Raw genomic sequence first — 69,793 nt, forward strand, 5'->3', positions numbered from 1 at the left:
ATAAAAGAAAATGACTATGGAAACCTACCTAAAGGAAGGATGGTGTAATGGTAACAGAGGGGGCGGGACGTCTGTTTGACTTACGGGTCATTGGATGGATAATGTGGATGTTGTTGGGGTCCACCTACGATTACATGATCAGGATTTCTAGATGTACCCTGAGTGGATTGGCGTAATAAGTCAACTCTTGGTGTGGGGAAGAAGAAACCGCCCGTAGGGCGTCACCCCTGGCGAGAACACCACATACCTTCCCAACATTCCTCACCTCGTCTAATTGCAGACCCGTTTCTTTGACCAAAAAATGACACTCATTGAACCACTTATGAAGGGAGGGTTGAGCCACTTGAGGGCTGAGCCACTGGAATAGAAGGTTGAGCCATGGCACGACTCTTCCTCGACACGTTGGCACAACTCTTCCCACAGTCGCCATTTACACTAAACCTCAAAACCTACGAAAGTGACCGCATCAAACATGTTGACATTTGCTGAAAGAAACAAGTGATATACAGACTATCTGCTACTCCAACTGATTTGCACTTACCCTTTACCGTAGGTTTGAGAGAAAACCACATATTTGACAAGTGGACATTCACTTTTGGTGACCGAAAATGGTTTTTCTTTGACTATTTTGTCATGCTTCGTCCAACGTCGCTGCCTCATACACTGGTATAAAGTTAGTCACCTGCATGAACAACAAATGGCAGCAGCTGACTACTGTCAGTCACTATGAAGTTGTGAGGTGGCCTGGATCAACTCTCCCAGTGGCTCAACTCTCTCATACTTCCCCTACTGCCTTGTATATGACTTATATTTAACCGTTAATGATTATGCTATAGCATTACTTTAGATTATACTGCCTTGACCCCTTATAATCTAGTTATGTTTTGTTCTATTCTTCACAACAGTGCAATTCTTTTTTTTTTATTGAGAATAAGAATGAATTATGCGAACGAACAACCATACGGTAAAGAACTTTTTCATTTCTCACAAAGCCATTGCACAAGGTCAGGGTTCATTACCACGCTCAGCTAGCTTTCAGGGGCATGAATAGACATAATGTGCTGTGCATAACATCTATGTAGTGAGACGGAGTCCTAATAAAGGAGACTTGAGAATGACTTTTAAACGTGTATAGGCATTTGAGCATATTGTTCATACAGGGTTGACCTATACACTTTCAGAATTTATCGTGATTTGGAAGAGGAACAAGAATGCTTTCAAAAGACAGTAAATACAAATCACGACGAACGAGAATGGTGTGATGTATTGGTGCTCAAGGAAGCAGAACAAAAGACGAAAGCATGCATAAATAATCAGCTCCGGGACCGCAATATTAAAAGTCCATGCACAAATACACACATGGCACTATTGATTGATGCACTACGCACTGTACTTAGATGGTTTGAAATCAGATAAAAACCTCTGGAATATATTTTAAGGGCATAAATATGCCCAAATCGTCAAATCGGCCCCATCGCAGTACGCGTGCACCCATGCATTAGCAAGGAAGTTAAGTTTGGTAATAGGGCATGGAGCTACACTTGTACGTAACTCCATGGTTAGGGTTAGGGTTCAGTTTAGGTTAGGGTTGTATTTGAATTATTCGAGGGACATTAGGAAGTCCTTCCGAGAATAAAATGTTGAAGAACAAAGGAAAAAAGGGAGAAAGAGAGGAGGAAATATGTTATGACGTGGAAATCAGCATCGCTGCATTCATTCATTTATTCATGCATTTCATTTCTTTTTTCCATTCTCATTTTCTCTTTCAAAAAACCATTACGCAAAGTAAATCAAAATTTCAATTCTCAGCATATATACCTCACTAAGTATAACAATCAATGGTAATCAACAAACTAATAAAGATATGCACACATACTTGGTTTACAAAGTTATGTTTGAAGGGAAAAATAAGAATTGAGAGGTCCAATAAAAAGCATTGCTTGTAGATTGTGGATCACTCTAAAATATCTTCAAAATACTTATTATAATTACAAGTACATAATACATAATACAGAAAATAAGACAAAATGAAACAGTAACAACAGAGACACAGCAACATGACATGACTAAACTGACGGGGATACGATTGAAAGGAATAGAGCAAAAAAACAAAATTAAAGGAAGAAAGGAAAGAAAGGAAGAGAGAGAGAGGGAGAGTTCACGTTCACCAGTATTACATGTATACCGGATGTCCGACAAAAAATTTACAACGGAACCCTCCACAATTTTTATATCTTTAAAAGTTGTGAATCTAAATACAAATTCAGGGTATGAAACTATAACTCATTGCTCCAGTGGTCAAAGAGAAATGAAGAATTTTGTGGAGGATGTTAAGAATCTCTTCCCTTTAAGTTTTTCAGGATTTCTTCAATCCAGATCAATTCGGTTGCCGAACCAATCATTCTACTGATCACGTGCTAATGCAGTTATTTGATTGAGTATCGAGTGCCTTGGCAGATCGCAAACATGTAATTGGTATATTTTTGGATCTGAGCAAGGCATTCGATACTCTTGACCACAAAATATTATTATATAAGCTACGACATTGCTGGGTTCGGGGTACTGCACTTACATGGTTTGAAAACTATTTGTTATGTAGAAAACAATTTGTTTCCTTTGATTCAGTATTCTCCAATACATTACCTGTAACATGTGGAGTTCCCCAGGGTTCAATCTTAGGGCCGTTATTGTTTTTAATCTACATCAATGATATTTCAAACGCATCATCTATGTTACAGTATATATTATTTGCCGATGATACAAATGTGTTTTACTCGCATACTGACCTAAACCACCTAGTTGCTACTTTGGACAATGAATTACCGAAATTATATACATGGTTTAAAAGTAATATACTGGCACTTAATTTTAGCAAAACTAATTTCATTCATTTTAAATGTAAAAAGGCTGATCTACCAGAATATGAATTGTATATTGATGGTATATCTCTTGAAAGGAAAATATTTAATAAATTTCTCGGTGTGTATAAATGAAAACCTAAAATGGGATGATCATGTAAAACACATTTTTTTTTTTGCCTGTATACCGAAAAGTTGGCCTGTTAACTAAGCTTCAGTATTTTTTACCAACTCGTGTATTGTTTACCCAGTATAATGCATTAATCTTACCATATATATCGTATTGCAACAGTATTTGGGCAACCCACAAATGTAACACTGACCGTACTTCTCCTACAGAAAAAAAGCAATTCGAGTGTGCAGTCGAGCACGCTCTCGAGATCACACCGACCCATTGTTTTTCCAGCTTAAATTCCTTATTAAAGATAAGTGACATAAATTTTCTCCAAAAAGCTGTATTTATGTTTTGTCTCAAGTCAAACCTCTTGCCTCCAATATTTAACAGAATATTTCGGTCAAATTCAGAGATTCACTCTCATCCAACCAGACAGTCCACAAATTTACATTTATTTGACCCCTAAACCGCACTCGCGCATCATTCTATCAGACACTCCGGCCCTGACACTTGGAATTCCCTTCCCACCGAAATTAAAAACATGACCACTGTGTATTCATTTTAGAAGGCTATAAAACTTCACCTCCTTAAGCAGTATTCCCCAGGATAACATTCTGATTTCTTTAGTGTATTATAATGAAATGTATATGAATATGTTCGTGATACATGATGCATGTATGTGTGCATACATATCGATTTATTTATCTGTCCATATTATGAATATGAGTATGTAAATGTATGTATAGGATAGGTACATCATGTATATTATATGAACATGTATATGTACGTATACGATGTGCCTTTCCATTCCTGCGTACATGAAATAAGCCCGATATATTTTATTCCATGTCAGATAACAATATGTATAGGATACTTTGTATTCACACATTATTATTTTCATAGTGCATATTCGGTCATTACTCCGGCAAAGGCAACTGAACGTGTTAACTTTAATATCATTATCATATTGTATTTATTACCATTACTATAGGTTTTCCCGGTCAATTTCATAGTTTTGTCATTCAAGTTCCTATTCCGAGCATTCGATTTCACGCATTCCATGCTCGCAGCACTGAATCAGCAATCAAATTCAAAATCCGGTCATTCGAATTCACTATCCGAGCATTCAAATTCACTCTCGGAGCATTCAAATTCACTATCGGAGCATTCAAATTCACTATCGGAACATTCAAATTCGCTATCGGAGCATTCAAATTTAAGAGAGGAGCGCGCATTTCATCAAAGAGCATTCAAATTCATGTCAAGCTGGCGACGGAATCTCGTCAGTCATTCAAATTCGTGAATACGCAACCATGTTCCAAATAACTGCATTTAATTTAAAAGAAGTCCTGAATTTAGTTAGTTTGGGGCCGTGTATGCATGTGTTTCTCACTTGGCTTTGAATATATTGGGATTTATGATGATTTATTTTGCAGTAGAGGTCCACCTGTTAATTGACAATTTTGAACTCGCGCTTAGCAAATAGGAATATACAGGCACATTTCCCTGGGATTGGACATAAAATGGAGGTCCCACGTGTAAAAGAGTTACAACTCATGCACGTAAAAGATCCCACTTCATTTATCCATCGCAAAGAGGAAAACAATGTCATCTAACTGGACCCCATATGGAAGACCAGCTTTTGCAGCTGAATATGGGTTATCCAACCATCTTCTTTGATAGAAAATTAAACAAACAAACAAAAATTAGGCACTGTATAGGCCTAAAGACGAGCATAATACGGAGGGTTGGTTGACACTTTCGAGGAAAATAAAAATTTCGACTATATTGAAACTCATATACATGAGCATTTTATACGTGTTGTCTGTTGTGTATTGCTGTCTTGTTGATTTAATTTTGCGGGACTATGTTAGATCATTGTGTGTCAGTTTGTCTTAAATTGATGAATTGTCATTATATGGTTGGTGTTGGGGCGTTGTCAGCATGCAGTATCATCAAGAAATATGATTACTAGTCGTTGTGTTGTTTGGATGCACTGCTGATTGGACATTGCAATTTGAAATTCACTGAGATGAAAGACAAAGAATACATGAACAGAAAACAATGTAGAACATGTAAAAAATCCTAATTACACTATATGCAAGCATTTATTGGTTGTGTTGGCCCTTTTTCCTTTCTTAAAAGTCTCCTCCATTTTCCTCGTTAAATTGATAGCACTAGGAACTTGATTGCCTAAAAATGAATTTGAACGCTCCAAACAAGGTCATTGGAACTATCACGTGACTATCGTATGAATTTGAATGCACGAGTAGGAAAGTCGGTGCTCGCATTTTGAAATTGAATGCCCAATCGTGAATTTGATTTCACGAAAATGAAATAGAACGCTCATAAATGAAATTGATCGCTCGGATTCTGAATTTGAATGCCCCAATATTTTCGCGTGCGTGCGCTGCGTGAATTTGAATGCACATTAATGAATTTGAGTGACAAAAGTATGACATTGACCGGGAAAACCTATTATTATTGTAAAGTAGTTGGAATAGTATACATATACAATCTGTAACTTTCCCTTTCCCCCCTACCCTTCCCTATTTCTCTCTTTCTCTATTCCCTATTCTATCCAGAGTAGGTAAGCATAATATAGTCTCCATACCGTCAAGCCTCGGCTTATTTTGGAGACCCTTCTGTTTAAGTTCCATAAGCTGTTTGTATTTGTCTTGTATAATTGTACTAAAAACTATGTGTCGATATACTGTTTTTGTACCCGTGAACGCCACACGGTGGGGCTGAATTCACGAGTATAAAAAGGCAAGTCACCGTAGTATCAGTATGGACACGCAGTGATGGGGCCTATTTCACGAGTATGACCCTAATAGTATGGAAGGACAAAAATCAGTACAGATACCTGTTCAGGCCCGCCTCTAGCTGGGACCGGGGACAGATGTAGCCGAGCTCGTATTGGAGTGATGTGAACTCGACGCAGGCTATCAGAGCTGAGTTGTTCTCTCATCACCAAAATGAACACGACTCCAATAACAGAGGAGGCGATGCAAAATAGCTTCATTTTATTGCCCATGTTTGCGAGACGGATAAGAAAAGAACGCACTCTGATAGTTTGGCTGTTGTCAACGTCATCGAATATATGCCATATGCTGCCAAAACCTTAGTATCCCTAGTAATAGCTCAACCAGCGTGATCAGTAAAATACCCAAGATACGAAAACGCTAAGATGTCGAGAGATCGACAGTATTCATATTCGACGTGTTTGGTTGATTGCCCACTTCCGGGTGTCAGAGTTTTGCAATGTCGTAGGCGCGTCGCAAGCCGTTGAAATATTATTGTTCATAGTAAGATGATATCGTGATGGGAACAATATTACATTTTAGGTTACTTGAAATCGAGAATACAGTAGGCCTACCTTGCATACATAATTTCACTAAACAAAAAAGTCCGCATATTTTGCTATATGTTAAGCATTTCTTTTTTTTAATAAATCTAGAGTTGTTTTCCAATATCAAGAGTAAATTTCAGATACCAAGATGTTCAGTGAATGTTGAGTGTAGAAGTCGCACAAGAATTAATTCGTTTATTGCTATGTTTGAATTAAGCCGACCTGTTTCGGGATACTTCTTGAAGACACTATTATTTGATTATCATAACACTCTCATTATAAGTACTGTATACACACGCCTTTTCAAAATAGTCATGACTGTTGACATACAGATGGCTAAGACGTTTTCGTTGTTTTTTTTCGAACTCAAAGTCTTGCAAATACATACACAAACATAAAGCTTTGAAAACGTTACTCTAGACGTTAGAAGGAAAGATAGCCTTAAAACATTTATACTGGTAATAATCTGTCTTGGAAGGTTCATGTTGATTATTTATGTAAGTTGTTGTGTAAAAACGTTGGAGTTATTCACAAATTGAAGTCCCTCTTACCCAAGCCAATATCGCATTCCCTCTATTCAACTCTATTATTACCTTACTTTAAATTGCGGGATATTGGCCTGGGGGAATTGCTCTAAGACTAAAAATGATTCGTTAATTTTGATTCAGAAAAAGGCCTTGCGGATTATAAATCGTGCAAATTTTTGGATTATACAAATGAATTGTTTGTTTCTAGTAAATTGATAAAAGTTTCTGATTTGTATTTGTATCACGTTGGAATTTTTGTGTAAAAGTTGGGCATCGGCGATCTTCCTAGTTTATTTTCCTCAATGTTTGTTAAAAACAGTGAAATCCATAATTACCCTACAAGACACATTGGATCATATCACACTCCCCGTTCGTACAGTGTTAGCCTTTAAGACAATTACTTCTACCGGCCCTTCTTTCTGTCCTGAGATAGATTCTGATCGGCTGCAATCAAGTTCTCTAAGTTCCTTTAAGCAAAATCTAAAAGCCAATTTTCTAAAATCCTATGTTTAGTTACTTACCGTGATCATTTGATATATCCGTCTGTTGCGACAAGGATTGTCGCCCCGTCAACGATTGTCGTCTGGCGACAATCTTTGATGAGGGCTGGCGGCAAAGATTGTCGCCCGTCCTCGAAGCACATTTTGCTGGGTAAACTCCTATCGTTTGTTTTACGGAGCCCGCCAGGTGACATGAGGAAAAAACCTCAATGGATTATTGCGTTCCCTCGCAATATTATTGCGTTCCCACGCAATATCATTGCATTCCCTCGCATTAATATTGCGTTCCCTCGCAATATTATTGCGTTCCCTCACAATATTATTGCGTTCCCCGCGATAATATTGCGTTCCCTCGCAAAAATTATTGCGTGCCCTCGCGATACTAATTGCGTTCCGTCGCAATAATTATTGCGTTCCCTCGCAATAATTATTGCGTTACCTCGCAATAATTATTGCGTTCCCTTGCAATATAGATCATTGTGTTCCCTCGAATTATTATTTTTTATATTATAATATAATATTGCGAGAGAACGTAATATTATTGTGAAGGAACGCAATAATATTGCGAGGGAACGCAATAATCCATAAAGGTTTTTTTTTTTTTTTTTTCCTCATGTCACCTGGCGGGCGTACGGAGCCCGCCAGGTGACATGAGGGAAAAAAAATAATATGCGAGGGAACGCAATATTATTTGCGAGGGAATGCAATGATATTGCGAGGGAACACAATAATATAATATTGCGAGGGAACACACTATTATTGCGAGGGAACGCAATAATATTGCGAGGGAACGCAATAATATCATGTGGGAACGCAATAATATTGCGAGGGAACGCAATAATTATTGCGAGGGAACGCAATATTATTGTGTGGGAACGCAATATTATTGCGAGGGAACGCAATAATATTGTCTGGAAACGCAATAATATTGCGAGGGAACGCAATAAGTATTGCGAGGGAACGCAAAAATATTGCGAGGGAATGCCATAATCCATTGAGTGTTTTTGGCGGGCTCCGTAGCTGCGGATAATTTTGGATTATCCCATATTCGTAATGAAATGAGATGCTGACATAAATGGCTTACCTTCTCAGACGTCTGCGATAGTTTTGACATGTTTGTGTAGACCTATTTACACACCTCGAGAACACGTTTCAACATGTCTCATTCACAAAAGGCATTGAAAGGAGAGGTTTGCTGTGACGTCACGCCCGCGCTGTCCTTCTATTTCGGACACTTTGACTGCCCATCAAATAATGGAAGAATAGAGGGTGAACAGGTACTGCCGATCGATTTCATCTGTAGAGCACTTTCTATAGATAACTGCGATGGAACTGTTTTATTGTCACCTTTACAAGAATGTCAAACCTGAAAGACACTCATTTCCCCTGTTGGTTCTCTTAGCCGCTTTGGTTGGAAACTCTTGGAAGGGCCAATACGTCGAATACGAACACGTTTTCATGATATCTGATTCAACACCTGCTGAACAGCCACATTGTAGTGATAAAATGAAATAGTAGGCCTGTATACTGAGATGAGTTCGTTCTATCGTTCCTCAAGAAGAGTAATGCGAACCAATCAACAAATATCTTAACAACAACGGCAACAAGCCGGTTTATCAGTCACTACTGCACTTTTAACGTATAACCTGTAGCTATCATATAGCAATATCAGCAACCTTGTGACGACAAATTCGGAACATGAAGGGGGAAAACAGAGCCTCAGAAAGTTCCAAACCCTTTCACTAACAGAATGTAATGTATATATATATGTATATATTTATATATATAGATATATACAGCTGTATAATCATATATTATGTATGTATATAAGTATGTAAGTATATAAGTATATAAGTATATAAGTATATAAGTATGTATGTAAGTGGTAGATAACTGCGAGTAATAGATGGTGGGTGTGTAGACGTACACCCCAACAGACTGGAATTACAATTCTAGTATTGTGACAAAACGACGATTAAAAATAGGAATAACTTTTCAGTGAGAAACACTACAACCATCATCTATGGTCTTTCATGGATGACACTGTCGCAGCTTAAGAAGACAATGATTTAGGTGTTATAGGAGACACACGTCTGACGTCATCAAGAACCTCATCGTGATTTCTTTCTCAACTACATCGATGTCGTTAGCCCGCGATGAATGACCGATGCTGTCACTGAATATTATTCACCGTTGTGTACATGTGCGGGAGTGTTTGCTAACAATGTCAATGCCATCTAGCTGTTCCGGAGTACATATCATGCCAAATAGTAATCGCTATAGAGCTGCTATACAAACAAAAGAAAAAAAAATCATAATTTACCGTGCATGAGATGCAACTTTTTTTAACCCTTACGTCCAAAATGCAATATCCCTTGCTACGAAAGATGAATAAAAAACGACAACATAACATATTGGAAATGACTATTTCACGACGCAGCACGACATTAATTTATAATAGTCAACAAACCTAACCAGAAGCATATTGCAGAACCATCATTCATTATTCATACAGTATAGATTCACTCATCAATCCTGGTCAACGTGACTGTGGAACAACATCGCAGCACTGTACAAGTGTACATGATGATGTAACCACACTGTTCCTGTTTCTGATGACAATAACAACCCATGCCCTCAAATAAAAAGAGAGAGAGAGGGAGAGAGAGAGAGAGAACTGTCTCACGTCCATCAATATACAGACACCGAACGTCTCAGTTCAGCGCACTCTCAGTCTGCGACTTATCCTCAGAGTATCCTCACTCCTATTGTTCTTTTTGAGGATAGCTTTTGCTCTCTAGGGGATTATCTAATGTTTTCTGCGACCTATCCTCAAAAATTTCCCTCCAAATGGTATTAAAATGACCCTCAAACACTACTCATGACCTCCAAAATTCATCACAGATTCTTTCTTTTATATGCTTTGCAGATGACACAAAATTTATTTCTTTCACATCGTAATTCTAATACGCTTATTCATATGTTAAACGAACTGAAACTTGCTCAGTCCTAGATTCATGCCAACATCACTAAACATTGATAAAACATATTATACGCTGTTCAGAAACTCTTTGCAATTTATTCCTGGTCATGTCCAAATTAATAGCATTAATTTAATGAAGGTTGATAGTATCAAGTTTTTAGGACTGTATAACTTATATTGATAACGATTTATCTTCGAAATCTCACATCAACTTTTCAACCAACATTTTATCTAGGAATGCAGGAATTCTAAACAAACTGAAAGATTATTTCCCCACAAATATATTGATTTGATTTGATTTGATGTATTCATTCTCCGTATGGCATCATTTACATTTTTTTTTTCAACATAATCAAACATGATGATATACAAATATGAAACTTATTATAGCTAGTTTCAACAATTTTTATTACAAATACATTTAAGACAAAATCATAATACATGTGTTATGAATTACCATACAGGACGGTCGCCAATAATAAGCTATGAGCTTGACCCTTTGGCAGCCGATGATACAATACGTTAATGCAATAAAAGAAGGGGGTCCAACATGGTGCTCGTGGGTTAGGGGGATAATAGGAGAGACAGAAAGAGCAGGAAAAAGAGGATGATAAAGACCTTCCGATACCAGGCTTGCTAGATCAAACTGACAGTAAATACATACAGGTGTACATGATTACAGATTACAGTGATGTACTCACATTCCACGCACAAATGAACATGATAGAGTGTTGCTATTGTCGAATAAAGGTTACATTGAATTAAGAATAGAAGAGAAGTAAAAACAACTGCAAAGTATACACAGTTCAGCGCCCTGTGACCAGGGCATATAGAAGAGGGTAACTTGCCCGACATAACAAGAATAATAGATATCAGACACAAAGACGTATATATGGGAGGAGTGCGGAATGGACACAGGCAGGTGCGTCCCGTATGTGCAGAAACTAAAGGCCGTGTCACACCAGCCTTGCGTGCGACTTGCAAAGAACAATTTTGACTACCCGGAGGTCCCCGCAGATGATCCGCACATGACAGTACCTAGCATGTATCTCAAAAGTAGTCGCCCGGAGGTGCGCACGCATATTTTTTTTTACCCGCAACCGTGTTTAGGCCCTGTCACACCTTTCCGGGCAAGCTACTCGGGCTTGTTACGTGTAGGGATTTTCTAGCATACCGGACATTCCTGAGGGCGGAAAAGGATTTGTGCGAGTCGGCGCATGTGTCTTACTTGCTGGACGCGTTATACTTGCGAGTATACTGTGTGACCTTTGTACCAGCCGCGTGGGGGCTGACAACTCAGTGAAGGAATTCCTTTAATGGAATGGCTGAAATCTCACAGAATTTCATTATCTTGGCTGCATACGGGACTGCGAAGTGGTACGTGCGTGGGAATCGCCTGGGAAGTACTGCCGCTAAGGGTCTCCTACTGGCGTTCTACGTGGACCTCTACGGGCATTCCCGCGACTCACCCGGAAAAAATTTTGGTCATGCTCAAAACTTGGCTGCGGTTAAATCGGACTTGCGTGAGCACCTCCTGGCGCTAGATACTGTCAGGTGCGGACCAACTGCGGAGAGCTCCGGGGAGTAAATTTGTTTCCCCGCAAGTCAAGCCGCAGAAGTTCCCCCGTACGGTATGACAAGGCATGAATGAAAATTGCAAACATTCTTGTTCGCCCGCTGAAAATCTTCCACGTGCTGGAAACTACCTCCTTGCCACAAGCCCGCGTAGCTTGCCCGGACTGGTGTGACACCGCCTTCAGGAACAAGCCATGAAAGCCAGGGATAAAGAAAGAATAGGGTAGAGTTTCTGTAAAGAACATCACTGATCGTGCTGCTGTGTGATCAACATGTTCTTAACTGCTTTCTTGAATGAATATATGGACTTGATGTTACGTAATTCAGGGGATAATTATTCCAAATATATGGGCCAGTGTGTCTTACGGATTTATGGGCTAAGAGTGTTTTGGGGTTACATAAGTGCACGTCTGTTGCTTGTCTTGTTGGATACGAATGAACTTCTGCATATAAATGGAACATACATTATTTTCAAATGAACACGGTAATGAATTAGTATTAAAACGGAACATGAAAAGTGCGTTTTGCAAAATATGAATATCTTTTACCTTTAAAGTCTTAACAGAGAAAAAAGAGGATCTGTGTGATCATAATAACCAGCATTATCACATATACGAATAACTTTCTTCTGCAATTTTAATATGGTATCATTGCCATACATCGGATTTGCTCGTATGATGTTACAATAAGATATATACGGTAAAACCAGTGTGTTATAAAGCATGATTAAGATATCCAGAGGCAAATGATGTTTCAGTTTGCATGATATTCCAACATTTCGAGCAATGGGAGATTTAATATATTTCACATGGTCTTTCCCACTCAGATTTTCATTAATTATAATTCCAAGGAACTTGGTAGATGATTTCTTCTCAAAAGAAATACCATCTATTTTCAAATGACATTCAAAATCACTATCAATATTTTTCCTCTGATGTTTGAAATGAATGTAATTCGTTTTTTGTAGATTCAAAGATAAAGCATTACTTTTAAACCACTGAGACAATTTGTGACCCTGCACCTCAAAACAAACAAAAAGTCGCCAGACATGAATTTTTAGTTAAGACCATATTCTGAAAGAGCAGACTTTAAGCTTTGAAATGATGTATAACTCAAGTCAAATGGACTCTCCTAACCTATCTAAATATTGGAAAGAAAGCACAAACCCAGGAAAAGTGTGAACTGAGAAAAGAGGCTCTGAAGTACAGTGTCTATTCAAGCGCTTAATCTTTACCAAACCGTGCTGGCTGTGCGATGAATGGGACAAAAAAAAAAAACAGGAAGTAAACCACCAGAGTAACAACAATGAAGCGATTATTAGATTAAACTGAAATTAAGCATGCCTCATTAACACATTCTCTCCATAATCAAAGCCAACTTTCAAAGCAGTAGCACTATTCTTTCAAAAGTTATTAGAGTTGAAAGTGAAGAGTGTAGACAAGGTCTTTCAGAAATGAAAAAGGGATTCTAAAGACACACCTAATCACACTATTCTACCAAAAATGTTCGAGATAAACTGCTAAAAAAAAAGACACTTTCCTGCCCGTTTTATGATACCACATTTTAGCATAATGTAAAAGAAGACCCGCTCTTTCAGAAAATATGAAAAAGTCAAGTTCGGCTAGGTCGACCCATTTCACTTATTTTCAGTCCTCACGCAAAATCAGTGTGTGCGACTTTATGTTCGTTTTGAGGTGCACGGTCACATTTGGATAATTCAACATTTAATGATCTGATAAGACACCGAAAATCTGAGTTAGAGAAAAATACATTTGTATCATCAGCAAAAATTATATATTGTAATTTATTCGAAGAACTGGGTAAATCATTAATATACAATAAAAATAACAATGGCCCTAATATTGACCCCTGCGGTACGCCACGTTCAATCAACACTGTTTCAGAATTACAGGAATCAAAATATGTATATTGCTTTCTATCGCATAGATAACTTACGAACAGCTTGAGAGCAGTTCCTCTTATGACGTAGTAATGCAGCTTTGACAATAAAATGGAACGGCCAAGAGTATCAAATGCTTTGTCAAGTCCATGAAAATACCTACAACATGCTTTTGGTCAGCTAAAGCATTAAAATTGATACTCTATCATATAATTGAGCTGGTGCCAAGTCAGTTGAATGTGATTTCCTGAATCCATATTGATCAGGATGCAGAATATTGTGTTTGGTCAGGAAATTTTCTAATTTATTGTATATGATTCTTTCCAATATTTTAGAAATACTAGGTAACAAAGAAATGGGTTGGTAATTACTAATAGATGAAGAATCATCTTTTTTGTACACAGGAATAACTTTTGCGAACTTGAGCAGGGTGGGGAATATTCCGGATGATAAGCAGAGATTGAAGATATGAGAGAGGGGCGTAATAATCGAATCAATGACGTGTTTCAACAAAACAGTGCTAATTCCGTCATGACCAGCAGAATGTAATGATTTCAAAGACAATGGTATATCTATGATTTCTTTTTTATCAGTAGATTTAAAAAATATTGAATTATTACACGGATTATAAAGGTAAGTATTTAAGTTTGTTCCGTGGCTATCAATATTTTTGGCCTGGTTAGAACCGACTTCAGCAAAAAAAAAAAAAAAAAAAAAAAAAAAAAGTATTGAAGGCATCAGCCGCACTTTGTGAAGAATTTACTCGGTCATCATTGATATGAAATATTTGTGAATTGTCTGATTACTCTTCCCAAATATTTGCTTCACAATTTTCCAAGTGGAAGACAGTTTCCATTGTGCATTCTTAAATTGATTCATATAGAATAATTTACGTGACGTCCTATATCATCATGGCCATATACTGTTTATAATTATGTATATTTTCATCAGAGTGTTCATATAATTGTTACTTATACAATTCATTTCTCTTTGTTATTGATTGTAAGATTCCTCGTGCAATCCATGGGTGTCTCGATTTTTTACCTGTATTCGTTTTATTTTGCAATGGGATATTTTCATCAAAATGAAATAAGATTTATTCCAAAACAGATTATATGCCACATCCACGTCATCACAGGCAAGGATGTTATCCCAGTTTTCAGATAATAAAGCTTTATTAAATTGGTTAATATTTTCTGGGGTGAACCTCCGATATTTCATTCTTCGTGTTTTGTTTAGGGACCTTTGCTTTTCAGACTGAGTAAGGAAAATGGGGAGATGATCTGAGATCTCGCTGTAAACAATACCGGAGTGAATTTGTGCTTTCTTTATGTTTATAAGTATATTGTTAATCAATGATAATGATTGAGAATCAATTCTTGTCGGCTTGTCAATAACATAGTGGAAATAATTGGAATTGATTATGCTGCAAAATCGTTCTGTATTATTACTTTCAGATAATAAATCAATATTAAAATCACCCATTACACAATCTATCTTATTACTCTTAGTAATCTTAAATAATAAATTTCAAAATCACTTAGAAATAAGTCTATGCTTGTGTTTGGTGGTCGGTATATAACCTTAATAATGATATTCTTTCCAGGTGGAATTTCAACTTCTACCGATAAAAGTTTAACGTTTACAATTGGAAAAAGAAAGTCATGCCTTACTCTAAACGAGAACGTATTTACAACAAAGAGAGCGACGCCTCCTCCTCGACGGTCTCTTCTATCAGAGCGGATCGTGGAATAACCATCAATATCATATTAATGGGTGGTGATTTTTCATTCAACCAGGTTTCACTTATACCAATAGATGAGAAATCGAAGTTAAGGGATGATAACGAAGCATGTACACTGTCATAATTTTTGGGTAGACTGCGAGCATTGAAATGTAGAAAGCTTAAATCTGATTCAGTTTGACAGTGTAAAGTATCTATACGGGTATTAAAGGGGCATTCCAAACGATTTTCATACTAATTTCACATCATGTAGTACATAAATCGACAGCTCCATGTATAGATTTGTGGAATTTATTGTGGTCCTTGAGCAGAGAAACCAATAAATTGAAAATCTTAAACAAATTACACTGAACAGTGTTGATAACAGCAAAGTCTCATATATTTCAGAAATGTAGCAGTGTAATTCCATTACAATACCGCTTGCTCAACAATTTCACCTGTGAAAAATCTATGCATGCCTTCTTCTTTTGTTCTGCTTCCTTGAGCCCCAACTCCTGCATTCTTATGGTGAGGCTCCTATGTCATCAACCTTGTTCATTGCAATTTGTTATCGATTTTGAAAACATTCTCATTCCTCATCCCAATCACTAAAAATTCTGAAACTCTGTATTCAGTTTAACTAATTTATAATTGTTCAAATGTAAAAGTCTGAAAATCATCCGGAGGTCCTCTCTGAATTCTTTGGGCAAATAATATTTACAACCAGATAGATTCACATCATTTTCTTCTTCAAAATTCATTCACAAATATATTTCTATATGCTTTCAAACAGCAATTGTAACATGGCATGGCATGATATACGTACAACTGAGCGATTGGTAATTAAGGCAAGTGACGTGGTGGAAGGAACGGAAAGAGGAAGGACGAGCATCATTAGGAAAGTTACAAACTACGTATACATTAACGATAAATTATGAACAGAAAAAAAAGTTTGAGAGACCAACGATCCTCTCCGATCAGCAGTTAATAAATTCATGTTTACAAAAGGAGAGAGAGAGAGAGAGAGAGAAAGAGAGAGAGAGAATAGGGTAAAGCAGAAGCCTGATGTGATAAAAGGCTAGAACAGCAATTCAGTTTATGTCAGTCTGTCACTTACAAATCTGATCAGGGAAGTGTTAGAAAAGGAGAGACAACTCTTCGTAGTTCATGCAAACACATGTTTGGGTTCAGAGCGTTACAATGGGATGTCTAGCATTCCACTATACGCTTTGAAGTCATGCTCTGCACCGCTCTAGTTGCAAGGCGAAGTTCGGAGACGAAGAACGCACTTCACCTTTCGTTGAATTACAAGCTTTATTTCCCCGTAAAATTTTAAATGAAATACTCGAATTGATTAAGAGTAGTTTAGGAAAGAATTCAATATTATAAACATGTATTTCTAGTTTCTTCGTAATGCGCAAATCGAAATGAAATGAAAATTAGGCCCTCTTAAAAACCTAATATCTTTCTATAATGCGCACATTTCCGCATGTTAGTTTTCTATCCTTTAATCTGGGATATTTTGATCTTTCAAATAAAGTACTCCACTAAAGCGTGCTCCAGCGTGCTTTTAAAATATTTGCTGTTAAAATTGTCAATTTTACACTGCATTTTGATTCGCTGCTCCAACTCAAGGTACACAAATTCATTGTTGCCATTACATTGAAAGAGAGAGAGAGCGAAATGCAGCAGGGGCAAGTATTTCTAGATGTGAGAGAGCGAGTCCCGATTATTGATGCTCTCTTTTGTCAAAGCACCTGATTTCCACCTGTAGTTAAGCGCATAACTTCTCGGTGGTGCCGGGCATGACTTCAAAGGAGAGCAGGAGTTGTGTCTCCTTTTCTAACACCTCCCTGATATAAACAAGAGCGGTGATCAAAATGGCGTCCTTAAAGGTGCAATAGAACAATTCAGAATTCATGCGGAAGGCCACCAGAATGACGTCATTTTCCAGTGAAGAAACGAAGTTTTGTTCCCTGGACGTAGAGATGATGGACTTGTTTTGACCATTTCCTTTTCTCTTCTACATGTAGGTCAGCTTTGGTGTTGCAAATTATATAATCAACTATGATTTCCCCTTACCTCAACTACGGAATACTGGCATGGGGTAACACGTCCCAATCTTTTCTTCACTCGGTCTTTCTTCTACAAGAGCGCGCTATTAGAATAATTGATAAGACTGGGTATTTATCTCATACAGATGAATTTTTCCATCAGAAATAAAAAAAATGAAAACGTCAGATTTATTTCATTACAATTTATGGATATTCATGTACAAATTATCCAAAAAAAAGGAAATTATTCTATTCTTAATTATCCCACCCGCCAAAGTGACGCTTATCACCTTCCACTTACCCAAACCATTTTTGCGAAACAAAAATTATGTATACAAGGCCGAAATACTGGATCGATCTCCCCATTGAACTCACAGGTTGTTTGTCTTTGTCGACCTTCAAATACAAATTAAGACTGAATTCATTGAAAAATTACATTGCGTAAGTCCATTGACATTTCCTTCTATCTTGTTTATGTGCCTTTTCCTGCTGTGTTGGTTGTTATTCAAATCAGTTAAAGGACAAGTTCACCTTCATAGACATGTGGGTTGAGTGAATGCAGCAATATTAGTAAAACACATCAATGAGAGTTTGAGGAAAATCGGACAATCCGTTCAAAAGTTATGAATTTTTGAAGTTTATGCTCAGTCACGGCTGGATGAGAAGACTACTATAGCTTGTGATGTCATATGAGTACAACTATATAAAGAAAGTATAAAGAAAATTCAATATATTCTCACTTTTCTCACATAATAAAAGAACACTCGACTTCTCTCTTTCAGAAGTCAGGGGGAATAATATTACCCCTAACATAAGTCAGTAACAAGTCGAGGAAATGTGCACTTTATTTAAAAAGTCAAGTTTTGTGAAATTCCCTTTTTATTTTCCTTGTATCGTTGTACGCATGTGACATCATACACTGTAGTAGTCTTCTCCTCCAGCAGTGATTGCACAGATATTTTAAAAATTCATAACTTTTGAACGGATTGTCGGATTTTCCCCCAAACTTTCACTGATGTGTTCTACTAACATTGTTGCCTTCACTCAATCCACATGTTTATGAAGGTGAACTTGTCCTTTAAGCATCTCTGTTTGCGCTCTTAAATTCCTCCACACCAGTACACTTTTTCGTACCCTAAGACTTCGGAACGCGTGAACAGCTGGCTTGTTGTATTCATCTCAGTGCTATACTGGCTGGTAATTCTAATTCTAATTCTAATTCTTCTTTGAATGTTAGTACGTGTATGTTCACTTTTTAGGCTTCCCGTATCTCTTCCGAGGATTCGCATGTCGAGTTGTTGGTTTTTCAGCATTACTCAAATCGTATTATTACACTATTGTAAACTTGCTAAATCAACTGTTCTTACGTCTGAAGAATGTGGTTGTGTGTATATCAATATTTGTAATAAGAAGATTCTGTTATTGCCCCGGGTATTTTTGCCTTTCATTTTTGTTTTTCTTTATTTTGGTCCTACGTTGCATCCGTGCTCCTCATCTGTATCTTACACTCTGTTCAGAATTTGGGACCTACGCTTAACAAGCTCGCTTTTAAGTAGGTTCCATCATATTTCTTCAGCGTTATGCACAGAGCCAAACGTACGATGATTGACAGCTATGTTTTATATGTTTACATTAATTTGCTGTGCATCCAAGCCGGATATTATGATTCACTATGTTTTTAGTATATTTGATGTACATTCCTTCATTGAGAAATATGAAAATAAATTGAATTGAAATGAATTGAATTATATTGGCTTTTCGAACTTGTCGAATTTCACATGTATTCAACTTTGACCGGCATCTTTATTGAGAGTACACTACCAGAAAATAAGAAACCACTTATGACATAGATTTTATGAAAGAGCGTACAATAAGATTGCTAAAATGGCTTTGAAATGCCTGATATAACATATCAAAGTGGTCCTGATAAAAAATTGATTCAACTTTAAGTAGGACCACTTTATTATTGGAATTCCCAAAATTCTCAGTTCTTTAAAAACAATTTTCATCAGATATTGATTTTTTTTTTTTTGGGGGGGGGGGGGGGATTGCATGCTCTTTCATAATTTATGAGCAGTTTGCTCATTATCCAGCAAAGTATATATAATTATATCTGAACCCTCATCTCAACCAGAACTATGCTATACCTTTAAGTACCATTGAAACACCGTTTATATGTCGAGTCCATAAATAAAACACCGTTCACCTTTGACCACTCACCCCTGGAGTACATTCTAAAAGACCGTTTACCAGTTGAAGCCACAGATGAAATACGATTCAGCATTAAAGTACCATTGAAACGCCATTTACCAGTCGATTAGACATATCAAATACAATTTGCCATTCAAAACTAAACACTTAACAATGCTTGAAGTACCTTTGAAAAACCGTACTAGTCGAGTCCACAAATACGAAACCATTCATTATCATTATTGCCATTGAAACACGGTGTACTCGTCATATTCAGAAATGGCATACCATTCACCATTGGCCATTAAGGTGTCATTGCAAGACGTATCGTTTTATATTTTGCTTATTCATGTAGGAGAGACAGGTAAATTGGGTCATATCTTCAAAATTTGTGACCATGATTAAAAGTCTATCATCAATTAGTTTTAAATGTCACGGTAATTTCTTCTATCCCTGAGTTGATAAAATCAAATGAACTCTACCGTTTTTATTTACAGACAAGCTATTGTACAATGAGAGCTTACCTTTACATTCAGCAGAGTTTTACGTTATGGATTATTTGTTGTACTAACAAGAGGAAAGTTAAGCGAATAGAAGTGAGCTCAACTTTTTAAGTTCTCATTTGCATTTCACTTTACAACCTACAGATCACTTTCGGACGCTGATTTAAGACATGTGCGGCTATTTTGTCAATATTAAAGACATGGGGGGGGGGGGGGAGAAAGAGAAGAGAATATCTCGGTATTTAAAATTCATTGTCTCATATTGTTTCGTTACACAAAGTCACTTCATCAGTTACAGTGATGTCAACTACAACACATATCATAATAACAGCAACTTCAACAGCATCACATTGACCAGTCATGTAAGAAATAATTTTAAAAAATGCACATCTAACTACGGTTACTGCGAATACTAATCCCTGAACGCTATGCAATGTTTTTGCAATACCGCTTCAGAAAAAAAAATGTAAATGAGTGTGTAGAATCACAATGTAGGTGTGGCAACGTATTCCTCCTAAATTGCACTTGAGAAGATCAGGGAATACATGTATTCCTCTTCCATTGCCCGAACATGTACATATTCTTTTTTTCTCAACCGACTGACAAATCGCCCTCACTCTACATCGACGTAAATAAGCACCGAATTAATCAGTTTTTAGCATTAGCCAAGGAAACAAACAAAACAAAACACACACACACACATACACACACACGCACACGCACACACATGGGCGTACAATGTTGGCCTACTTGGGCCGCTGAATTCACATCAATGACCTCCTGATCACCGGACTGGCGTCTTTATGTCCGTTTGACCACCGAGCTTCCGCCCGACAGCCAGTGCTGGTTCTCTATGTAAATCATTTAGCATACAGCGGGTATACTGCGTATCCTATACAAATTAATGAAATTCTTGCGTCCAGATTTTTTTTTTGATTCTGTTGCAAATCTTACTTACTGACAAATTTGCCTACATCGTCATAAAGTATCGAAGTAATGACTGCTTGAAAGAAGTAGCCATGATTTTTAAAAATGGGTAAGAGTACGAGTATGTATTCCATTTTTTCTTGTCTACGTTACCAAAGCACCGATTAAAGATAATATAAAGTTTTGGTACCTCAAAAGTTTCCCTGAATTTCCTTGTCTTAGATTGTATTTCAGGTTAAAGTACCTTTCATATAATAACTAACACTGTGAGAATTACTCGCCCCAGAGTGCTCTCATGTCTTAGTAATCATGCAATAATTGTTTCGTACCAGAGCAGAGCGGGCTCTGAAAAAATTTGAACGAGCCGTTAGTTTGACTCGACGCTGTACCGCGAGAATCAATATACACGTATTGTACGAAACCATTATTGCATGATTACTAAGACATGAGAGCACTTTGGGGCGAGTAAGTCTCACGGTGTTAGTTATATGAAAGGTACTTTAACCTGAAACACAAACTAAGGCAAGGAAACTCAGGGAAACTTTTGAGGTACCGAAACTTTATATTATCTTTAATTCGATGCTTCAAGTTCAAGTCCAAGTTGATTTATATCATTTCAACAAATAATTAGGAATACAATGAAATGTTGGTATATGCAGATAATGTCACAAAACCGTTACAACAATGCATTGAACATAATGACATGTCATAAAGACAAGGGAAAATTATCATTATTATGCTTATTTATGTCGTTGTAGGGCGGTGTGTCAATCAGTTGCAATAAACAACTCGAACCAAGAATCAATTTCAATAGATTATAAAGTACTTTTTTTCGTAAAACATCAATGGTCATGGGCTACGTTGGGCACACATACGATAAAAGCATATTCACAACATTGCGTGTGACTTCTTTTACAGGGTGAATTTGATCTTTATGTAACTGAGCCGCAGTCATATCCCACGTGTCTATGAACCCAACATTTGGATAATCCGCAAACGTCTCTCGAACAATTCTGTCCATTGTGTTGATATACCATTCACTGTTGGACAAAATGTGGGACAATTTGCTAAACTCCCTTGTGTTTGCACTCTTCAGTAAGAAAAGAACGTTTGGGTGACGCTGATGTAGCCTCTCTACACTCTTTCGAATCACTCGCATTCTTTCCCTAAAGAAGTCAAAAGAGTGTACGGAAAAGTGACTGGTGACTGACAGCATGAAAACGTCTGGAACAAAGTTTAGGTGATCCAACACAGTTGCCACATGCTCAGAAGTACACTTCTTGGGGCCGCCGTTAGTGCCACGAGTAGGTAAACCATGAAACTTGAAGTATACGCTGGCATTCAGATCTCTTCTCGTCATGTGCGTTATGCAGTTCGGAACCTTATCCGTTTCTCCCTTCAATGCGGACGTGAGATACTCGATCAGGATGCGACTTGTTGAGTCTCCAATCAGCAAAACGCTCTTGTTACGGAGACAATTCTCTGCCTCCTTTTGCGTGAAATCGCAATTTCGGCACCTGTTTGAAAACCATTTGTCCCTGTAGTAATATCCTGCACTGGAGTTTTCAAACTTTCTGACTCCAGCGGGTACGCACTTTGGAAGACCGTTCCAGGCCTGTTGCCATGGCAACCTTCCGTGCTTGTCTGGTTTAACTGCATGGTTTGTTGCATGAAAGATATAGAAAGAGAGGGATCATGTCAAACAACAACATCAGCAATGACAATGATCGATGATGACAACTCAAAATGGTCTAAGTCATATAGAAGGGGTAGAACATTCTGACAAGTTGGTTTTTTTTTTCTCTTTGATTTGCAGTTTGTTACGGTGAATATGGTATTCACTTCATTATGAATGATTTTCGATGAAATTTATTTGAGTCATAAACTGGTGACTATGTTGAACTTCTCGACTTCACTGGTGTGATAAAAACGAACAGTTTATAGCAAACGTGTCTTGTGTCGTTACTAGAAATTGAAGTATTCTTTCAAGTGCAACACTTCTGTCTTTAGTAGCATCGCCATAGAGCTATGTGTATATGTATAGGACACACTTTATCACCAACGCAATTAGATAGTTTTGCCCTTAACATTTCTCGAATACTCTGCACAAGTTTCATAAAAATCTCGACATTTCCCAGTCAGTATTTCTTCAGACCGGTTTTAGATTTGCATTGTATGTACGTCTACTAAAATTTTCCATCATTAATTCATGCTTGAAGATCAAATCTTTTTTTTTCCTTCATGTCTTTATTGCCCATAAATAAAGGCGTTCAACATAACGTTGATTAAATAATTTTACTACGAATAAGTAGTAACGTCAGAACCTGAGGTGCAATGAACTGTTGGCAAGAGTTAAATATTTCTATTAAACTGAAACACGTCTGTCTCCAAACTTATGATTTGGGCACCTTGTTACGGCACATTTTGGTAAATTGCACATTTTTGTAACTGCACATTTTGGTAAATTTAACAAAATGTGCAGGACATTGACGGCACATTTTGGTAACTTTTTGCTCCTCCACAATCATCACAAAAACAAATTGTAAGTGCAGTTGGTTTTTGTCCCCACCGAATGAGTTCGGCAGCCTGAAGGTCGTGTCACACCTCTCCGGGCAAGTTACGCGGGCTTGTTGCAAGTAAGGTTTTTCCAACACGCAGGAAAATTATCTCGCCCGTAGTTCCCCGGAGCTGCGCACGCAAGTCCGATTTAGCCGCAGCCAAGTTTTGAGCAGCACCTCGCAAGCAACTCCCACGTAGGTACTTCGCAGTCCCCGTATGCGGTCAGCGCGGCCAAGATAATAACATTCTGTTATTTCTGTTGGACTTCTGCCATTCCTTCAGATGAATTTCTGAGTTGTCAGCCCCCACGAGCCTGGCACGCAGGTCACACAGAATACCCGCAAGAAGAACATAAGTAGCAAGCATCCAGCAAGTAAGATACATGCACAACTCGCCCAAATCCTGGAAATGCTGTGGTATGCTGGAAAATCCTTACACGCAACAAGCCCGCGTAGCTAGCCCGGAAAGGTGTGACAAGGCCTTTACATGGTTACGGGTAAAAAGGATTTGCGTGCGCACCTCCGGGTGACTACGGGTGAGATACGTGCTAGGTACTGTTACGTGCAGGTCATTTGCGGGGACCTCCGGGTAGCAAAAATTATTCTTCGCAAGTCGCACGCAAGGCTTGCCAGGAAAGACAGGCCGTGTCACACCTTTCCGTGCAAGCTACGCGGGCTTGTTGCGAGTAGGGATTTTTCAGCACGCAGGAAAATTTTCTGCGGGCGGACAAGAATGTTTACGAGTTTTGCACTTGTGTCTTATTTGCTAAACGCGCGCTACTTACCTTCTACTTGCGTTTTTTTTCCGTTTGACCGGCGTGGGAACTTTGAAACTGATCCGTTTTCTGTGACGAGTACTTACGGGTACTTGGAAGTACATGCGTTGGAGTTGTCTGCAAGGTGCTGCCGGTAAGGGTCTCCTACTGGTGTTCTGCGTGTACCCCTGCAACTCACTCGGAACATATTTTGAACATGCTCAAGGCCTTGTCATACCGTATCAGGGGAAGTTTGACTTGCGGGGAAGCAAATTTGCCACCCGGAGCTCTCCGCAGTTGGTCCGCACCTGACAGTACCTAGCGCGTATCTCGCCTGTATTTGCCCGGAGGTGCGCACGTAAGTCCGATTTACCCGTAGCTAAGTTTACAGCATGACCACATCTTTTCCGGGTGGGTCATAGGAATTGCCCGCAGAGGTACACGCAGAACGCCAGTAGGAGGCCCTTAAATAGCGGCAGCACCTCGCAGGCAACTCCCACGCATGTATTTCGCTATCCCCGTATGAGGCCAAATTAATGACATTCTGTGGTACTTCTGCCATTCCTTCAGAGGAATTCCTTCACTGAGTTGTCAGCCCCACGCACCTGGCACGCAGGTCACACAGCATACCCGCACGAAAAGCAATTGCAATATCTTGCTTGAGCCTTCAACTCGGGTGAGCTAAATAAGTGTCTTGCCTGTCTTTACTGCAGGACCATATCACCTTAACTCCTTGACGGTATTATAAATCTCAAGCCCATCCATGGGTTTTTAGTTTAGTTACCAAAATGTGCAGATTGTCCAAAATGTGCAGGCAAATCCACGTTTAACTGTACATTTTGGTAACAGTTGATCCCGTCAGGTATAGGTGCACTATCGGCACATTTTGGTAAATTACCAAAATGTGCAGTTACCAAAATGTGCCGTGACACACCTCTTGGTATCTTATTGAATGAAACATGTCATGTCTAAAACATACATAACATCTTATTGTCGAAATGCAGTACACGGGGTGTGTCACAGTTCTCAACTACAATGGTAAACGGATGATAAGGTTAGTTTTATTTCATGAGCAGGCTGATGAAAAATAATCTTTTAACAACGTTTAGCAACGTTTAGAGTTATGTATTGGCATCAACGGTCATCATGTTGTTGGTCAACATGAACGAATGATTTCCTCTTGAATTATGAGGGGAATTCGAATGTTTGAATGACTGTGCAATGACTTTGGTTTAATGATTTTAAATTCGTTTTTGAGCACTTAAGAGCACTTTAAATTTCGTTTATGAGCAAACGATTTTCACAAATGGGCATTCAATTTTTTTATGCTTGTATAGTGTAAAAAAACAACAAGAAGTGCGGCTAATCATTAAATCTGACATTCACTTTTTTAACTTAAATTTCATCATCATGATCAGCATAACACATCGAGACTCTTTTTTTCCTAAACAAGTTATGTAAACTTAAAAACAAATAAAATCTTCATTTCGTCATGTCATCAAATGGCTTTCTTCGATATCTGACGATCATATTGTGCTTGTAATCTCCACTAAACGTCTTTATTTTAATAACGATGGTTTTACTGCTTTGCGATCTTTATTTTACATACACTGTACCTGACATCATCGCGTGTGGGCTACATGTAGACGTTTTAAAAAGTATTATTTGATATTGTACAGGTTAAATGTGAATGCTCCTTTCATGGTCATGAAATTTTTGTCCATATACTCTTAAAGAGAGGCGACAGGTGGGGACAAAGTTGAATAACCACAGCGAAAATGTATGCGCATTCAATGAATTCGAACGCGCAAATGTGAAATCGGCTTCCAAATTATTCAATTTGAACGAGGGAAACATTTATTTTGAATTAAGATTTTTCAATGTCTGAGTAAAATTGACGAAAATGAATGCTTCTAGTTCATTTAACAAGACAATGAAACTGGCCGACAAACATACATTAGTACATAAATATACGTGTGGTATTGTAGGTTATTGGGCTAGAGTTTCCTTGTTTGAATCAAGATCAATGATGAATCAATTTGGAATAAATTGCGATGGTCAAAATCTTTCCTTAATGCCTTTCAGGGGTGATCATGAGGATCCAGTGTAAATGAATTTACCGCTTTTCTGGAGGGTTGATATGGTGAATTTACAAAATCGACACGGTAGAAGAGCCTTGTGTCTGCAAAATACAAGAAAGAACAGTCTGTATAAGTGTATGGACACACACATACACACACAAACAAACACACACAAACACTCCATCTCTCTCTCTCTCTCTCTCTATCTCAAATCCACACGTGCACACAAAGTAAAACATATACGCACACGTTATTTCATATTGTACTTTTCAAGAGAGGATAATTTAAAAGCCGCGGAGAAATTTAATTTTATGAATTTCTAACCATAGACCTATGTCAAGGATGACTTCATCAAATTCATACGCCACATCAGCTAATAATTTTCACTCATCATTATTCTAGAAAATGTATAAATTTTGTCGCCCATCACAATACAGCACGTTTCTTTTGGGCGTTCCGTATTTTGGATATAAACAAAAATGTTTCAAGTCTGACTGACTCGATGTAATCCGACAGACCAAGAGCAGCTAGACTTACGTAATGATTTCACCTTTTTTGAAGAAAAAAAAGCACCACTACTAAATCTCACCTTGGAGAGAAAAGTCACGCGGGAGCAAATTATCAACTCAAGAATTAAATCTGGCTGACCGTTATTTTGAAGTTATGCACCTAGGAAAAAACATTATATTTTACACTTTTATAGCAGAAAAACTGCATTAGCATTTTTAGTCAGGTTTGTTTTCTTTTCTTTTTACATGATCAAAAGCAATTGTAAGGTAATGATGTCATCTGCTCTGTCATTTGTATATTCATATCGACTCTTGAGTACTGTTTGGTAAAATTTGACGAAGCTTCACACTCTAAAAGCTCCCTCTTTTGTGTCCTTTCAAGAAAATTGTCACTGTTGCGCTTCCACACACATTTCCTCCATTTTTTCATACTACCTTTAATTGGCTGGCATGAGTTTTAGTTGACATGACACTTCATAATTTCCTATTATTTTGTGAGATAAGGAAAAACCATTATGTAGCCAAAAAGAAAGGGTTCTAATAAAAAATGGGACCCACAGTTTATAAGGATCACTTTGTTTTATTTTGCTTTTCGATGTCTCACCCATATCAAAACCAATTTTTGTCAAATAAACTTTCTTGAATTTCTTAATAGCCAATCAAATTTTAATTTCCCATAAACCTGGTTGGTGAATAAAGAGGGAAACGTTATACATGAGTCATTTTTTTCTCTTCCAAGGCACAAAAGTAAAAATTGCAAAAGTAAACAAGTTGACAAACGTGCAGAAGTGCTCTTGCATAGATAACAATGAGAACAAAAGACAAATTTAACACAATATGAAAACGAATTAATCAGAAAAAAAAAAAACATGATCTCTATAATAATTTCTTTGTACTCCCAAGGTTGAGACAGGCTAAAAATAATGGAAGAAAATGAAGAATTTTTTGTCAAATTAGAATTCAAATGACAATAGAGACGAAGCCATATCAACAAAAATAATATATTTTGAAATGTTATTTCAATGTAGGGAATTGAAAATGATATTGGGGTCTGGAATTTGTTTCATGAATTCTTAAATTCCTTAATCAAAAAACTGAAAATATAATTGTGCCCAATTTATCAGCTTTGCCGCTTACTCTTTATGTCATTTGAAGCTAGAGTCGACAGAGAGTTCCTATTTTCATGCTTACGTTTCCCAATTTGTATTTAGACGTGCGTGTCTCTGATTGTGTTAAATTGGTCTTTGATGATTATTGCTATCTTGAAGCGCAGTTGCAAATGCACAAGATGTAAATTTCTGTCATTTTTACTTTTGTGCTTTGGAGGCCAAAAACCTATGTGTTCACTTTATGCGTAAGTTTTCTGTTTGTATTTACCTACTTCGATTATAGCCAATTAAATTCCTTTTAATATGTAATAATACACAGATTTTTATCAAAATCTTCTTTTATGAGAAATAAACTTGAAAAAGTGTTTCTTTTTTGTTTTCCCATTTTTTTGCTGGATGTGTATTGCTGTCACATACGTTTTCTGCTTTGATTTCTTTGAATCTGTATCGATAACAAAACGTGTTATTGGAAAAAGAAAATTATTTGAATTGAGGTTAAATTGAAAGGGTCCTTGTCACTGCAGTGGTGATAATAAATCCGGGAGGGCAGTGCAGGACCCTCATGATATAATAATGACTTCATAATCATAATTATAGAGAATCTCTTTATTTCTTTCTAACCTCAAACAAAATCAAAGTGGGAAAATTAAGGAGGGAAATCAGAATTTTCTGTCAACTCAAACTTCAAATGACATAGGGAGTAAGAGCACAAAAAATGATTAGGTGAACAGAACTGTACATCTTTAATTCATTCATTCAATTTAGTAGTTTTAAGAATTCATGAGACAAATTCAAGAACCAAATATAATTTGCAATTTTCCTATTGTGAGAAATCAATTAAAAATCCTGCCAATTTTGTTAATATTGCTTCTTCTCTCATTTCATTTGAATTTGGAATTGACAGAAAATATTTCATTTTCTTCCTTTATTTTGGCCTTTACTGATCTTTTGAGCTTAAAAGATATAGAGATCATGATCATATATATATTTTCGCCACCGAATTCGCGTTTTTTGTTGTGTTAAATTTGTCTTTTGTTCTTATTGTTACACGGAAAGAGCATTTACGCATGAATGACAACTTGTTCACTTTTGCAATTTTACTTTTTTGCCTTGGAAGAGAAAAACAAAGGTGTTCACTATATAATGCGTTAAAATTTCCCTTTTTATTAACTTATCAAGTTGACAGCCAATTAAATTGCCTTCCATTTGGTATTTAGCCAAAAATTCTGTGAGAAATATAGACTTGTAAAAGTGTTTACTTTCTTTCTTTTCTGAGTGTTATACTATATATATATTGAATGCATGTACATGTTTATTCATGTCCATGTTCATCTATGTCCACCTGTAATATACATACTCCTTGAAGAATTCGGCTTCACCATCCGACAGATAATTCGTCTGCTCATTGTACATATTGTCGTTGTCAGACTTGTGCCAGTACCATTCTTTACAGGAGAGATTTTTTGGTCGCTGGCAAAACCAAGGGATCCCGTATTCTCTGTCTGTGAAGTCGCACTCATTATCCTTTCAAGAATAAAAAGATAGGGAAAACATTATATATAAGAGGTGCACTGATGTAGAGGTTTTAGTAGTCTTCCGTAAGTGCAATGGATATGTGAAGGACCACATTCTTCTTTATGGGGGGGGGGGGTGGGGGAGGGGCTTTGAGCGTTATGATTACGAGTTAAAATTCAGCACATGAGTCAAATGTTTGGAATTTGTTCGTGAAGCATAAATACATAATTGGGGACGCATGCATTAATATCATATGATACAAATGTATATAATATATATAATATACACGTATCACAGTAATCACTTCAAAAAAAATCTCAAAGAAGGAAACCATTGACACAATGAAGTTAAGGTTGAGTGAGATTACAGGGCATAGTATTACTACAGGTATGCCTTTTTATTTAGCTCAACTATTCATGACATCGGACAATTCGAAAGAGTAGGACTTCTTGAGCTAGGTCCTCAAGACAGCGTGTATAATGATTTCCTTAACAGATCTCAGTATATGGGTGTAGGGAATGTGTACTTTTCATGATGTTCAAAGAGTTGGATTTGTGAACGTCTTGCTTGTCACGGTATTTAGCTATTGTGAAAGCGTTCTCATCTGAGCGTACATTACGTGGAATCACCCATTTTTTTTTCGAGAATTCATAACTTCTCACTGAATTCAAACATTCAGTATTTCACTGGATCATTCCGCAATAGCTGAATCCATCTGCACTTATAACCCCTTTGATGACCTTTCTTGATCGTTAAATGTTACAGTCGAGGACTCGAAAGATGAGAGTAGAGATAACCTCTGGGAGCGCAGTGCTTACAATAGGGAGATTATATCCTTGACAGAAGATGATACAGTCCTATATGTAATCATCATTTACCACCATCATTTATCAAGTATTTTACCAATGACGAGACGTGGTTGACGTTGCATTTCGTGGTCTCACGCACGGTTCCACGCTTAAAAACGCCGAGGTAAGATGCTCTGGACGGGTGTTCTCTTTGAAGCCTGTCCAGAATGGACACAGCACCAGCTCCATGGACGAGCATGACTGAGACCGATGCTGATCCTGGCCAACGCAGTACAAACTCCGCCAAGTACGTGCCGTTGTTGAAGTCCACAATCTCACCCTCAGAGCGAGAGGCGGCCATCAGGTCAGTTGACACCAGCTTGGCCCGGAAGTAGTCCCCGCCCGAATGGCGAACTCGGCCCGACGTGTCTCGGGCGGTTATGCGAACTTGGATTCTGTCGTTGAGGTTGAAAGCTTTCTTGTTCGGGAGAATTTCGTAGGATGAGAGAGTACTAGACGTCATGACAAAACCTGAGGCCATTATTGAGCCGTTCTTCGAAGCCGATGTTGTACCGTTGTGTCTTGAATCCATTATCACTTGTTTCTGTCGAAGAGAGACAAAATATTAGGTGGTGATCATAACTAACAGGAATTATTTGCCCTCCCAACCCCAAACCCCTCTCTCTTTCCCCTGTTCGTTAGTTTTCATTTGTTACAAACACAAGTAAGAATTATATAAATTTTAGGGCCTACTACCTGCTATACACGATACATTGTTCCCGCAACATCCGGCAATGCAGACACCATAGCGTCACCAAATACAATAATCATATCATGACCGTATATCTCACAGGTTGTTCTATGTTGTTGCTTTTTGCTTTAGAAACACCTTTCACACTCGACGCCATTAGTATCTACAGATGTAACGGGGGTGGGGATCACTCTAAAAATGAGGTGAAGTCCACGCAATGTCCATCAGCTGTCCAAATTTACTTTGAAAAGAGAGACTATATAGATAAATAAGCAGAACTGTGTGAATCGAGCCGAATAATTTATAGCATAATATACTAGCTTTCATGTAATAACATCATTCCATACTGTGCGTGTGTGTGGGTGTGTATGCGTGTCACACCATCGTATACAAAATTAGTTGAGTCGATGATGCCATCGCCTAATCATTTCTCTTTGCATAATTTGCACACTTATTCTCTCTTTACCTACAAATTACGGCCATTCATTTCATGAACATCCCATTGGGGTCAACATCAGCAGCGGTAATTATTTTTTTTTTTCTGAAAAGCAAATAATCATCCAACACTTATACTTCATTTTGTTGTCTACTGTATGTCCAAATGAAACAAAATCATTGCATAATAACAATGCTGATTTGTACAAGAAGGCAAAATGATACGAAACAAACAAAAATGCCAACAATGTTATATATAACATAACACTCCTTCTCTTGTAACATAAACACATAATTATGCAAATACACATATTATACAAATCGTTTGATCTTTTGATTGTGATCAATGTGATGTATATAGAATGACGTATATGTCATACAGAATACTTATGTAGCTGCTTAATTATCATGTACTAGTAATCGTTAGTATGGAATTACGTGATTTCTAGTAATCGTTAGTATGGAATGACGTGACTTAAGCACGAAGGACAGACTCCTCGATTAAATAAAAATAGTGACGGTAGATGTGCAACTCTACAAGAGAGAGTTGAAAAGGTGGTTTAGGAACACTTCATCTATAAAGTATTACGGTACAAACACGATGAAACTTCATTATCCCCCCCCCAAAAAAAAAAATACATCTTTTACATGATTAATTTGAATTTCACTTTCTCAATCATGTGTTAACACTCGTATAAGGTCCGATTTTGTTTTGTTTTGTTTTTTTGTTTTTTTTTTGTCTGATTCTACTCAGATTAGCAAGGCCAATCATGGTCTGGTATTGAATGATCGCGATTGGTTATGATTGTGTGTGTGTGTGTGTGTGTGTGTGTGTGTGTGTGTGTGTGTGTGTTACGGCAAAGCAACAGGCTCTTTCCGCTTTGACTGAGAGAAATGCATAGCTGCCTCCCCCCAACAGATTATGTATACAAAATACAGGCATGATAGCTTTTGAGCATCTGATGATACCACACGTGAAGTCCAATTCAATTCAATCTTGTAGCATGCATCAAAAATGCATTGAAGGAAAACACCACCAGTTTGTGAATACACTGCCTTATGTTTCGAAAAATACAAACATTACAATACAACTCCAATACAATACCGAATTGATGACATCACAGTCTTTTGTTAAGGCTTGGGTTGGAACAAAGAGATTACAACCAGGTGCGCGCATGAACACTCGGGCCCATTCAGGTTGGTTAGACCCAGTTTCCAGGGCGATGAATGGCTTTGAGTAACACTTTGGTACTCGTTGTCTGTGTCGTCAGACACGTCAGACACAGTCCTTTGGAATAGAGCTATTTGCTTGTAGATCATCGATTCATTGCTTTATCGCTTCCTTCATGTAAAAGCAAAACCAATCCAAGTCAAAGTCAAAGCAAGTTTTTGTGTTAAGAGAAACGGAGGAACACACTGAACACCTTTACTTCTTTCTCTTTTTACTTTACTATTATCTAGTTTTTGCTATATAGCTGACCAATTGTCTTTAGACGTTCTACACGATCTAATGCCTTTCTAAAGAGTGTTAAAAGCAATGCTGGCTTTGTCGTCAGTTCAGAGATCCACTTTGCGCGTGAGCAGAAATAGGTTAATCATTTTGTTATAACAGGCATGCTAGATTTTAAAGTCACTGAGATAAGCAGATATGGTATAATGATTCTTCATGTGTATTTATAGTAATATATGGTGCTGCAAGCGTATCCATATGAGAGGAAGCCTGGCATTATCAATATTAATAGAAATCGCCTATAGGCCCTACATACAACCAATGCAAAAATAATCACAATAATAATAACACATATGCTTCTTAACCCTTTCTGTCTCGATGAGTGAAACATGCACAAATTTTGCACACAAACCTATGGACTGATAATCAATGTGGCACACGAAGGGTTAACAACTGACGGACCATTCTGCATGGTCATCCCGGGGGGGGGGGGGGAGGGGCATTTCATGAAGCATTTTGTCAGACAAAGTTGTCAGACAAATTTGATCTCAGCCAATCAGATGCAAGGATTTCAGTAGCTTGTAACAGTTTGTCAGAAAAATATCCGACCAAAATGCTTCATGAAATGCCCCACTGGTCTACCCAAGTTAATTTTGTTGTTGTTGTTTTTGTTATTGTTGTTGTTATTGGGATATAACTAATGAATTCCATAAATTGTTATGTCGGGCAAGCTTAGGGATTATGTCGCTTTGAAAACGAGTAAAGAGCCCAACCAATATTGAGGGGGGCAAATGAAACATCATCTTATAAAACGATAATGTGCGCGCGAGCTAACTTCGGACTGACTTACCATAAAGCCACTCCACTGTAGACTAATCAGCAGAGAAGTACATACCAGGGCACACTATTTCTAAGTTCATATTCTTCGTAAAGCAGCAAATTTGGCAAGTCACCGTGTATTTGGCTCCGAGGAAGAAATATTCATTATATGCACTATGAGCATATACCCCGGTCCAATCTGTCACCTGTACTGTCCCACCCTGGCAAAAGGAAGCAATTGACAAAAGTGATATTAATTTCTTGTAAATGAACAAAACAATTGTGATGTCGGTCGCAACGACATCAAGGCAAAAGTATCATCTAAACTTAGATATACCTCGACACCTGTACTGTCTCTTCCAAATGCATGATAAACAATGATAATGGTGGTGATGATGATGATGATAATGAAAACAACACCACCAACAGCACCAATAATAATAATAATGATAATAATAATAACAATAATAATAATAATAATAACAATAACAATGATAATAATAATAATAATAATGGAAATATACTAATAGCAATAATAATGATAATAATAACAGTAATAATGATAGTAATAATGATATAATAATAATAGTAATAATTATGATTCGACCAATTTTTACTCCGTATTTTTCCAGCAAAAAACAATATGTCGGATTTGAGTGATTTTTCTGATCCGTATTACCCCCCCCCCCCCCCCCTCTTTGTAAGAGTATAGGGCAGTAAGTGTTTAGGCCAACACAGTGAGTTAAACTGACTTTATATACATATGATAGTAGGCCTACATATGCACACAGAGTACACATTTCTCCACGGAACCTGAGTGACATTTATTATCTTTTTAGATCTAGCCTATACATATACAACAGAGTTAAGGGCGCCGGAAGCAGGGGAGGGGGGGGGGGCGTGCCCCCCCCCCCCCGCAATATAATAATTATTATTTTTTTTTTTGGGGGGGGGAGCAAAACGAGTTTTTGCCTCCACCCCCTCCCCCGTGCCTTTGTAACAAATTAATCAATTATTTAATTATTTGAATTATTTGGGCCCCCCCCCCCCCCAATATAATTTTTTTTTTTTTGGGGGGGGGGGGGGGCAAAACGAGTTTTTGCCTCCACCCCCCCCCCCCCCCCCGTGCCTCTGTAACAAATAATTAATCAATTATTTAAAGGGATGGTACAGTATTAATTGGTGGAGATGAGAATTGCGCTTTTATCTTTCTTTTTTTTGAGATACCAAGAAAACACTTATGATATAGTACAGAACATACCATTTTAAGAGGAACTCAAAGCTTATTTGATGAAAATCGGGTTTGGAATGACAGAAACATCCAAAAACAAAGTAAAACAAAGCGATCGTTATAAAGTGTGGGTCCCACACTTTATTAGAATCGCTCTTTTTTGGGTATCTCAGCCATTTCAAAACCAATTTTCATCAAATAAACGTTGAATTCCTCATATAATTACATGCTCTTTCATATTTCATGAGAGGTTTCTCATTATCTCATCAAAAATGTTTGAAACCTTAAATTAAGTGTCAACCAAACTGTACGGTCCCTTTAAAGACCAAAACGAACAGTAAAGGCACTTTTTTTCTTGTCTAAAAGTTGTCAATTTCATAACTGAAAATGCGAAATTTTCGCGAAGATTATAATACACGCTATTAACATACATTATCTATACACTAATATTTACTTATGAGTAAACTTAGTGTAAGATGGTAGCCTCGCGTCCTCGAGTGTGCCCCCTGAAACATACCTTTAGAAAGCCTTACATTTTCCCTTTCTTCTAGGCTTTTTAGCAATATCAGAATCATTTGTATTGCTCGAACAATGCAACCACGTTTAAACTTTTAATGAATACATTACAGACGAATGGCAAAGTGAAAGTGACTCTCTCCTCTGCCCGTACTTACAGTAAAATGAAAATTTTTATAAGTTATGATAATAGTCCTTCGCAGTGATTTTTTTTTTACTATGTTAAATTGCCTAGAAATTTGAATTAAAATGTTCTGAAAACGCGACTTTTATACTCGGTTTTTACAAAAAGTCCATACCGTGATACCCTCAAACACAAATGCCAACAATGTTATATATAACATAACACTCCTTCTCTTGTAACATAAACACATAATTATGCAAATACACATATTATACAAATCGTTTGATCTTTTGATTGTGATCAATGTGATGTATATAGAATGACGTATATGTCATACAGAATACTTATGTAGCTGCTTAATTATCATGTACTAGTAATCGTTAGTATGGAATTACGTGATTTCTAGTAATCGTTAGTATGGAATGACGTGACTTAAGCACGAAGGACAGACTCCTCGATTAAATAAAAATATTGACGGTAGATGTGCAACTCTACAAGAGAGAGTTGAAAAGGTGGTTTAGGAACACTTCATCTATAAAGTATTACGGTACAAACACGATGAAACTTCATTACCCCCCCCCCAAAAAAAAAAAAAATACATCTTTTACATGATTAATTTGAATTTCACTTTCTCAATCATGTGTTAACACTCGTATAAGGTCCGATTTTGAGTTTTTTTGTTTTTTTTGTTTTTTTTTGTCTGATTCTACTCAGATTAGCAAGGCCAATCATGGTCTGGTATTGAATGATCGCGATTGGTTATGATTGTGTGTGTGTGTGTGTGTGTGTGTGTGTGTGTGTGTGTGTGTGTTACGGCAAAGCAACAGGCTCTTTCCGCTTTGACTGAGAGAAATGCATAGCTGCCTCCCCCCAACAGATTATGTATACAAAATACAGGCATGATAGCTTTTGAGCATCTGATGATACCACACGTGAAGTCCAATTCAATTCAATCTTGTAGCATGCATAAAAATGCATTGAAGGAAAACACCACCAGTTTGTGAATACACTGCCTTATGTTTCGAAAAATATGAACATTACAATACAACTCCAATACAATACCGAATTGATGACATCACAGTCTTTTGTTAAGGCTTGGGTTGGAACAAAGAGATCACAACCAGGTGCGCGCATGAACACTCGGGCCCATTCAGGTTGGTTAGACCCAGTTTCCATGGCGATGAATGGCTTTGAGTAACACTTTGGTACTCGTTGTCTGTGTCGTCAGACACGTCAGACACAGTCCTTTGGAATAGAGCTATTTGCTTGTAGATCATCGATTCATTGCTTTATCGCTTCCTTCATGTAAAAGCAAAACCAATCCAAGTCAAAGTCAAAGCAAGTTTTTGTGTTAAGAGAAACGGAGGAACACACTGAACACCTTTACTTCTTTCTCTTTTTACTTTACTATTATCTAGTTTTTGCTACATAGCTGACCAATTGTCTTTAGACGTTCTACACGATCTAATGCCTTTCTAAAGAGTGTTAAAAGCAATGCTGGCTTTGTCGTCAGTTCAGAGTTCCACTTTGCGCGTGAGCAGAAATAGGTTAATCATTTAGTTATAACAGGCATGCTAGATTTTAAAGTCACTGAGATAAGCAGCTATATATGGTATAATGATTCTTCATGTGTATTTATAGTAATATATGGTGCTGCAAGCGTATCCATATGAGAGGAAGCCTGGCATTATCAATATTAATAGAAATCGCCTATAGGCCCTACATACAACCAATGCAAAAATAATCACAATAATAATAACACATATGCTTCTTAACCCTTTCTGTCTCGATGAGTGAAACATGCACAAATTTTGCACACAAACCTATGGACTGATAATCAATGTGGCACACGAAGGGTTAACAACTGACGGACCATTCTGCATGGTCATCCCGGGGGGGGGGGGGGGGGGAAGGGGCATTTCATGAAGCATTTTGTCAGACAGAGTTGTCGGACAAATTTGATCTCAGCCAATCAGATGCAAGGATTTCAGTAGCTTGTAACAGTTTGTCAGAAAAATATCCGACCAAAATGCTTCATGAAATGCCCCACTGGTCTACCCAAGTTAATTTTGTTGTTGTTGTTTTTGTTATTGTTGTTGTTGTTATTGGGATATAACTAATGAATTCCATAACTTGTTATGTCGGGCAAGCTTAGGGATTATGTCGCTTTGAAAACGAGTGAAGAGCCCAACCAATATTGAGGGGGGCAAATGAAACATCATCTTATAAAACGATAATGTGCGCGCGAGCTAACTTCGGACTGACTTACCATAAAGCCACTCCACTGTAGACTAATCAGCAGAGAAGAACATACCAGGGCACACTATTTCTAAGTTCATATTCTTCGTAAAGCAGCAAATTTGGCAAGTCACCGTGTAGTTAGCTCTGAGGAAGAAATATTCATTATATGCACTATGAGCATATACCCCGGTCCAATCTGTCACCTGTACTGTCCCACCCTGGCAAAAGGAAGCAATTGACAAAAGTGATATTAATTTCTTGTAAATGAACAAAACAATTGTGATGTCGGTCGCAATGACATCGAAGCAAAAGTATCATCTAAACTTAAATAGATATACCTCGACACCTGTACTGTCTCTTCCAAATGCATGATAAACAATGATAATGGTGGTGATGATGATGATGATAATGAAAACAACACCACCAACAGCACCAATAATAATGATAATGATAATAATAATAATAATAATAATCATAATAATAATAATTATAATAATAACAATGGTAATATACTAATAGCAATAGTAATGATGATAATAATAACAGTAATAATGATAGTAATAATAATATTATAATAATAGTAATCATTATGATTCGACCAATTTTTACTCCATATTTTTCCAGCAAAAACAATATGTCAGATTTGAGTGATTTTTCTGACCCGTACCCCCCCCCCTTTGTAAGAGTACAGGGCAGTAAGTGTATAGGCCTACACAGTGAGTGTATAATATTATTATTTTTTTTTGGGGGGGGGAGGGGCAAAACGAGTTTTTGCCTCCACCCCCCCCCCCCGTGCCCCTGTGACAAATAATTAATCAATTATTTAAAGGAATGTTACAGTATTAATTGGTGGAGATGAGAATTGAGCTTTTAACTTTTTGTGAGATACCAAGAAAACACTTATGATATAGTACAGAACATACCATTTTAAGAGGAATTCAAAGTTTATTTGACGAAAATCGAGTTTGGAATGACAGAAACATCCAAAAACAAAGTAAAACAAAGCGATCTTTATAAAGTGTGGGTCCCACACTTTATTAGAATCGCTCTTTTTTTTTGGGTATCTCAGCCATTTCAAAACCAATTTTCATCAAATAAACGTTGAATTCCTCATAGAATTATACATGCTCTTTCATATTTCATAAGAGGTTTCTCATTATCTCACCAAAAATGTTAGAAACCTTAAATGAAGTGTCAACCAAAACTGTACGGTCCCTTTAAAGACCAAAATAAACAGTAAAAGTACTTTTTTTTCTTGTCTAAAAGTTGTCAATTTCATAACTGAAAATGCGAAATTTTCGCGAAGATCATAATACACGCTATTAACATATATATACATTACCTATACACTAATATTTACTTATGAGTAAATTTAGTGTAAGATGGTAGCCTCGCGTCCTCGAGTGTGCCCCCTGAAACATACCTTTAGTAAGCCTTACATTTTCCCTTTCTTCTAGGCTTTTTAGCAATATAAGAATCATTTTTATTGCTCGAACAATGCAACCACGTTTAAACTTTTAATGAATACATTACAGACGAATGGCAAAGTGAAAGTGACTCTCTCCTCTGCCCGTACTTACAGTAAAATGAAAAGTTTTCATAAGTTATGATAATAGCCCTTCGCAGTGATTTTTTTTTCTATGTTAAATTGCCTAGAAATTTGAATTAAAATGTTCTGAAAACGCGACTTTTATACTCGGTTTTTACAAAAAGTCCATACCGTGATACCCTCCCACACCCTCCTCCGCTCGGTCGCTTCGCTCCCTCACCGAGGATCTCACACGGTCACATAATCATGTACCCCCGTATGTTATAATCGTAGTCCTTTAAGCTATGTTTTTTTTTCGTCATGTTTAATTCCCTAGAAATTTGCTTTTAAATGCTCTACAAACGCGACTTTTGTACTCTATTTTTACAAAAAGTCCCTATCGTGAGAGGGGATATCCCCCCTCCCACACCCTCGCCCCGCTCGGTCGCTTCGTTCCCTCGCCGAGGATCTCACACTGTCATACAAATGTGACCGTGCACCTCAAAACGAACATAAAGTCGCACACACTGATTTTGCGAGAGGACTGAAAATAAGTGAAATGGGTCAACCTAGCCGAATTTGACTTTTTCATATTTTCTGAAAGAGCAGGTCTTCTTTTACATTATGCTAAAATTTGGTATCATAAAACGGGCAGAAAAGTGTGTTTTTTAAGCAGTTTATCTCGAACATTTTTGGTAGAATAGTGTGATTAGGTGTGTCTTTAGAATCCCTTTTTCATTTCTGAAAAACCTTGTCCACTTTCTTCACTTTGAACTCTAATAACTTTTGAAAGGATAATGCTACTGCTTTGAAAGTTGGCATTAATTATGGACAGAATGTGTTAATGAGGCATGCTTAATTTAAGTTTAATCTGATAATTCCTTCATTGTTGTTACTCTGGTGGTTTACTTCCTGTTTTTTGTCCCATTCATCGCACAGCCAGCACGGTTTGGTAAAGATTAAGCGCTTGAATAGACACTGTACTTCAGAGCCTCTTTTCTCAGTTCACACTTTTCCTGAGTTTGTGCTTTCTTTCCAATATTTAGATAGGTTAGGAGAGTCCATTTGATTTGAGTTATACATCATTTTAAAGCTTAAAGTCTGCTTTTTCAAAATATGGTCTTAACTAAAAATTCATGTCTGGCGACTTTTTGTTTGTTTTGAGGTGCAGGGTCACAAATGTACTCCCGTATGTTATAATCATAGTCCTTCGCACTAATTTTTCCCCACTAAGTTTGATTTCCTAGAAATTTGCTTTTAAATGCTCTATAAACACGACTTTTGTACTCTGTTTTTTTACAAAAAGTCCCTACCGTGGGAGGGGGTCACCCTGCCCCCGCTCGGTCGCTTCGCTCCCTTGCCGAGTATCTCACACCGTCACATAGATGTACTCCCGTATATGTCATAATCATACTCCTTCGCACTAATTTTTTCCACTATGTTTAATTTCCCAGAAATTTGATGAAAATTGGTTTTGAAAATGGCTGAGATATCCAAAACAGAGCGATTCTAATAAAGTGCGGGACCCATCTTTTATCATGATCGCTTTGTTTTACTTTGTTTTTTCCAAACCGATTTTCATCACATAAACTTTGAATTCCTCTTAGAATGGTATGCCCTGTGCTATTTCATAAGTGTTCTCTTGGTACAATGTATCTCGCAAAAAGTTAAAAGCCCAATTCTCCACCAATACTGTACCATCCCTTTGATAATGCAAATCAAGAGTATAGACATACATATACAGAAAGCATTACATAGGATTCATGTGGTTCAATGTAGAACATCAGGCCTTAAAATGCAGATCACAGGCTGAGACATTAACCATGTCATAGAATTGAAAACATGAGATGAAAATAGAGGTACTTGGAATTCAATAGACCACTTCGGCAATGTAGCCAGTTGCATGCATGTTTTGTTTATAAAAATTAACAAACGCTGCCCATAACAATCAAGAAAAAAAAAGAGAAAGGCATGACCTGTCTTTCGTCAAACTAGTGAATTCCCGATTAAAAAGAACAGTTAGAAATGAAAAGGCTGAATCACATGGTGGGTTATTAGGGTGTTAGGAAAAGAAACACCCTTGAAATATCATGCCACCTATTATAAAGAGAAAGCGGAATAACTGCTTAAAAACCATACAAAGAGTTGCATACTTTGGATGGAATTGTTGATGATGTGACAGTTTAAAATTGTTAACAAAGAATACCCCTGGTTAAAAAAAACCAACAACAACAACAAAACATGGGGGAGGGGGCTTGACCCCATGGGCTTGACCTATCAAAGGTATATATTAAAACAAAAAAAATCAAAAAAAAACCGAGAGTAAAAAAAAATCTGATGGTGACACAAGGTTACATAATGACACCTTCAAAAAGAACCTCAAGATAAACTGACGGATATGTAATTATGAACAGATGTCTTCAACCGCTTAGAAAGGGGGTTGAACACATGTCATTACGTATATAAAGTAAATAATCAGACAATGCTTTAGAAGTGACATGCCGTCCGAAGTCAATGCTTAACAATGCAAATCAAGAGTAGACATTACATCAACAGAAAACCTTACCTTAGGATTCTTGTGGTTCAATAAAACATTGGGTCTTAAAATGCAGATCACGGTCATCGACCGTGTCTTAGAATTGAAAATAAGGAGAAAATAGGGGTACGTGTAATTCAGATCACTTCGGCGATGTAGATTCATGCATGTTCAGTTCACAGAATTTCACAAGAGTTGCCCGTAGCAACAACAACAACAATGAATTCCCGATTTAAGAACCGAAAGAAATAAAACAGCTGAATTACATGGTGACACATGGTTTCATAATGACACCTTCAAAAAGAACATCAAGATAAATAATTAACGGATACATGATTATGAACAGGTGCCATTGACCCGCCCTTCCACCGCTTTGAAAGTGAGGGGTATAGCGTCCGGAAGGACGTTTAACACATTACGTAAACAAATAAACAGACAATGTTTTAGAGGTGACATGCCGTATGTATAGTCAAAGCTTAAATATGCATATCAGGAGAAGACATTGCAAGTACAGAAAGCCTTGCCTAGGATTATTGTGGTTTAATAAAACATTAGGTGTTAAAATACCATGTGAATGCTTAAATTATTTTAGTCACGTATCAAGCAGAATCAAGAAGAATACCACTGCTGGGAAACAAGAAAAAACAAACAAGCAAACCATAGTGTATAAACCACAGTGTGTTCACAACATTATTGTCGACCAGCGTGACCAGCAGGATGTGAAAACGCTCGAATTTAACAGTGTGAAGATGATTTCACACTGTGGCGTGGTTTTCACAGAGTGTTCACATGAAGTTCTGTTTCACACTGTAAATTAGTGATTCAAAATATGTTCACAATGCACTGGCCGATTGGAGGGGGGGGGGGGGGGCACGCCGGGCGTGCCCCGTGTATTTTTATTTGTTATCAAAACAAATGAAATAAAAAGAAAAAAACGAGGGATGCGTGCGCCTCCACTCGTAAAGGCACCCCCATTTACGTAAATCCTGTATCCGGCCCTGCAATGTTAAAACGCTCTAAAAGGGAACACTTTACCGCTTCTACAAAAAATGGAAACATCTGCATGTAACGTACCATTCGGTCTTCATTAGTTTTTATAAACTACAGGTAAGACGCAATTGTACGTTAGTTATTTTTATGACCCCCCCCCCCCCCAAAAAAAGGAGGCAATCAGAATACCCCTTCTATAAAGAACGCAGCACCCTACAGTGTGTTCACGGTGTGTTCATTATTATGTTGATCAGCATGACCATAAGGATGTGAAAACGCTCGAATTTAACAGTGTGAAGTCGATAATTTCACACTGTGAGGTGGTTTTCACAGAGTGTTCACAAAATGTTCGGTTGCACACTGTAAATTGATGATTCACAATTATGTTCACAAATTCCTTCACAATGTTAAATCGCTGGAATTTAACAATGTGAACATATTTCACACTGCGTTTCGCATTGTTTTACACACTGTGAGACAATGTAATATTTCCAGCAGGAATGTTTACACTCTGCGTATTCAGCGAATAGTGACCTGTCATTTGAGCACGTAAACTCACTGACATCAGTATTGATAATATACATAAATTCCATAACTATAATATACAATACCTTAATACCGTATTAATCATGTACTAACAGGGCTCGACACTAACATTTTTTCTCTAATCTTTGACTTTGATATTCTGTTTGCCCGAATAAAAGGAAATTATATAAAATCTAATTTTGAATTTCAACTGCCCGATCTGGTCACCAAAACATAATCTTTTTGGAAATTCGGTAGCCCGACATTAACCTTTAGTAGATCCTGGCCGCGGGTGACCGCTAATGTGTCTGGAGCCTTCACACATGCATCGAAAACTTGCTGAAGCAGTTCTTTCAAATCTTCTTCAATTATAATACTGTACAAAAATTTACACGTACCCTACACTTTACACTCAAGAAATTTCGATTCATTAAAAAAAAAAACACTTAATAATCACACAGGTCAGTCGGGAATTACAGACCAGATGCATGGAATGCCGTACCTGCGACTCCCTATTTTCCTATAGCATAAAGAAGTACATTTTTACGCAATTTATTCGGTAACATAAAAAAGCAACCCTCTTGCTTAGATTTGGATGGTCTCATCCCTTATCCTATATTGACATTGATGATTATACGATGAATGTATGATATGTTACGTGGCCCCAGCACAAGCATCTAATGCACAGCTGCAATACACACACAGCACTACCCTATAAAAATTATCTCTCTCCCTAACCCCGGCGCGGGGCGCTGTAACCAGTAACAGCGCCCCGACGATTTGTATGCAATTTAGTGAAGTAATCAAGTTTATAAAATGGGTTCAAGAATGTAGCCAATAGGAAGCGCTGAAATGAGTCACGTGTGCGTTGGTTATTTTCGTCCCATTGCACTGCGTGTTAAATCCTATTGCCGATCGTCTGTGCGCGCGGCGGCTCCTTTAAATTGCATGCATACGCGCTGTCAGTCCTGTAAACAACTTCTAGTTCGGGCTGCCGGCCGGCCGGCCTTTCTTGTGCATAACATGTGTGGCGTACGTATACTCTTATACGTACAGTACTTATGTGCGGGATTTCCGAGTGCGACGTGCGTAAATGTTTGGGACGAACATCTTCGGACATCTTGACCCACAAAGGTAAGAGAAAAATGCTGTTAGTTTTCGACCCATTTTATAAAATAAATGATGCACAGGATTATTTCGTGCTATCCTGTGCATCATTTGTATAGCACTGCTATGCTTGCAATTCAGTAAACAACTCATCGTTCAAAACGACACTTGGATTCGCAACGAAAAGCCACATGTTGTAATACCATATTGTTGAATATTATAGGCAACCATTACCTCCGAAAACAAGATTAATCGTCATCATCATTAGGCGTTTTCACATCAGCCCGATGTTTCGAAATAGCGCGCTATTTTCTGACTTGGGAAATTAACCCGATCACGAAATAGCGCGCTATTTGATAATGTGAACTCAAATTAGTGCGCTAATTGTATTGCTCTGATCGAGCAAATTTCTCAAGTCCAACTCGGGAAGTTTCTGAAATAACGGGATAATTGGCGAACTAGCGTGCTATTTGATAATGTGAAATCGCCTCAAGAAATTAGCGCGATGCATCCTATCATGCCTAGCGTGTGTGACCCGAAAGCGCGCGCTCTACTGGTATACCCGACACTGTTTGCGCATGCTCAGCTGTCGAATTACGGCTCGAAAAAAAAATTCGGGCTAATTCTCTTTGGGCTGATGTGAATAGAAAATGAAATAGCGCGCTAATTGGCGATTGCGAAAAATATCTCGAGCTTGGATTTTTAACGGGCTGGTGTGAAAACGCCATTTGAGACCATCTCCGCGAGATGCGAATCGCCATTTTGAACATATCACGTAAATAAAATGATCTGCGCATGCGCAAATGAATATTCATTTCAGTTCACAGCTCGCCGTCAGTTCACAGCTCGCCGTCCTGTTTTTTTTTCCACACGCATACATTGTGTATTGTAATATGTGCTACGTTTTATCCATACCTATCGACAGCAAGGCTGTTAGCGCATGCGCTGTGGAAGTTTTACTATGATACGAAGTGTGGAAGGACTAAAACCTCGGATAAAATCTTTCACTGGGCTCTTAAAACAGATCGTATTGTAAATCGATTTCCGCGCCTCTGATTGTAAGTATCTTATCTAACAGTATGGCTACAAATTTCAATGTCAAACCCTGTATTTTGGTCTCTGGTCACCAAAATGCTAGGCCATATCGGGTGGTACATCAATAGCAATAGGGCTGCAATGCGACCCCGACTCGGCACGGGTTGGGGACGCTGGTGCGGCTTTACTCTCTCCCATGCACGACATATCTCTATTGCAAAAAAAAAAAAAAAAAAAAAAAAAATCTGCCTTTTGTTAGAGGCATGCAAACCTGAGCTAAATTTCCTGTGAGGTGTCTGTCCATTCAAACCATTGTAATGCTCACGGTCTCCTGCCTCCGTTGTAGAATCAGCGTTGCCTTGTAATGATTTATGCAATTATGTTAGGCAATCGTTCATCCCTAAGTTAGGGTGGGATTTCACGGAGCACGCGAACGATTTGCGAAGGACGCGAATGGCAAAATCCAGCATTCGTATTTTAGTCTGCAAAAGTTCGCCAAACGAACGTGAGGGTTCGGAAGCGTCGTCAGTTGTTCGCGAATGTCGTTTTTACTTCGGCGAGAATTTCAAAAAAGTTTGAAATTTTTTGCGAACCTTTTCCGCACACTTGGTCGTGATTTGCTCGTGAATTGTTCTCGAAAGTGTCTTTAAAGCCTCGTCATATGCGCAAGACCTTCGCAAGACACGCGCGATGTTCACAAAATGTTGGTGAAACCCCAAACAGACTCCGAAACTTTGGAGAATGCCTCGCGTATGTTATGCGAAATCTGCAAAGTTTTTCCGATTATTTTACGACGTAATCGCAAACTGTTGGCGTACCTTTTGAGACATTCTCGCGAACGTTTAGCGCACGTTTGGGGGATGTATGACTTATACGTTTTCTACAGATAAAGATCGTAGCATACATCTAAACATCAAAAAATTATTAACAGCTATAGTAACAAAAGAAATTAAAGACTAGCAAAGAGAAAGAAACGTTTGATATACAAAAAAAAATCGCAGAATACACTTAAAATTAATCTTAAGTATGTAAAATTTCATTTGAACTATAGAGATTATGTGTCGGAGGAACTGAAAAGAAAAATCAGATGCTCGTTTTTAGTGGAGATAGGTATTAGGAAAAAGAATGTAGGCAAGCACACGATAGATAAATGAGAGAAAAAGAAAGGAGAAATAGAGGAAATAGGCCATGGGGTGAGCTGGTTTTTTCGCTTGTTTCGTTCCGACAACTGCGGCACTAAAATTTCTCCACAGCTACGTGTAAAAAAATACCCAAAAAGGCTACAGGAAAAAGTTCGACACAAACCCTCCTGTAGTATTTTGGTAATTTAGGGGGAAACAGTGAACTTTTTTGTCACTGAGGAGCTCAATATGTACACTTTGCCGTGTACGATATTCATTCGCGAACGATCATGTGATGTATGTTATCCAATCCGAATCGAGAATTATCGTTTACGAGTCAAAATGGCCGCCCCCTGTGAGCCTGTCGACGCGTCTACGTCGTCTGCTCTGCCGAAACTTTTAAGATGCGTTATTATGCATGTAACATCGATGAAGTTTGAAAATTTCACGGCTATGACAAACCTAAGATAGACGAAACCTATTTTGTGTGCCAAAGAGTGGATCAAATTGAGTGGGGGAGACCGTGAAATCGCAGACCAGAACGAAGTGATTCAGCTGCTCGGGGGACTGACTCAACTGCAACCTACGTAGCCGTAGGATAATTTACAGGTTAGTTTACGTGCGTACAGTCGTAGCAGTCGACACTGCAATGCAGTCTCTCTCATGTCAATGTTATATGCGTAATGTCAGTTAATGACCATGATGACTACATACAAGTACAACGTTAGCTATGTTATGAACGTTGCTTGTGTATGTCATAATGGGCGCTAATGCAGTAGCTTAGCCGTTAGCGTGTCTGTTACATTTTAGATAAGAATTTCACCTTGGCATGGCATAGCGCCGTTATAATGTAGCCTTAACCGTTAGATGTAATTTTACATGTTGTTCTATGTACAGCCCAGGTTAGAATGATGTGGCTGATTGGTGATACTGTTTTGTAAAAATCTTGACACACAGGACTGGATTGAAAAAGGTCTAAACTGCATGTAAATTCATATTTTCATAATCATGGCCATGGAGTATTAATATTAAAAATCCATCCTGTTTCTCTCACCCCGAAATTGGCGAATCCCCCCTCAAAACACACATTTGGCATCTCATTAAATTGACTTATTAATATTTGATATAAATAGGTCTAAAAAACCAACAATGACAATAACATAATTTCAACAATTAAACTCCCTAAAACATATGATTACCATTATGTTGTACCAAACTATAAAGCAGTGGGTGGTGGCGATAGTGAAAGGCCAAGGATTACTAGTATTAATGATGATAAGGCAGTTGTATTCATAATTATGATAATTGATATTGCATGTGATCAGGTGCTGAAAGCTGTAGATGTAATTTAAAATCAGTAATTGCACTGCAAGTACAAGTTGAAGTAGTTGATGATGACAATGATCATGAGGTGTTAATGATTACCTGGCATAGTACTAGGGCCTATTGGTAATTACAAGATTCAAATATTGGCAGTCAATAGTCTACCGTACATTTAATGATATTGAGTGTGATGTTCAACCCCTCCCTCTAGCGTTTAGCCTTTTTTCCCCCTAACAAAATCCAACGGCTAATCATTGCTGTTCATTTCTCCATTGTATTAAATAGGGTTCCATGAAATGTGCTACAAGAGGTTTATAGATAGCAAACGCCTGAATCTCGCTAGGAAACGAAAGCTGAAGGAGGAGCCTGGTCCGTCAGCAGGAGCATCTGTTTCCTCCCCTAAGACGCTCACATCAAGATCAAGATTTTCTTCTGGAAGCTCTTCAGGTTCTGCTGTGTTGCCTGTAAAATGCATCATTTGCAACAGAGTCAACCTGCTCATTTACTTGCCAAGGGAAATAGGATAATATGATTGATATTGAAGCATGAAAACATTGTCATGTTACTATAAGTTGTCCTTGATAAAATGGAGCAATATATATACACCACTGAAACATTCACACACATACACAAAGAACTTCAGTGCAAAGTTCAGAAACAACAGAATGTACTGTATATGCACCAATGCTTTGGTCAATGTGATTGATATTCAAGAATTGACATCTTACCAAAGTTGTGCATGATAAAATGTCTTTGTAATACAGATTGCTTCCTGTATTTTGAATGCCAATGTTTATGCAACATGTTTTGACTCCTTGCCTCAGTAAGTGATTGTTTGCCCTTTAGCAAACATTTCTGCCCACTACATGTATTATGATTTGATTAGGGTTGAATTATTCTAAGAACAAAGATGTTTTCCTAAGTGTGTTTTTTTTTTCATAAAACTGAATGACTACAATTAAAATTTGTTTCTCCCACTCTGGGAAAAAAAATATGTAAATATTATCAATACTGAAACAGAATGTTCATGTAGAAAGGTCAGTACAATGTAGGTGTGAGTACAAAATCAGTTTGCTAAAACTAATACACACCAGCCAAATGAAAATTGTGCATAAGTGGAGTCAGGTTTGCACTGATCCTCTGATATTGGAAGTTAATTGCAATGTTATCATAATTTTTAATGCCAAACCTGTTTTATTCTCTCCGAGATTTTCAGGTACACACTGCCTCCAATACAGAGTCCAACAGTTTTCACTCATGAATGGGTAAACTATAATTTTGCCTTTATTTTATATATTGGCATTTTTCAAAACTTTTACACCCTTTCAAGGATATTTGGACCATGGAATGTTCCAGGAAATTTATTAAAACTAGAAAATTTGACTGATTATCATTTTGAGCTATCTTACATGAAAGGAGGTAGTGTCCCACCATGTTGTAACCTAATAATAGCAATGAAAACTTCAGGAAATTTTATGAAGATTAAATTTCCTAAAGTACTGTATAATATTTCATGAACAACGTGATTGCTATGTGATCTAAGTATATTAAAGCTTCTTAAGAAGAAGAAGAAGAAAAGAAAAACATGTTTACTGATAAACAATATGATCTGTTTAATAGTAATGTCTCATGTGTGTAAATGAGTTTGTATGTGTGCGTGTGAGTGTATATGATATGTCAGCGTTTTTATGCACCTGTGTATGTGTAATGCACTGATCAATACATGTATTATATCATTGTGTGTGTTCATGTTTATGATAATCTTTTTTATGATGCTGATGTGATTAATGGCCAAGGCATGTAGAATAATATTTTAATACACTTGGGTATATTGAATCTTCATAACTATGTGTGTGCGTATGTGTGTGTGCATGTGAGGGTGTGTGTGTGTGTGTGTACAATAAGATTCTCCCACATGCACGCGGACACACACAAACAAACGCACTGAATTTTTTTCATTTTTTTTTGCCTTGAATGATTAGTCATTTGATTAATAACATGTCTTTGAACAGAATATAAGGCATTTGCCTTGACCTCTGACGGTCAGTCAGTGCTCTCTCTCTTCAATGGTCTCGAACCACTTTGCTCTTGTCTTCCTTTGCATAGCCAGCATCAGGAAAAGCTGAAACATGAGATATAATGCAACTATTAAACCAAAACTTCACTTTTTTTCTAGGTATATGGCTAAAAGCAGTGCTTTACAAATGTGTATATGTACACGTACTTCAGCTTAGAAACACTATGGGAACTATACTGCGGCTAGCAGCCCCATACGCATAACTGCGGCCAGCAGCCCCATACGCATAGCGTCATGGGGCTGTGAACTGTAGCATACAGGATCATGACGAAAGTGTTATCGCGGACAAAAATCAACTTAAATCGGGATAAAATCTTCAATTTGAAGACTTATCAATAAATTTGAAGTATTGATAACAGAGTTCGTGCAAGGTTTGCTTCTGCAAATAGTTCCTTTCTGTTCAAATTGATGACTAAATGTGACTCGGTCGAGAGGAAACTGGGAGAACTACACTGAATTGACGGCCAACGCATGCACACACAGACATCTAATATCCAGTCAATGGATTCGAAATTTGTGCGCAGTGATGTGTGCGCCTGCGCTGACCGTCAATTCAGCGTAGTTCTCCCAGTTTCCTCTCGACCGAGTCACATTTAGTCATCAATTTGAACAGAAAGGAACTATTTGCAGAAGCAAACCTTGCACGAACGCTGTTACCAATACTTCAAATTTGTTAATAAGTCTTCAAATTGAAGATTTTTTCCCGATTTTAAGCTGATATTTGTCCGCGATAAAACTTCCGTCATGATCCTGTATGCTACAGTTCACAGCCCCATTACGATATGTGTATTTGGCTGCTGGTCGCAGTTTATAAAATATGGATTTTCGCAAAAACTACAGGATATTTCGAGGAGAACTTTTTACAGTATATTTAGGATGTACAAAACATCACATTTCCGCATTCAGAAAGTAGTGCCAGTGTTGCTGGAACGAAACCCATTTTCTAAGCCTCTTTTTCAGCTTCACCCCATGGCCTAAAAGAAAAAAAATTCAACTCAAGACAGCTTCCACCTCTCCTTGGGTACATTTTCTCCCATGATTATTGGAAATTGAGACCGTCCCTTGAGCTGTCTGGAATTCTTCCACCACTGGTCTCCAATGTTCGATTGACACGCTCTTCTGCAACTGCTCACCCCTACAGAGTTACTGTACCAAAGTCGAACACGTATCTCCATCAGTCTTCTTACATACCAAGGACGACTCGGCTGTGGAACTCACTTCCCACCAATATGTTTCCTCTAGCTCCAAATATGGACAGATTTAAGAATTGTGTTAATTCGTATTTAATTAGTTTGTTGTAAGAAATGATTTTTGTTATTTTGTATATCCATACAGTGTATAAGTTATTTTGATTATGGTTTAAAATTTGGTAATCTAGGGCCACCTCTCATCAAATTATGATGGTAACATCAGGCCCAAAAAATCTAAGTAAAAAAAAAATAATAATAATAAATGTTTCGTTGTTCGCATTTCCGTCGCGAGTTCTTCGTGTACGTAACATGCTGTACTTTAGCAATGATACACACGACATTCGCACAAACGTCGTGGAAACTTCGCGCAAAATGCGCAACATTAGTTTTCGGCTTCATTGTCGGAACACATTCGGAGAAAAACTTTTCCGAATGTTGGATTTTGTCATTCGCGTCCTTCGCAAATCGTTCGCGTGCTCCGTGAAATCCCACCCTAACGCCATACATCTCTATAATGCGCAAGTCCGAAGGTCTGTGTCACACCCGTCATGAATACCTACCCAGATATCAATTGATCGTAATAACTATGGATAAGCCTATTTTTGTGTGTGTGTGTGTGTGTGTGTGTGTGTGTGTGTGTGTATCAGATGTAACATTGATGTAACATTACATTGATGACGTAATTCTGAAATATTGTGTGTAAGAAGAATTTACTCACACAAACACACACACACACACGCACCCATACACACACTCACACTATACCTCATATTACTCTCAAACGCTATTGCACACACATATATCTCACCATGTATATATATTTTTGTAACTGAAACACATATGTTGTAATTAAAGATTATATCATATGGGGGTTTTTTTTTACGAAAACATTTTATGAGCAATTATGAAAGTTTTTTTTGACTTTATATAATACAGAATATTTTGGCTAAAATTGATTTACAAGTTGTATATCATCCATACTTGGTTTATTTCATATGCTATCCTTATGTATACATTGGGCAAGCAGAATTATATGTTATGCAATATTTACCTCTGAATTATGATGAATTTGTCAATTTGTATGTAATTGTAATCTTTGTCTTGTTCACTATGTGGACTACATGCATGTAAAAAAAACAGTGAAAAGAGAATTTCCTTTATGGACAATAAAGCAAATCATTCTATCTATCATTCTATCATTCTAATGATTATGCTATAATTGGTCATGAGACTGTACTGCCTTGTTTGCTCCTTTATAATTTAGTTATGTCATTTTTAGTTACAAACAAACAAACGGTGGAGTGCTTCCTCATTTTTCACAAAGAAAATGTAAAAGGTCAGGGTTCTGCAGCACTCCCAGCATGCTCGGCTCTCAGGGGCATGGATAGACATGTTATTTAGTGTGTTGTATAATATCTATGTAGTGAAACGAAGCCCTTAGGAGACTTCCGGATAACGTTTAAACGTAGGCATCTCAACATATCGGTCATAATTGGATTGACCTATATAGTTTCAGAATTTATAGTGATTAGGATGAGGAATAAGAATGCTTTCAATATTAATCACAAATCATAACGAACGAGAACGCACGATATATTTTCTGCTCAAGGAGGCAGAACAAAACACGAAGGCATGCATAAATTCTACGCGGGTGAAGCTATACGCTGTCTTATCTGCTCTGGGAACGCAATAAAGTCCATGCACAAATCTACACATGGCACTATCGATTTCACATGATGTGAAATTAGACAAAAATGTCTGAAATATATTTTAAGAGCATAACATTTGCCCTAATACTAGTATACTACGGAACGACAAATATCAGTACCGATACCTGTTCAGGCCCGCCTCTTACTAGGACCGGGGAGAGATGTAGCCGAGATTGTATCGGAATGATGTGAGTTCGACGCAAGATATCAGAGCTGAGGTGTTCTCCCACCATCAAAATCAACGCGACTGCAATAACAGAAGACGCGATCCAACATAGCTTCATTTTATTGCCCATGTTTGCGAGATGCATAAGAAAAGAACGCACTATGATAGTCTGGCTGTTTCCAAAGTCATCAGATATATGCCATAATATTCTGCCAAAACCTGAGTATCCCTGGTAATAGCGCAACCAGCATGACCAGAAAAACGCCCAAGACACGGAAATGCTATAGATGTCGAGAGATCGAGAGCATTCATGTTCGACGTGTTTGACTTCCGGTGTCAGAGTAGTGCAATGTCGTAGGCGCGCAGCAAGTCGTTGAAACATTATTGTTCATATTATGTTATCGTGATGGGAACAATATAAAATTTTAGGATACTTGAAATCGAGAAAACAGTAGGCCTGCTTGGCATACATAGTTTCTAATAAGTATACAATTATTTCCTTTCTTCATGTCTTATATACATGTTATGCCTCACGAAAGATAGGTTTTGTTTCCGGCTTCCACTATACGCATAATGCGGATTATGATAAACAATTTAGGTATTTCTTCTCATGTATTAGCGGTTCATTTTGTTACCGTTTGATAGAGAGTCAATTCGAAGTACATACATTTACGATGCGCTGTAGGGCCCCAAACCTGTTGTCCGCAATTCAAATGCTATACTCGATACGGCTTGAGAATAATTATTCAATAATAGCAACAATGTAGGCCTATAATACATTCAATATTGTGCTGCTGTTAACTGTCTTCATAAATCAATCATTATTATAGAGTATGTGTTCCACGACAACGTTGTTGGCAACTACACAGTCGTGTTTTTTATACGTGTAGACTACGCTACGTTGATGTGTGAGTACTTTAACTGTATCACTCGGTTCGTATAAAACACTTCGAGGAGGTCAAGTGGTGCACTTGATGTTACAAGCCGTGAATATACGTGTATTGGTACATAATAGTGAAACCAGGTGAAACTGTATGGAATGACTTTTCGCTTAGTAGGGGCAAGCATGGTATTACCGGACACGCACATTTTTGCGTACTAATGACATTCTGTACGCGCGAGACTTCGTAGAGTAGCCTCACAGAACTTTGTGTGGACCGAAATCGCAAAAAAAAAACCACCACATAAAAATGTGAAAACTCGAAAAAAATCACATTTTACCTCAAATTTATAGTTGAGTGACCCGCACCTCGTATATAGGTAATATTCATGCATGCTTGAATCACATTTCACGACTGAAATTCTATGAAATCCCACTCACATACAGGAAAAATGCTGAAGATTCCAATAGAACCAAAATTTCACTGATTGATATCGGAAATTCGTCCTCAAACGCGAACGATGCGGAATAGTTGTGCGCTAAAGGGGCCCGCAACTCATCACCCGCGCGTGCAGCTCCCATAAACAAAGCACGTAAACTGAAGTAGAGTCTATAACCAGTTGTCGATTTTCTTACAAGGTTTTATTGCGTGAACTGTTCGAAATGTTCCAGACAGACATTTTACCGTAAAATACGAAATTTGAGCCTCATTTGCCGATTTTTTCTTTGTCATCCGCTCGGTGAGAATGTGTACGGTGATTTTGGGGATGAATTGTGCATTCTCGTGCAAGGACTAGGTGCGAAAGACCTCGATTACTCGATTACGAAAATCGCGTCCGGTAATACAATGCGATTTAGCACCGCGCAAAAAAAAAAAAAAAAAAAAAATTATTTTAAGAGGGGGAACGTTTGAAGCATAGTTTCTAAAAACTGGAACGAAGAATTGACATAAGTTGGCTGAATTCGTAATTTTCAGGAGTCTGTGAATAAGTGGTGTTATTTTTAGCCGAAATTTCATCCTCTGAGTACAGAATTCAAAGCCACGAAAAAAAACGTCCGGTAATAGGATGTACCACCCTACAATGTATTTGTGACGTCTTCGGTTGACGTGACGGACTGTGGAGTACGTTCGACAGTTTTAAACAGAACCCTCTATCATGTTTAATAATACAACAATTACGATTGATTTGTTTAACTTTATTTTTGGATATTTCAACCATTTCAAAACCGATTTTCATTAAATAAATTTTGAATTACTCTTAGAATTGGATGCTCTTTAACATTTCATGATATGGTTTCAAAGCATTTCGCAAAAAGGTTAAAATCTGAATCCTCATCTCAGCCAATACCAAACCATTGTCATGTTTCAGACCTTTACGTACATTTCTATTTTTGGCCATCAAAAATTTCAAATGTAAAGATGCTAGTGGCCACGGTCCACCAGAGGAAAAAAAGTTTCGATGTGAGCCCTGTTATAGCAAGAAGTGCTGTGAGTGTGACAGGGCAGGTGAATTCATGTCGTTTCTAAAAATCTGCATTTGAAACACTTCACAAACAAATATGAAAACGAGATGGCATCCTGTCCATTTCAGAAGTCTTAGGGTGGGATTTCACTGAGCACGCGAACGATTTGCGAAGGACGCGAATGACAAAATCCAACATTCGGAAAAGTTTTTCTCCGAATGTTTTCCGACAATGAAGCCGAAAACTATTCTTGCGCAATTTGTGCGAAGTTTCCACGACGTATGTGCGAATGTCGTGTGTATCATTGCTAAAGTACAGCATGTTACGAACACGAAGAACACGCGACGGAAATGCGAACAACGAAACATTTTCAGTAATCATGGGAGATAATTTACCCAAGGAGAGGTGGAAGCTGTCTTGAGTTGAATTCTTTTTCTTTCCTCTCTTTCTCCTTTCTTTTTCTCTCATTTCTCTATTGTGTGCTTGCCTACATTTTTTTTTCCTAGGACGTATCTCCACTAGTAAAGCATTTGATTTTTTTTTTGCAGTTCCTCCAACACATAATCTCTATAGTTCAAATGAAATTTTACATAGGACTACTTTAGAATAATTTGAAGTGTATTCTGCGATTTTTTCTGTATATCAAACATTTATTTCTCTTTGCTAGTCTTTAATTTCTTTTGTAATTACTATACAGTTGTTAATAATTGCTTGATGTTTAGATGTATGCTACGAGGTCATACATCCCCCAAACGTGCGCTAAACGTTCGCGAGAATGTCTTCAAGGTACGCGAACAGTTTGCGATTACGTCGTAAAATGATCGGAAAAACTTCGCAGATTTCGCGAAAGGGTGGGATTTCACGGAGCACGCGAACGATTTGCGAATGACGCGAATGGCAAAATCCAGCATTCGCATTTTAGTCTGCAAAAGATCGCCAAACAAACGTGAGGGTTCGGAAGCGTCGTCAATTGTTCGCGAATGTCGTTTTTACTTCGGCGAGAATTTCAAAAAAGTTTGAAATTTCTTGCGAACCTTTTCCGCACACTTAGTCGGGATTTGCTCGTGAATTGTTCTCGAAAGTGTCTTTAAAGCTTCGTCATATGCGCAAGACCTTCGCAAGACACGCGCGATGTTCGCAAAATGTTGGTGAAACCCCAAACAGACTCCGAAACTTCGGAGAATGTCTCGCGTATGTTACGCGAAATCTGCGAAGTTTTTCCGATCATTTTACGACGTAATCGCAAACTGTTCGCGTACCTTTTGAGACATTCTCGCGAACGTTTACCGCACGTTTGGGGGATGTATGACCTATACGTTTTCTACTTATAAAAGTCTTACCATACATCTAAACATCAAACAATTATTAACAACTATAGTAACAAAAGAAATTAAAATCTAGCAAACAGAAAGAAATGTTTGATATGATATACAAAAAAAAAATCGCAGAATACACCTAAAATTATTCTCAAGTAGGTAAAATTTCGTTTGAACTATAGAGATTATGTGTTGGAGGAACTGCAAAAAAAAAAAAAAATTAAATGCTTTACTAGCGGAGATAGGTCCTAGGGAAAAAAATATATGTAGGCACACCATAGACAAATGAGAGGAAAAGAAAGGAGAAATAGAGTAAAGAAAAAAATTCAACTCAAGACAGCTTCCACCTCTCCTTGGGTACATTTTCTCCCATGATTAATGAAAATTTTTCGTTGTTCGCATTTCCGTCGCGTGTTCTTCGTGTACGTAACATGCTGTACTTTAGCAATGATACACACGACATTCGCACATACGTCGTGGAAACTTCGCACAAATTGCGCAAGAATAGTTTTCGGCTTCATTGTCGGAAAACATTCGGAGAAAAACTTTTCCGAATGTTGGATTTTGTCATTCGCGTCCTTCGCAAATCGTTCGCGTGCTCCGTGAAATCCCACCCTACACGGGTGGGATTTCACGGAGCACGCGAACGATTTGCGAAGGACGCGAATGACAAAATCCAACATTCGGAAAAGTTTTTCTCCGAATGTTTTCCGACAATGAAGCCGAAAACTATTCTTGCGCAATTTGTGCGAAGTTTCCACGACGTATGTGCGAATGTCGTGTGTATCATTGCTAAAGTACAGCATGTTACGTACACGAAGAACACGCGACGGAAATGCGAACAACGAAAATTTTTCAATAATCATGGGAGAAAATGTACCCAAGGAGAGGTGGAAGCTGTCTTGAGTTGAATTTTTTTCTTTCCTCTATTTCTCCTTTATTTTTCTTTCATTTTTCTATTGTGTGCTTGCCTATATTTTTTTCCTAGGACGTATCTCCACAAGTAAAGCATACGATATTTTTTTTTGCAGTTCCTCCAACACATAATCTCTATACTTCAAATGAAATTTTACATACTTTAGATTAATTCTAACTGTATTCTGCGATTTTTTTTTTGTAAAACAAACATTTCTTTCTCTTTACTAGTCTTTAATTTCTTTTGTTACTATAGTTGTTAATAATTGTTTGATGTTTAGGTGTATGCTACGACTTTTATTTGTAGAAAAGTATAGGTCATACATCCCCCAAACGTGCGCTAAACGTTCGCGAGAATGTCTCAAAAGGTACGCCAACAGTTTGCGATTACGTCGTAAAATGATCGGAAAAACTTCGCAAATTTCGCGTAACATACGCGAGACATTCTCCAAAGTTTCGGAGTCTGTTTGGGGTTTCACGAACATTTTGCGAACATCGCGCGTGTCCTGCGAAGGTCTTGCGCATATGACGAGGCTTTAAAGACACTTTCGAGAACACTTCACGAGCAAATCACGACCAAGTGTGCGGAAAAGGTTCGCAAAAAATTTCAAACTTTTTTGAAATTCTCGCCGAAGTAAAAACGACATTCGCGAACAATTGACGACGCTTCCGAACCCTCACGTTCGTTTGGCGATCTTTTGCAGACCAAAATGCGAATGCTGGATTTTGCCATTCGCGTCCTTCGCAAAACGTTCGCGTGCTCCGTGAAATCCCACCCTAAGATACGCGAGACATTCTCCAAAGTTTCGGAGTCTGTTTGGGGTTTCACGAACATTTTGCGAACATCGCGCGAGTCTTGCGAAGGTCTTGCGCATATGACGAGGCTTTGAAGACACTTTCAAGAACAATTCACGAGCAAATCACGACCAAGTGTGCGGAAAAGGTTCGCAAAAAATTTCAAACTTTTTTGAAATTCTCGCCGAAGTAAAAACGACATTCGCGAACAATTGACGACGCTTCCGAACCCTCACGTTCGTTTGGCGATCTTTTGCAGACTAAAATACGAATGCTGGATTTTGCCATCCACGTCCTTCGCAAATCGTTTGCGTGCTCTGTGAAATCCCACCCAAATAGCCTCTAAGCCCAGACGGGTGGTCACTAGTCTGGCTTCCAGACCCTTTGCCAACTGGACTCCGCGGGGACGAAGTCGCCGCCTTTGCCGAAGGCACGGGGACAAACACCTTAAACTATACCAGTTTTCGACGTTGAGGGCGTTGATATCCTGAATAGCGAAATAGTACGAGCAGAGGGGCTGGAAGCCAGACTAGATGGTCACTGGAGACGATGATCCCGGATGTCACACACTGCCATGGACATGGAAGAGCAATAAGCCGGTTCGGAGTTCCACTTTGCGAATGAGCTAGTCTGGCTTCCAGACCCTCTGCTCGTACTATCTCGCTATTTAGGATATTGACGCCCTCAACGTCGAAAACTGGTATTTAAGGTGGTTTTGTCCGCCTTCGGCAAAGGCCGCGGAGTCCAGTTGGCGAAGGGTCTGGAAACCAGACTACGAATGAGCAGAAAAAAGGGTCATTCGTACCAGACAGGCATGTTGGTTTAAAAATTAACTGCATTTTTATGGGATAAGCATCTGTGATGTAATGATTATTCATGTAATCCAAATAAATTCTGCTTGCCAGAGTAGTCTCAGTGTTACATCAAGAGCCCTGCCATAAGCCTGTCGTGGTGCAAAACGGCAAAATGAAAAGATTGAAGGCTTTAGAAAAGTTCACGGTATAATCCATGCAAGAAATAGATCATAAGGTATCATACTAAAGTTTAGTATAAATCGGGGCTAGAGGAGGATATTTTTCTTTTCACTTTAACGTATGTATGTAAGGCTCGATTGCTTCTTGAGATTTTTTTTTCCCGCAGAGTCACAAGCATGTGTGAGAGAGGGGCTTTGCTTTTGAACTCTAACCAGGCCGGACTTTTTGGGCTGTTCTGTGGCCGGGGGAGCCCCCCCCCCCCCCTCCCCCCCCCCCCCCCCCGATCTCGGCCGTCAATAGCGCAATCGCCATGAAAATTGGCGCACACATTACCTGTGGCGTTATCTACCAAACTATAACATAAGACATTTAATTTTTCTATTATATTAATCAATTAGGCCAATATTTGCATAAAATCATACATCTTGCTCTAAATCAGAAAATGGAGCTCCTAGAATCCTTTTTTTAAAATAACATTCTTAGTTGTATTCCTAACAGTGTACTTTAAAAAATCTGGTTTCAAAATTAATTTCTTATGTATTGTATTGTTTAATGAATTTCTTATGTATATCTCTGTTTTTCGACCTTTTGTTTTATCTCTTTTTTGCAAATTTATGACAGAACCTATTCTAAGCATAAATAATGCTAAAATTGATTGATTTCAGTCAATGAAAGTGAAAATAATCATACCTTTTTTAATAAGGTGAGAAAAATCCATTTGCCTAGACTTTGTATACAAAACCACGTTTTTGAGCTATTTTCGGTATGACAGGAATGTATAAAAGGTCGTACAGCGGCGTAACGGTATGCCCCATTTTCGCGAAAATGATGTCATAAGATGTGCGAGACTTGAAAGTAAAAAAGTCAGTGAGCAGACTGAGCGTTCAAAAAAATTTTGCGCCGCGGAATGGTCGTAGAAAATGTCTAGGGGAGTTGATTTAACCCTCCCTCCCCCACCCCCGTCCTTTTATGGTTAAAGCAATGCATCAATGAGATGGCTCCAATTATCACAAGGAATGTTAAATGACTTGCTTCTCAGTGATTCTGATAAGTGAACGCTCATATCACAGCTATCATCAAGGGAACTGGACGTGATCCAAACTCTTTCTTATCAGACTAACTTATATTTGGACGGGATTTCCCCTATAATATCCCCCACGCGATATGTATACACAAATCTTTACGGTGTTATATCTTTCCAACTAACAGCTGCAGAGTCAGGCTTTGTTAATGTTGTTGTTGCTTTTAGCAACTTCTGAATTTGAAATTGTAGTATATTGACAATAATGATATGGATACGATTTAAAGGGATGGTACAGTTTCAGTTGAGATGGGGCTCCATTTCACGCGTTTTTAATGATTATTTTGTTGAGGTAGGTAGGTAGGTATTTATTTCCGTTAAAAACATAAACAAAAAATTACAGTTTATAACGGCTGGAATGTCCATATTCAGCGGTGCCGCCATAGCACCACTGGTCTTCCATGGGGTCCAGTTACATAATAATTAAAGGGATCGTACAGTTCTGGTTGAGACCTAATTTCGGGTTTCTAACATTTTTAGGTGAGATAATGAGAAATCTCATATGAAATATATGAAAGAGCATGTAATTCTATTAGAAATTCAACGTTTATTTGATAAAATATGGTTTTGAAATGGCTGAGATATCCAAAAAAGAGCAATTCTAATAAAGTGTGGGACCCACACTTTGTAAGGATCGCTTTGTTTTACTTTGTTTTTGGATGTTTCAGTTATTCCAAACCCGATTTTCACCTAATAAACTTTGAATTCCTCTTAAAATGGTATGCTCTGTACTACATCATAAGTGTTTTCTTGGTATCTCGCAAAAAATTAAAAGCGCAATTCTCCTCTCCACCAATACTGTACACTGTAAAAACATCGGTGTTAGATTTAACACCACGGGTGTTAAATCTAACACCGATCAAACTTCAATAAAGGACCACACCCACAGGTGTTAAAAATGCACTCTGATGGTGTTGAAAAGTGTTCACCTGACACTTCGTGGTGTTAAACTCATGACACTGTACCTGGTGTTATTTTGACACTGTACTGGTGTTAATTCAAAAATTACACCAGATGGTGTTGATTTGATATTTGTTGGTGTTAATATCATTGGTTTAACACCCGTCCAGCTTCAATAGGAGACCACACCAGCTGGTGCTACTTTGGTGTAAATTTATTTTCACATTTTTTCAAAAATCTAGTATTTTAATGTAAAATTCTTGATCGTCTTGTTTAAATTAAAAATCAACAAGAAGTGCAGTTACTAAGAAACTCTTCAAAAAACAGTTTAAAATTTGGAAATGACACCCGGAGGTGTTAATTTAACACCATAAATGAGCACCGAAAATTGAACACCAGCTCGGTGTTCACCATTTAACACCGGACTTTTTGCAGTGTACTATCCCTTTAAGCAAGCCTTTACAATATGCAAAGAGGCAGAATGATACATAAAGATAAAATTGGAAAGAGATTGAGAAAAAAAAATACAGGGCTTGAGGTTACAACATACATGACATTACATAATCAAACATTACATAACAGAACAGAACAAACTAAACCCGTCTATCCAGTCACAGCAAACAATACATTGCAACTGGGATTCATGAATTTGCATAATCAATATCCTTTAAAAAAAACATTAAATATAAGGCTGATCGAGCAGCCGGTGGTAGGTTATTATACATAAATGCCGCTCGATATGTAAAGGATCTTTTGAGAAATTCAGTATAGGGTTTGGGTAAACTAAGTTTGTTTCCGAAACGCAAAGAATAAGGGTGAGAGAGATAATCAAAGGATTCAGACAAGTATTCTGGGGTCATACCATGGAGTGTTCTAAACAAACATATCATCAGGTGTTTATTTCTTCTTTCTACTAAATTGTCCCATTTCATAGCATTGTGAATCTCCAGGTTCGAAACACGAGATTCCCATTTTATCTGGAGTATTAACCGGCCAGCCCTATTTTGTAATTTCTGTAATCTATCAATATGCAGTTTACAAGCAGAGCCATAAACAACATCGCCATAATCAAAGCGTGGTAAAATAACAGTATTATAGATTAACTTTGATAAAGATTCATTTAGGACACCTCTCAATCTACCCAAGTAGCTTATCATTTTCCCAAATTTTTTTCACCATATTGTCAGTAATATGGATGTCCCATTCTATCTGTTCATCACAAATAACACCCAGATATTTAGCATGGTTGACTCGCTGAATCATTGTAGAATTAAATAAAGTAACATTCAAGTCATTTATTATACTTTAGAGAGCATATATCGGCTTCTTATTAACATGCAAACAGTTTTATCACAATTTACACTGAGTTTATTTGCAATCATCCAGTGAGATAGATGCAGTAAGTCATTATTCAAAACATTTTCAATATTGTGCAAGTACAGATGAATCGGAAAAATAAAGAACAGTATCATCTGCATATAACTTCAAATTACGTAATTCAATATTATTTGTCAGGTTTATATATATATATATATATATATATATATATATATATATATATATATATATTTATATATTTATATATGATAAATAAAAGTGGTCCCAACAGTGAACCTTGCGGTACACCACAGCTTACTACTGCCTCATTTGACAGCACTCAATTTACAAAGGTTTTGCATTTCCTGCCTATAAGGTAACTTCGAAACCAGTCATTGGAAGAGTCTTTTATACCGACACTTCGAAGTTTTTTCAAAAGAGTCAAATGGTTCACAGTATCAAAGGCCTTCTGAAGGTCGACAAACACCGCACCAGTGTACTGGTGATTATCCATGGCCTGTAACCATCCAGTCGTCTGTGACTTTAATGAGGGTAGAAGTTGTCGAGTGCTTCGGCCGAAAGCCAGATTGTTCCCGACATAAGATGCTATGCTCACGTAGATAACCGAACAATTGTTTTTGAACAACTCGTTCTAAAATCTTCGATACACAACACAATATTGAGATTGGCCTAAAATTTCCTGGAGAAGATTTGTCACCACTTTTATAGATAGGAACAATTTTGGCTAATTTCCACTGATTTGGAAATTTTCCATTATTCAATGATTTGTTTATCAGATATGTAAGAGAAGGGGCAATTTCAATATCACTTGATTTTAAAACAAAAATTGAAATGTCATCCAGACCAGTATTTTTTCGAATTTCTGATTAATTCAATTGTTTCTGCTATAGATACTGATGAGAAGTTAAACCTGCTATTGAGAGATGTTTCTCCATCCATGCCATCGGAAGGATGGTTGACATGTGGAATTCGATCAGCCAAAACTGTTCCCACATTTGCATAAAATGAATTAAATTCATCAGCTGTTTCCATACTCTTATTCATTTCATTTATAACAGAATGATTTTTACCATCAGAAATAACAGACTTCAAAATTTTCCATGTTTGTGCAGGATCAACTTTTACATTTGAAAATTTATCATGATAATAATTTCGCCTTGCCTTTCGTATTTCAAAAGTGACCTTATTACGGAGCTTTCTATACTGTGACATAAGTTCATCATTCTTTTTCATATAAGCTTTACGCTTCAATCTATCCCTTTCTTTCATTAATGCATATATATCTGAATTCAACCATGGTTTATGCCGGGGTTTTACTCTTTTTGTTTTAACGGGCATATGTTTATTAATAATTGCCATATAAAGATTATGTCATTTTTCCACTGCATCATCAATATTTTCATAATCTCTCATTTTTTCCCATGGTTGATTTAAAAGATCATTTTTAAATTGATCAATGCCAAAGTCTTTATATTTCCTAAACTTAATCACACATGGAGGAGCAATTAGTTTGGGTCGTAAAACTACATAAGTAATCGAATGATCACCGAGTCCACTGTGGATAACTCCACGTGAAATGACCCGGTGTATACAGTTGCTCAGCATATGGTCGACAAGAGTAGCAGATTGACTAGTAATTCTCGTTGGCTCATTTGTGTTCATCTGTTCAAATGCATAAGTGTTATTTATTTCAGCATATGCTTTAGTTTGGGATGAAGGTACCTCAGTTAATATGTCACAGTTGATGTCTCTCATCAGCATAACATCCATCTTCAAACCATCAAAATATTGTAAACATTTGTCATACGTCTTCAATACATCCATTACAGCAGTTGGAGGTGAAATAGGTGAAATAGCCGCCTTTAGGCAGCTCGACCCGTCTTGATGATGTCAATTTAGTATACAGGTTACCACGGAGGAATTTCGAGTATACTCATCGTCATGTGCTATACTGTCAGAAAAGATGTTTTTAAAAGAAACTTGAACTTTGTTTGATATAGAATGACAGTAATGAATTTAGTCAGTTAAAGAAATGTTAAGGAAAAGATGTGATGACTGCAGCGGGTCAGGGACGTATACCCATCTGCAATGTAAAATAGCGTCGAATCAATCGTAATGCAGGCCTCACACTGTCACGAAGTTGAACACAAAGTAATGAGATGTTGCAATTCGGCTATGTACGTAGGGCCTACACGGAAACTCTTGAAACGGTTGCAATGAGACTACCAAGCAAGCTGCGCGTGTGTAGTTGGTGTAGGGCTCACACCCATAAATATTTCCCCATAGGGATGTGTGTTAAAAATCAAATTTCAAAAAATATGTAAAATAGCTGGGAGAAATGAGGTGTTTCAGCTTCACTAACCTGGATAAGTTAGATATACCCTTTCATCCATCAAATTCTCAGGGTGGATAATTCAGTTCAAATTCTGTCCAGGGGTCCGCAAAGCCAGACTACGAATTCTTGTCACTTAAAAAATCACCCATTTTCCGTACACGTACCCAATGATAGTCCCCTCAAATTCCACCCGAAAAGCTTTCATCTTCCAAGCAAAATGCAATTTGTAGAGGAATTGATACTCAATATCTACAGCTATTCAGTTTTTTTTTTGCCAAACTACATCATTGATTTGTAATTAATTTTTTCTTCATTTATTTTGGTATCTTTGGTACGAATTTGTGAAGGGGTCTGGGACATTCCATTGTATTTATGGGTGTGAGCCCTGTAATAAACCACTCTCTCTGGGGCCATTCGTTGAGGGCACCTTTCATAACGTGAACCGCCAGTGGAGTTATTCAGGCTGCTAACAAAATGCCGTACCTGTTCCATGGCCATTGTTCAGCCTTTACCTAGGTAATTCGATCAAACTCTCTATTCTATTACGTAATACTCGTATAAGTCTTCAGAGGTTAGCATTTCCCAGGTGTTTAAGGCAGTGAAGTCACATAATGAAATTCAAAGTAGGTAAAAATTCCAGGCAGTCCCAGTTGGCTATAAATACCCGTGTCAGTGAGCAGTAAGCATCTTTTTCAAGTGTGACGGCAGTGAATCATACCAGGGAGGTGAGACACCTCCCTGATTATACATCTCAAACTCCAATGTCTAGTGATCAGGAAGACGACGCTACCTCTCAGCCCCCATCCCCGCGGGGAGATCAGGGCATGGAAGGCCGCCTTGCTCAACTATGCTCTGTATAGAGAGACCGAGACACTCTCCCGCTGCATGGATAGGGCGGCGGCACACCGTGGTAATGACAAACGGCATGCGAGCCATGCCAGCTGGTGCAGGAGAGCTTCTCCTCCCAGCGATTAGTCCGGACATGCGAGCCATGTCCGCGGGGACAGGGGCGCTCCCCCGCCCATCGAAGACTTCAGCGAGCTAGCTATACCCATCGGCAGCTCATCAGACGACGATATTCTCATGTCAGCCTCCTTCTTGGCAAAATTGATTGCGTTGCCCTGTATGGGTGGCCTTGTCTCTGCCCTTGTGGTTACGGTCATTTTGACAACCGAATTGATCCGGATGCCATGCCCTTACAGCCAAACTCTTTCAAAGCCTGGTACCAAATTTGATTTTAACTGAAATTCTGATCTCATTTGGGCCAAATTTAAAAATTGGCTGATTTGCTAATGAAGGCAGTCACACTGCCACATCAGAAGGTAAGTCTCTATAAAATCACGAAGCAAATGCTCAATTGCCATCGAATGCCCAAGCAGTCTCACATCAAAAATCGAGAGTAAAATTTGGGCGATCCTCCTTCACGAGGCCTTGGGTCTTGTGAGCTCCCAACTTCTACAACAAAATGTAGTGAAGGGACTTCTATACCACATAGATAAATCCTTTCTGAAATTCACAGATCATGCACGGATAATCATCCATGCAATTGACACAACGAGAATTTGAACAACTCATGTCACCATCGATCCACCTCCCTGGCCTGACACTCCCGGGCTTTGCTTATCGTATGATCTGAGCATGCACCATCGAGGTACCTTGAAACCCCTTCTCAACCATTCTCAACAACACTTGCGCAGCAAGTCGATTCCACTTAGTAGAAAGTTGTTCAGAAAGACATCTGATAAAAATTGACAAGTTAGTGTCACATAAGCATACATCGTGGGTCATGAATGTCTCTACGCAAGCCAGCAAAAAAAAAAAAAAAAAAAAAAAAGGATGAGTACTGTCCAAAATCGTTCAGTGCTGGAAATCTCAAGCTTTCCAAAGATGACTGGTCAAAATAATTCCCGAGCCTTGGATATTGGCCACAATATTTGGCTATGAAACCAATAATTTCATTTCAACGCCATACCAATAAATTTTTCCTCTACAAAGTGTACATTCTACCGAGGAGGAAAAGGCAACCCATGAAGAATTGTCTCCGAAGATTCTCGCAAAGCAAGCTATTAGAGTGATTCCTCACATGGAGTATCAACTCTATTCTAGCGCTACCAAAGACTGGCGGTCTAAGTCCAATCATAAATTTGAAAAACTTGAACAAATTTGTAAGATACGAACACTTCAGAGTGGAACAGTTTCGCTTGATTACGGCCTTAATTTGCCCCTCCAAAGGGTGCATATTTATCGGTATCCGTTCACCTTGTTCATCAAGCATAGTCTTTCGAATGGAAATAGTATTTTTACTGCATTCCAGAACAATCACCTATTTCGATGATATCCATATCCTTTCTCACTCAAGAGAAGAGTGTCTTGACAAAGCCAATTTTATGATCAACTTGTCACCCTTAAAGGTTTTCAGTAAGGATTTCGACAAATCCAGTTTCAACCCAAAGCACGTCGAGACCTTCCTTGGTTCTCATATTAATTCCCAGCAAATGATTTTCATTTTTTTTTTCCTCAGAACAAGATTGACAAGGTTACTGCCCTTGGAAATACACCAATCTTGTATATGGCAACGAAACCAAATTTCGGGATTTTAATGCTTTCCACAAAGAAATCTACATTCTCGTCACTTGGGACTAGAAAAAATAAATCAGCTAATGCTCTGTGTAAAGCAGGAGATGACTTCGACACGAAGTTTGATTTCGTTATCTAGTCATGCGATACAAAACATTCTTTGGTGGTGGCTGTCTCGCAAGACAAAGAATTATTTTCCACCTCCATTAGCATGATAATTTCAAGCGATGCTTGCATCTCAGTATGGAGAGTAGTTAATTCTGAACAATGACAATTCCTTTGCTCAGAGAGTCTGGAGTGCCAAACAGAATTCCCCGCATAGCAATGTGTGTGAGCCTCTTGCAAATTCAGAACGGTCTTGAAGCCCCTTTGTGGCTCGTGTACAAAAAATGTGCTTATTCATAATTCGGTCAGACATTTCTACAGCTAGTAGCATATACTGACCCGAACGAATTCGCGGCCAACATTGGAATTGGTGTCTAGCAATTGGATATCAGCTTCACATTCAACAGATGTAGATAATTCTGAAGTTTCCTGCTTGTCTCGCAGAATCATGAACAACTAATTACTATTCTACATGTTTTCACCACATAATCCACAAACTCTACATATAGATTAGCAACGCTCCTCATGTCAAATGGAAGCCAAGTTTTATTGCCCTGAATTTTGATGCCTTTTTCCTTACCCTATCAACGTTTTCAGTCCTCCACAAGCTTCAACTGAACAAGGTGACCTGAGCAATCCTCACTGCCCCAATGGTGGCGGCAGCCATGGGTCTCATTATCGCTCGAAATGCGAATAGCCCCACCCCTATTACTAGTACTTGTACTCCACGGGAAAATTCTTGCCCCACACCCTCACCCACCGACGAGCCTCCAGCTCACACTAGCCGCCTGCATGGGCGCTCTCTGCTAGCGATGACAAGTGGCAGACACATCGCAGCACATTGCAAAGCTCCTTTCATCATCATGGCGAGACAATACCAATAAACAAAACAAATGAGGGTGCTTGAAGACAGTAGCAATGTCTGTATTCTGAACAATCTTGTGATCCTTTTTAACCCATCTACAGAACACGTTGTCGACATTCTAAGCCTATAGCATAGCTTTTCAACAAAGCCCACTCCACGATTAACTCATAGACCTGCTCGGTCTTCCATACTACCTGAAACCGAGAGCTATGACATAGGCAAACTGCCCCTATAGTCAGAAGGGCGTATCTAACTCCGACCCTCGCAAGGCTAAATACAACAAGACTTGGGATGTTTCAATTGTTTTGAATCACCTTTTATCGTTTCAAGATACCTATGAACTAAAGATTCCTTCAGTGCCTTGAGCCAAAAACAATTTTCCTAGCTCGTTTTGGCAAAATGTACACAAATGCTGAGACATCTAGTTCTTATGACATTACCGGAAGATGAGGCCACGTTTGCACATTAGAGATATGAAAAGTATATCTCTAACCAGGTAATTAAAGCGCCTTCTTTTACCTCCAACCCTAAACTCTGTGTTCCGATCAACTCTGCACGAGTATATTATTAAATGCACAGAACATCTCCAACGAGCAAGTTCAGAAAGCGAACTCATAATTTCTCCGAAACATCCCAACATATCACATTCTCAGCTCATAGCTACAGAAGCGCCGCAACTTCTAAACTTTCGCGCATGGAGTATAAAGGTCTTAACGAAATCTTGTCCACAACTGACTGGACGAACGCTGGTACATTTTGAACCTTCTAACAATTGATTCCACAGTAGTTCAACAATTCTCAGTTCCGCTGAGTTAAAAAGATACATGTAAATTGTGATAGTATGTGTATACC

At 38.1% G+C, this 69,793-nt stretch overlaps 1 protein-coding gene across 1 annotated transcript; it reads right to left on the minus strand.

Annotated features, from left to right (window-relative positions):
• Positions 1 to 21,885: 21,885 nt before the first annotated feature.
• LOC139718967 (NXPE family member 3-like) lies at positions 21,886 to 53,670 on the minus strand. Its single transcript, XM_071630412.1, has 5 exons — positions 53,356 to 53,670; positions 30,638 to 31,126; positions 29,577 to 29,743; positions 26,641 to 26,702; positions 21,886 to 22,860 (listed from the first exon to the last, which is right to left on the minus strand). The coding sequence occupies exons 1-5, from the start codon at positions 53,539 to 53,541 to the stop codon at positions 22,064 to 22,066; spliced, it is 1,701 nt and encodes a 566-aa protein (XP_071486513.1). The 5' UTR covers positions 53,542 to 53,670; the 3' UTR covers positions 21,886 to 22,063.
• Positions 53,671 to 69,793: the final 16,123 nt, after the last annotated feature.

Source organism: Diadema antillarum, unplaced genomic scaffold (assembly GCF_040938485.1).
Source record: "Diadema antillarum isolate AM-2024a unplaced genomic scaffold, OU_Dant_1.0 scf00000103, whole genome shotgun sequence".
Lineage (NCBI taxonomy): Eukaryota > Metazoa > Echinodermata > Echinoidea > Diadematoida > Diadematidae > Diadema > Diadema antillarum.

Bases quoted from the DNA above. Each gene is read 5' to 3' on its own strand.
- LOC139718967 (XM_071630412.1), bottom strand. From the start codon at position 53,541: ATGCATCTCGCAAACATGGGCAATAAAATGAAGCTATGTTGGATCGCG. The intron at 26,703-29,576 runs GTATGTATATTA...TGTATTTTGCAG, and splicing joins GAAGCCGAATTCTTCAAGGA to ACACAAGGCTCTTCTACCGT. The intron at 22,861-26,640 runs GTAAATTCATTT...CAAACCATGCAG, and splicing joins ATCAACCCTCCAGAAAAGCG to TTAAACCAGACAAGCACGGA.